This window comes from Sorex fumeus, unplaced genomic scaffold (genome assembly GCF_029834395.1).
Source record: "Sorex fumeus unplaced genomic scaffold, SorFum_2.1 ptg000003l, whole genome shotgun sequence".
NCBI lineage: Eukaryota > Metazoa > Chordata > Mammalia > Eulipotyphla > Soricidae > Sorex > Sorex fumeus.
The window spans coordinates 19,904,144-19,976,232 of record NW_026606060.1 but is presented as its reverse complement, the minus strand read 5'-3'; the positions used below and the strand labels follow the sequence as shown (position 1 = coordinate 19,976,232).

Sequence of the window (72,089 nt, the reverse complement as noted above, 5' to 3'; positions counted from 1 at the left end):
AAATGAAACATTTACACCTTTCTGGGAAAGGAACCAAATACTTTTTAAAAAAAAAAAAATACAAAAAAAACCCCAATTTCAGGTAACATTCCTTCATGGCACTACCATTTGTGATTCCCGGTACTCAACACACACACACACACACACACACACACACACACACACGCACACACACACACACACACACACACACACGTGCAATCCATGGCACGCTGCAGCGTAGGGAGTATGAGCACTCCAACTAAAAATGTTGTACCCTTGGCCAGCAATGCAACCAAAATGTATGTTTACCCACAAATGAAAGCATGTTGCTCCCATAAGCATCACGATCACATGTGAGAACACCATGAGCAAACGGGGAGGGGGGGTGACCTCCGCTCATCACAACAGCAGCAACAACCAAAGGAAGAGAAGGAGATGGAGTAAAATCTGAAAAACAATGTTTTATTAGCACCACGTTTTGCTCCAAGATCGATGGCCAATTCTCTGATCGTATTTTGGGATGGGCATTTCCCCATGGGTATCACCTAGGATGGCCAGTGCTTTCATGTAAGGACTTTCACAGGCATCTTTTCCAGGGAGGCTCTTTCCAGGGGTGTGGTACCTGGATTATCATTCCCATTTTAAGGATCAAAAAACCAGGCTTTGTCGGGGCTGGAGCGATAGCACAGTGGATAGGGCGTTTGCCTTGCACGTGGCCAACCTGGATTCAATCCCCAGCATCCTATATGATCCCCCGAACACCGCCAGGAGTAACTCCTGAGTGCAGAGCCAGGAGTATCCCCTGTGCATCACTGGGTGTGACCCCAAAAAGCAAAAAACAAAACAAACAAACAAACAAAAAACCCCAAAACAAACAAACAAACAAACAAAAAAGAGGCTTGCCTCCATAAACTATACACCATAGCTAAATCAGAGTACAAGTGATTGAGGAACTATATTTTCTAATTCCAAAATATCCCACCTCCCCCCTTCCCACCAATAGCATACCTTTGAGTAACTGTTTAGAAATCCTAAATTAACCTAACTTAATTCTGACATTCAGACTCTGAAACCTGTCCTCATTATCTCCTCTTACAGGGACTGTACCAACCCCGCCCCAATCAACTCCAAGAGGCTAATTAGCACTACTTTTCAAAAATTCAAGGTGGACTAAAAGAGAAAAGAGACTCTGTTGGTTGTTGCTCATTTGCGGATGTTTTCTTTGCAAAACCACATCAAAGCAGGGAAGCCCACCATGGACTTGGCCGGAAACCAAAGCTTGCTGGCCAATCTGAGAAGTGGCAAGTTCCATCAGGCAGAAAACCATTTTATCTTCTGGGCCCAGATTCCTCATTTAGAGTTGGTAGAGGCGGAGCATCCCCCAAGCAGCAAAGCTTTTCCTAAGCTCCCCCAGCTGGCTTAGGGAGCCCCCCACTCCCGCCCCATGGAGAGCCCAACCCTGCACAGATCTGATTGAGAAGAAATATCAGTCTCAGAACCAACCCCCAGACGGCCACTGAGGACCAGGAGAAATCCCATCCTGTTCAGGCACTGAACAATTACAACATGTTTTTATCTTCTTTAAAGACATCCCTGAATATGTGATGAGGCGTCTTCGTTTGCTTTACTACATGTTTTTATCTTCTTTAAAGACATCCCTGAATATGTGATGAGGTGTCTTCGTTTGCTTGCTTGCTTTTTGTTTGGGGGTTATACTCAGCAGTGCATAGAGCTTACTTCTTGCTTTGTGTTCAGGAACCACATCATCTGGTGGGTACTCAGGGCACCATATGGAATGCCAGGATCAAACTAGGGTCAGCACAGCAAGCACCCTGTTGGCTGAACCATCTCTCAGCTGTGTTGAGGTTTTTGAAGAGAAGTTAGAGAGGTCTTCCTGGTAAACGCTGAGTCTGTTCTGCAGGGCATTGCAGGAAACATGCAGTAAAAAATGCCATAGGCTCTGCCTCCTCCCTCCCCATGCAGCTTTTGCGTAGAGTACAGCATTGAGAACATCTAACGTCTCCCAGACAGCTAAATCAAGACTATATTTAAAGGGAGCACTAAGGTTAAGGATACAGGTATGGAATATGGGCAAGGGTGGGTACTGTTCTGGGGAGGGAACATCGGCAAGAAGTACCAGGCCCATTGCTGTGTGCTCCCCGCTCCAGACTTGATTGCGTTCTTACCCATCTTCTTGGCTACACCCTGCAGTTGGGCCTATGGTTCTCATCTTTATGTCCAAAGTGTCCTGCACTGTAACTGGCATATAAGAAACTCCAAGATACTTTTTAGTGGATGAATGAATGAATGAATGAATGGGTTGCTTTTGACCAATGCAGATTTGTCAATGATTTTTGAGCTGTGGAGTAACACAATTTTACCTATGTTTTAGACATATTACCTTGCCAGCCTTGTCAAAATCCATGCAGTGAGGTGAAAGTTTGGGGATTTTAGCTAGAAGTTCTAAATCTGAGAGACTAAGGAAGATCACTTCCTCTGATACAATAAATAAAGGGCCCAGTTAAGACTCGAAAATTTTAAAAAAAGAAAAAAGACTCGGTGAACATAGGAGCAGAAAGGGTAGGACTATTTCCTTTCCCTCTATAAAATACAAAAACACACACTAAAATAAAATAAAATAAAAACACAATGACAATAACACTTTTTATTTGGGGGGTCGGGGAGAGGTGGGCATATCATGCTGTGCTCAGAGCTTACTCCTGGCTCTATGCTCAGGGATCACTCCTGGCTCAGCTAGGATTGGCTGCCTGCAGGAGATAGTGTCTCAAATCCTGTACTCTCTCTCTCTGATCCTCATTGATATATTTTTAAAAGTTAATTATGACTCACTATCACTATCCTCCCGTTGTTCATTGATTTGCTCGAGCGGGCCCAGTAACGTCTCCATTTTGAGATTTGTTGTTACCGTGTTTGGCATATTGAATACATCATGGATAGCTTGCCAGGCTTTGCTGTGCAGGTGAAATACTCTTGGTAGCTTGCCGGGCTCTCCGAGAGGGGTGGAGGAATCGAACCCAGCTCGGCTGGGCTGGCTGTGTGCAAGGCAAACGCCCTACCGATGTGCTATGGCTCCAATAAATAATGTATTTGGCATTTGCATTCCAATTGCATGGTAAATATCAGGATTTTTTTTTCTAAATCAATATCAAAGGAAGGAGCACACTTTGCATTGTGTTACAGTTTAGACCAATCTTTTGATCTACATGCTCCTTAATTTTGTGATTTATTTATTGAAGAAACCCAGTTATTAGTTTCTTCAGACCCCCCCCATAGTCTGGGGCTTGTTTCTTGCATCCCTGTGTTGTGTTTCCTCTTCCTCCCTCTAAGCCAGTGTTTAGATCTAGAAGCTTGTAAAAGTCTAGTTCACACAGCTCTTTACAGAAATGGAAGAGGCTCTTTTGGAAAGGAATCCAAGCTCTTGCATCACCTCCATCTCTGCCACCAGAATCACAGTGTTTGGCGAGTCATTGCACCAACACTGGGTGCTGAAGACCACCATCTAATGGCTGAGAGGCTTTAATCATGCAATATGGTGGGGACACTCTCAGAGGGATTTATGGGTCAATGCAAAGATTCCCATACTTGGTGCCCACTGGCATGTGTCTACTCACAGGCTTCTCCAAATTTCCTTATCCCTGATCCAATAATTCGACTGTTTCTAGGCTACTGACAAATGCTAAAGGTCATTCACCACTTCCCAGGAGTCTACAGAATCTTTCCTCAGCAACTACTCTGTCTACACAGTGAGGGAAGCAAGTGTCAGTTGATATTGGCCTCACTGATGTCTTTCAGGCCAGACCCTGAGACAAGCTATAGGTAGTATGTCAGCATGACATGTCAGACTGCTCCTGTCATTGAACTGGCCCAACTGTGACCCTTCCCTGTGTCTCTTCCTCCTTGTCAGTTAGTCATGGACGGTACCTGCCCTCCTGCACAAGACGACAGGTATGAAATGAGAAAGAGGGCTCAAGCAACAGAGGCTCCAACACAAATGTATATCTGGGCCATTTATTTGGGAAGTTTATTTGCTGGATCTGTTTGAGCCCAATTCCAATGTTTCACTTTTATTTTGTTTGTGATCAATTTCTGTTCCTCTCCACCTAACTTATTGTCTGGAGACTCTAAGAACATCTAACTCATTGCCTCAAAGCCTCTTGATTTCCCATGATAGAGGCAAGAACCAAGTAACACACTTGGAGCAGTTTTTATTGTAAGGGGTTAGCAGAGTTCTCTACTGCTAAAGCTTTACCTTGCTCCAGAACCTGAAGTATTGTTCTGCCACTCTCTACGTGACATTTCTTTATCCTGGGCAAGTGGATGCTTTGCCGGTTCTTAAGTTGTACAAGTCAAAGAACAGACATGTGTGCTATGATTTAGACCTGTTGGAGGGCTGGCTCTTTTGTCCTGAGTTTCACTCAAAGATAGCAGCCCTCTGCATCACCTGATAAGGTAGCTCATATGAAGATTTATAAGTATGAAGTAATGTATGAAGTATGCAACTTCTAAGGTGTTTCCAAAAAACCACCAAAGGTTATATTTCTTTCTTAGTAGTAAACATTGACATGTTTTTGTTCGCTTGTTTAGGAGTCAGACCCAGCAGTGCTCAAGGCTATTCCTGTCTTTAAGTTCAGGAATCACTCCTCAAAGGCTCAAGGGACCATGTGAGATAGCTAGGATTGAACCCCACATTGGCCATGTGCAAGGCAAACACCCCAACTGCTATACTATCGCTCTGGCCCCAAGTAGTAAATGATTTAAAGTACACTAAATTGTTCTTTATGTTGGAGGGGAAACCTAACCATGCCTAAGACATTGGACCCTAAAAACTTCATCACTATAGAAGAGTCCTTTTTTTTCTCTCTATAATGCACGTATGTAAAAAACTATGCACGCTGAAGGTTGTGTGTTCACAGGCTCTCTGGAAGGCTCTATCTCACCGCCTGCATTCGGTGCTCTTGAGCCATGTGTGGCCTGGATCAGGACGGCTGTTGACCAAGGGCAGACGAAGGAAGAAATAAGGGCCAGGCTGGTCGATGACAATTGTAGTTTATTCCAATCTTCACTCCCCTTCTGCTTCTCTCTCTCAAGCCTGAGCCCCTCTCACTCTGACTCTGGATCTCTGGAGCCTGAGCTCCTTCTGATCGTACAGTCGTAGTTTATATAGCAATCACATAGCGTGGTGACACAAAGGTGAGTTGAACATTAACAAATCAACAAAGAGAGGTAAGACCACTCCTCCAGGAGATTAACTCAAGGATAAAATCTCATTTAAAGAGATTACTCCAGATTACTAGAAGATCCGCTCAAGGGTGGGATCCCAACAGGGGTGTGTTCTTTCCTCAGCTAGTAATCTACTTAAATAGTTGTAGTAAATCTACTTATAATATTTCTAGCAATGTAATTCTGTATGAGCACAGTAAGAGATATAAACTTAGTTTGGTTCTTCCTGAGGACATTTCACTATATATTCTGCAGTCCTTCAGGTCAGGTTATTCTTCCTAGTCCCAGCAAGGTCCTAGTCTTGTCGTTACTTACTTTTGGACCATGACAGCATTTGCCCATGATCATGCCTTCAACTTAGAGTTGAGTATCGTGGCACTTTGGCCTGGCCCATTTCGATGCCAGGGTAGCTCACAGCTTGCCCTGGGTCCAGTCACTCCCTTGTCGGGACCCTGTTTTGGGGGTGCTAGGAACTACGGGCAACTGAGTCAAGAAAGCAGATGCCCAGGAGTAAATATTATTCGGAGTCAACCAACTCCCAAGTTACAAAGCATAATATTAACTGTCTTCCTGTGTCCATACAGAAAGGACATTGCTTTAAGGTAAACTATGTAAAAGACATAACTTACAATACAAGTTCAGTGTCCTTAGAATGATCTGATCTTACAAGTTAACAGAATCTGATTAGGGAGAAAAGATGATTAACTGGTTGGGGAGGAGAGCACAGAGAAGAGTTTACAGATAAACAGAGGAATGGGAGTGACTCCAGAGCACTGGGATGGGTGTGGCCCAATAAACCTAAGCTACCTGAGGAAGGACAAAACAGTGTTATCCTACACATGTAATTAGTGCATGTCTTTTACCATGGTGTTCAAGATATTTGCTACTTTTTTTTGCACGTTGAGTCAAGTTAGCATGGCTTTTTTTTTTTTTAAATCTAATCATGGGGCTGGAGTGATAGCATAGCAGGTAGGACGTTTGCCTTGCACGCGGCTGACCCAGATTCTATTCCTCTGCCCCTCTCGGAGAGCCCGGCAAGCTACCAAGAGTATTCCACCTGCACAGCAAAGCCTGGCAAGCTACCTGTGACATAATTGATATGCCAAAAACAGTAACAACAAATCTCACAATGGAGACGTTACCGGTGCCTGCTCGAGCAAATCAATGAACAACAGGAGGACAGTGTTACAGTGCTACAGCTAATCATGAACTAAAAATACAACTTTGGGAAGTTACTTTTCATCAAAACAAAAAAAAGGTTTAAATCTCTATTAGCTAAATTTGTGCACCAAAAATAATTTTAATAGCTATTTAAGAAAATACTGGATTCATGCACCTAGGTGCCATTAATATTTTTAAATAATGATGCACCATCATTGTACATCCAACAAGGGGTTGGTACTCAAGACATATATAAAAAAATTCCTGCAATTTAACAACAAGAAAACAAACAACCCACCCCGGTGTACGAGAGCTTCCACTAACAAGGCCCAGGTATGTGGGTACCAGGACTAAATCTCCAGGTCTCATGACAGCAGAGGTGCCAGGTGATCCCACCCCAGCTCTCTGCCCATTCTGTTAGCCTAGCTGTCAAGCTCACAAGCTTCCACCAGACACCATCTTGGCACATCAACAGCCCTGGTCCAGAGACTCCCAATTGAATCCCAAAGTAGATTAGTGCCCTACAGAGATGTCTCTGGAACCCAGACATCTACAACCTAGGATCGCAGAAATGAACTCTCATGATATTCAAAATGATCACTTGATCACTTGACATCTCGTTACTCATCGATTTGCTCGAGCAGGCACCAGCAACATCTCCATTTCTCCCTGTTGCATGCTAGTGTAGCCCAGTGGTGTCTGCTCATTGAAGGTCCTCTCAAACTGATCGTTCAGGGTCTTGACGAAGAAGTCTGACCATCTCGTAGGTGGGCAGCCATGCGATCTTTTGATGTCCTGTGGAATCCAGTCAGTAATGGCTCTAGTCTAGCGGGCGTCTCCAAATCTCATTACATGTCCAGCCCATCTGATTTTCGACACCTTTGCAAATGAGACAGCGTCCCTGATTCTTGATCGTCGACAGAGGTCGGAACTCTGGATTCTTTCTTTCATTTGAGTGAGTGAAGCGTGATACTCCAAGCATAGGTCTTTCGATTCCTCTTTGGGAAACCCAAATAGTGTTCTCATCCTGTGTTCATTAGGGCCTAGGTCTCTGAGGCACATGTTAATGCAGGAAGAACAGTGGAATCGAAGAGATGTGCCCGGAGCCGAAGGTTCTTTGTCTTCTTAGCTATTTTTTTGATGCTCTTGAAGGTGTTCCAAGCTGCTCTCTTCCTCCTGCACAACTCAGGTGCCAGGTCATTTGTCATGTTGACTTCTTGACCTAGGTACACATAACTGTTTCATTCGGAGATGTTCATTCCGTTGAGAGTGAATGGAACGTGAGGAATGAATCTGTTTCTCATAAACACTGTCTTCGTGAGATTCAGCTGCAGTCTGATATTCAAAATGACCAATGCAAAATAAATTATCTAGCATCTGCCCCTAGCTGGCAAGCTTGAACAGTGGTGGGAAAATTCAGGGAAAACATAATGCCCAAAGTAGAGAGAGAGAGTATTGGGGAAATTGTCTGCCATAGAGGCAGGGTGAGAACAGGATGGGGAAGAGGGATACTGGGCTCATTGGTGGTGGAAAATGTGCATTGGTGGAGGATGAGTGTTTGAACATAGTATGGCTGAATCTCAAACATGAAAGTTTTGTAACTATCTCACGGTGATTCAATAAATTTTTTTAAATGGAGGATAAAATAGAAACTTATTAACAAAAATAAATAAATAAATAATGGCCCAGGGCTGGAGCAATAGCACCCTATTGCCTTGCACACGGCTAACCCAGATTCAACCCCTTGCATCACATATGGTCCCCAAAGCCGCCAGGAGTGATTCTTGAGCTCAGAGCCAAGAGTTACCCCTGAGCACCACCTTGTGTGGCCACAAAACAAACAAACAAAAACATGGACCAAAGGACAGGATAGACTTTTCTTCAAAGAAAATGTACAGATGACCTGCAGGTATATGAAGATTGTTCACTTTACATATTTCTAGAGAAAGATAATTCAATATTACAATAAACTATAACCTCACCTCTGTGATAATGACCTATATAAAAAAAAGACTGGAAGTAACAAATATTTACAAGGAAGTGGAGAAAAAGGAATTCTGGTTTACTTTTAGTGGGAAGGTAAATTGGTGCAATCTCTATGGAAAATGATGTGAAGAGTCCTTTGAAAATCAAAAAATGGAAATATCATAAGACACAGCAATGCCTGGTAGAGGGTTTGGTGCTAGAATGTTTTATGGATGAATTCCTGCCATTAACATTCATGCAAACCACAGCGCCTAAAATAAAATAAAAAAAAAGAAATGTTGACATTAGTATTAAAAAATATCCAACAATACCACTCCTAGGCATTTATTAGAAGGATATGAAAAAACAAATTCAAAAGAAGTTTTGTACTTTGTGTTTACAGCAGTGTAATACATAATAATCAAAACAAGGAATCAACCTAAATTCCTGTTGACAAATGACTGCATAAAGATGAGCCTTCTTTACCCAATTGGATGTTACTTAGCAATTTAAAAAGATGAAACTGTGCCTTTCTCAACAACATAGATGGAACACAGTGATTAACAGGTGAAGAGTGAAAACTGATGGTTTCAATCATATGTGTAACATAAATAAAGTAAGTGAACTAGAAAAACACAACAAAAATAACTTTAGACCATACAAAAACTATTGTGGTTACCAGAAGGAAGAGAAGAGGGCAGGAGGAATAATTAGGAGTTATTTTGATAGTAGAATGTTGAAGGTATGGTAAGCTATATACTTACAAAAGTGTGAAACTGTTTTCTGACATTTTATAGCATTGTAAACCAAAGGTCAATAAATAAAATTTGATAACATAAATAAAACTCTTAAATGATGTGGCTCAGAGACTATAAAACCCAGCTACCGGAAGAGAACAGCGCAGAGTCTCCTACCCCCATGCCTGGCTGTCCTCGCCGGGGCCCCTTGGAGGGGAGCGGGTTGAGTTTCCCTCCCCGACCCAACCAGGGCTCCGGCAGCCGAAGACCTCCAGAACCAGCCACCACCATGCTGAGACCACTCTCCACACGCATGAAGGTACTGGCAGAGGAACAAAGGCATGCAGGTCCCGGGGATGAGATCTCCAAACCTACTCGGATGGATCGGGGCTGAGCATCCTCCACCCAGATCCTCCAAATTCCAGTAGGCAAGGGTCACACCCACCAACTGGCCCCCTGGTGCCACGTTATCCCATCAACGGCCAAGACTCAGAGACTATAAAACCCAGCTCCCAGAACCGGGACATCTTATTTTCTCATTCCTACTTTGGACAAACTGGCAGGCTACCGAATGTTAACCTGCCCACACGGCAGAGTCTGACAAACTCCCCATGGCATACCCAATATGCCAAATACCAGTAACAATGATGGGTCTCATTCTCCTAACCCTGAAAGAGCCTTGAATATGACACTCTTTAAAAAACGTCAGGGGTAGGACGAAGGAAACATTTCTGGGGCCTGCTCGAGGCAATCGACGAACAACAGGATGGTCGTGATGTCGTGAAATGATGTGGCTTATTAAAGAATACCTAGAAATACGAATGTAACGGCAAATATAGTCTCTTATTTTCGCGTAGTATTCAACAATTGACACGTGTGTTATATGATTCTTCAATGACCATCATTACCCTCTACAGTATGTTCAAACTTATAAGATCAAGTATGTTTGTAGTATGATTCAATGTTTCTTGTACTCTTAAGTATAGCCAATAACCACCACACTGGTCATCTTGCCAGGAGAGAAATGGCCCAGTGCCATGGCTCCAAAAGAACATGATAATCACGACCAAACCTTCCCAGGTAGACTGGTCCAGGCAGAGGACTGCAGGGCCTTCTCTGAAAGGGGGATGGAGGGCAGATTTCCCTTTCTTCCTGAAGGACAGAAGCCCACAGTCACACCTTACAGCCTCCCCCCCACCCCCAAGCCACACAGCTGAACTTCATCCAACTGCTAAGCCACCAAACTATTCCCGATCTGTAGCTCCTGTACTGTGGGGAAGTGTAATACTTCAAAATTTCATAGTACTGGGGCTGGAGTACCTTCCCAGTACCTGACCCAGTACAAGCAAGTACCTTACCCTCTGTTTTATCCCTCCTGAGGCTTTTTCATCCCTTGATATGATGTTTATAAATTTTTAAGAATTTTATTACTCTGACTCCAGCTGGAGTGATAGCACAGCGGGTAGGGCATTTGCCTTGCATGCAGCCGACCTGGGTTCGATTCTTCCACCCCTCTTGGAGAGCCCAGCAAGCTACCAAGAGTATCACCCCCACACACCAAAGCCTGGCAAGCTACCTGTGACATATTCAATATGCCAAAAACAGTAACAAGTCTCACAATGAAAACGTTACTGGTGCCCGCTCAAGCAAATCGATGAATAATGGGAGGACAGTGCTACAGTGCTACTCTGACTTCATAGAGGGAAATATATATATATATATATTTATATATATAAACATATATATATATAAATATATAAATATATAAATATATATATATATATACTGCCGTTACATTCGTATTTCTAGTATAAAATATATATATATATGCATATATATATATATATGCCTAACTGGGAACACTTGTAAAGGCGATTAGAGGCCATTCCCAAAAGCCTCCATTCCTCTAAGAGAGAGCACGGCAAGCTACCAAGAGTATCTTGCCCACATGGCAGAGCCTGGCAACCTACCCATGCCATACTCCATAAAACAGTAACAATGATGACCTTCATTTCTCTGACCCTGAAAGAGCCCCCAATATGCTATCAGGCTACACTAGCATGTGACAGGGATGAATGGAGATGTTACTGGCACCTGCTTGAGCAAATCAATGAATAATGGGATGACAGTGATACAGTGATTTGTTTTTTATTTACTTTTATTAGGACACTATGATTTACAAATTTGATTATAATAGAGTTGTTTTAGGCACTAGTGCTCTTCCCTCCACTAGTGCCCTTGGTTCCTTCCCATCTCCTAGTCTTCCCCCTTGCAGGCATATAACAAATGTATTTCATACTACTTGGGAACCTGCTTCCCGCCCCATAGTTAAAAAAAGAAAGAAAAGCAAGATCAGGGAGACAGCTCAAGTGGTAGAGCAAATGTGTAGCACATATAAGACCCTGAGTTCCATCCATGATGGCCCTGGAAGCCCCCCGCATCACTATGAGGGACTAAGATTTTAAAATGTTAAAAAGAAAGTTAAGCAAAATCATGTGCTCCCAAGCTAATGTGAATCATGCAGCACAAAGTCAGGCAACCACCAAATGTAGAACCTTCAGTTTCTTAGAACTTAGAAGGGCTATCGAAAAGAAATGATGAATTATTATATCTGTAGCACTGTCCTCTTGTTCATTGATTTGCTCAAGCGGGCACCAGTAACATCTCCAATGTGAGCCTTGTTGTTACAGTGTTGGCATATCGAATACGTGACGGGTAGCTTGACAGGCTTTGCTGTGCAGATGAAATACTCTCAGTAGCTTGCCGGGCTCTCCGAGAGGGGCAGAGGAATCGAACCCGGCTTGGCCGGGCTGGCTGCGCACAAGGCAAATGCCCTACCGCTGTGCTATCGCTCCAGCCCATATTAATGCATTGATGTATTTATTAATATAGTAATATATTGATTAATGGATAGGATAATTAGGTAGTACATTAATAATATATTTATTAATATCACTGTCACTGTCCTCCCATTGTCCATTAATTTGCTTGAGCGGGCACCAGTAACGTCTCACAACAAATTGTGAGACTTGTTACTGTGTTTGGCATATCGAATATGTCACAGATAGCTTGCCAGGCTTTGCCATGTGGGCGAGATACTCTTGTTAGCTTGCCAGGCTCTCCAAGAGGGGTGGAGGAATCGAACTCGGGTCAACCATATTGGCCACTTGCAAGGCAAACGCCCTACCCACTGTGCTATCGCTCCAGCCCATATTAATACATTGAATTATTTATTAATATATTGATCAATGGATATGATAATTAAGTAGTACATTTGTAATATATTAATATATTTATAATATAATAAAATTATTATGTCAACAATGTTAAAATCATATAAGGTAAACTTGTACTATACTAAGTTCCTAGTCACAGAAAGTTCCTTTTCCTTTCTCTTTCTACTTTCCAATAAACGTTTCTACTTTCTAAAAAAAAAAAATCACATAAAACACTGCACAAATAGGGGCCAGATAGTATAGTGGAGAGGGCATTTATCTTGCACGCAGTTGAGTCTGGTTTGATCGTCGGCATCCCATATGGTCCCCCAAGCAACACGAGGAGTAATTTCTGAATGCAGAGCAAGGAATAACACTCTTGAGTGCAGAGCAGGAATAACCTCTGAGGCTATCTCCGGGTGTGACCCAAAAGGCCAAACATAAATAAATAAATACTGAAAAAGACATTGTACAAATAGTGCAAAATGGGCAGCTGATCTTTTCTTCTTGGTCATTATACAACACTGGTGCCAGAATCTGGAAGTAGAACTGATATCGAATCTGCTAACAAAAACCCAAACCTGCCTACACAGTAGTTTTGAAATAATCCAGAGAAAATTTTTTTCAGTTAAAACATTTTTGAGGGGGAGTCATAAAAACAAGTTCTTCGTTTCTTGAAGAACACCAAGAGAGAGATAGCCACAAAAAGACGCCTGTCTTCGAAAACTCTTGAGCTCATTCACCAATGTGGCTTGGCACAAACCTTAGACAACCGCAAGCGAACATCCGAGCTCTCAAAACAGTGCAGAGAAGCGATAAAGGAAGACCTCAAAGAGAGAAGAGCAATAGTGCTGGCGGATGTGGCAGAAGCCTGGGAAAAAGCATTCACAACACCCGCCTGTCTTTTGCAACTACAAGACCAAGATGACTGCCCTCCAACATTCTAATGGATCTTTCACATCTTCCAGAAGGGCAATGGAGAAGATTATCCATGACTTCTACTCGGATCTCTTCGATAGCCACGTCCACCTGCCCAAATACCAAATTCCGCAGGTTGAATATGTCGTTCCCAACGTTCTCCCTTCTGAAATCTGACATGCCATTTTTCAGTAAAGAAGTGAACAGCACCTGGCCCAGACAAGGTCAGACCTGAACACCTGAAGAACCTGCCGACAGTTCTCATCAATACACTGGCTCGGCTCTTCACATGCTACCTGTCTGAATACAAGGTTCCATCCCACTGAAAAACCAGCAGGACTGTTCTACTGTACAAGAAGAGAGACATTGGCAACAATCGCCTGATCTGCCTGTTGTCTGTCATCTACAAGCTGTTCACTCGAGTCATCCTGAATAGGATTGGCAGATCACTAGATGAAGGACAACCATGCGAGCAAGTCAGGTTCCCAAAAGGATTCAGCATGATAGACCATGTCCACACGATAACCAAGCTCACTGAGGTTTCTTGGGAGTTCAAGATGCCACTCTGTCTAACGTTCATTGATTTAAAGAAGGCCTTTGATTCTGTTGAGACTGAAGCGGTCATCGAAGCCCTAGCCAAACAGAGTATTCAAACTCAATACATCAGGATCCTCTGTGAGCTGTATTACGGATTCACTACCAGGTCTCACCATTCTACAAGGAAGTGATCATCAATGTCAAGAGAGGGGTTTGGCAGGGTGATACCCTTTCACTGAAACTCTTCAGTGCCACCCTTGAGAACATCATACAACAATTAGAATGGGAAGGAATGGGAGTGAAGATAAACAGTCGGCAACTACACCACCTCTGCTTCACAGATGACATCGTTGTAATAACACCAAACATTAGCCAAGCAGCACAAATGCTGGCCAACTTCGACCAAGAGTGGAAAGGTCAGACTGCAGCTGAATCTCACGAAAACAGTGTTTATGAGAAACAGTCTCATTCCTGACATTCCATTCACTTTCAACGGAATGAACATCTCCGAATGCAACAGTTATGTGTACCTAGATCAAGAAGTCAACATGACGAATGACCTGGCACCTGAGTTGTGCAGGAGGAAGAGAGCGGCTTGGAATACCTTCAAAAGCATCAAAGAAATAGCTAAGAGGACGAAGAACCTCCGGCTCTGGGCACATCTCTTCGATTCCACTGTTCTTCCTGCATTAACATGTGCCTCAGAGACCTGGGCCCTACAAAAACAGGATGAGAACGCTATTCAGGTCTCCCAAAGAGGAACTGAAAGAGCTATGCTTGGAGTATCACGCTTCACTCACTCAAATGAGAGAAAGAATCCGGAGTTCCAATCTCCATTGATGATCAAGAATCAGGGATGCTGTCTCATTTGCCAAGGTGTCGAAAATCAGATGGGCTGGACATGTAATGAGATTTGGAGATGACTGCTGGACTAGAGCCATTACCAGCTGGATTCCACGGGATGTCAAAAGATGGCTTGGCTGCCCACCTACGAGATGGTCAGACTTCTTCGTCAAGACCCTGAATGATCGGTTTGAGGCTCTTCATGTTCCAAGAATGAGCAGACGCCATTGGGCTTCACTAGCTTGTGACAGGGAGGAATGGAGTTATTACTGGCACCTGCTCGAGCAAATCGATGAGTAACAGAATGTCAAGTGATCTAGTGATTAAAATACATTTAAATGTTTGACCTACTTAATAAAATATACTGATTTAAATAAAGATGATCACTTGAGCCCTACCAGGAGTGATCCTTGAGCACAGATCCAGAAGAAAAACCTTGAGTACTGCTGGGTGTGGTCTCCGCCCCCCCCAAAAATGTCACTGTCACTGTTCTTTGGTTATTCATTGATTTGCTTGAGCAGGCCCAGTAACATTGTGAGACTTGTTACTGTGTTTGGCATATCAAATGCATCACGGGTAGCTTGCCAGGCTTTGCCATGCGGGCGAGATACTCTCGGTAGCTTGCCAGGCTCTCCCAGAGGGGTGGAGGAATCAAACTCGGGTCAGCTGTGTAGGCTGCACGCAAGGCAAAACACCCTACCTGCTGTGCTAACGCTCCAGCCAAAAAAACAATTAAAAATAAAATAAAGATGGCATAGCCTTTAGAATTTTATGATTCTGTTTTATTTATATTTATTTATATTTTCGTTTGTTAGAGTTTTTGTGTTTGAGTCACACCAGGTGGTGCTCAGGGCTTACTCCTGGCTGTGTGCTCAGGGATCACTCCTGGAGGGCTTCGGGGATCATATGTGGTCCTGGAGATTAAGGGGTCAGCTGTATGCAAGAAATATAACTCAATTTTAAATATGTAAACCTCAAATTTGGTAATTTTTTTGCTTAACAGTCTATGAAACCATACTCTGGTATCTGCCCTGATTGACTTCTTGCTCTAGAACTGTCTTGGGACCCCTCCAATTCACTACTGTTGTAAAAAAGTTTTTCATCCTGGCAAGCGCCAGAGGGGTCCCAGAGCTGGTGGGCACGTGTAAGACCTAGCGGCAGAGGTCCTGGCTTGAATCTCCTTTCTACCCTTCCCTTCCCCTGAGCCTGCAGCTAGTTCCCCAGGCCCTTGGTTTCCTTTTCCAGCTTGAGGGCAGGGAGAACCGGGTTTCTCAGAAGACTGCCATGCTAAACTAACAGCAGCCCTTCACATTGGCCTGGCATGTGCAGCCTCTGTAGGAGGGTTCCACTAGTGGAGCGAGTGCGGGGAGGAGCTGTGAGTCAGCAGCTGGCTTCCTGGGTAAAGTTGGTGTGTTACTGTGCTTCACCTTCATATCTCATGCAAGTGCCCATCCTTTCCCCAAACTTCCAAACTTTGGTATTATCTCCTGCCTTGCTCATCCAGCTGCTGAAGCCCTGGGTCCTATCTCCCTGGTGCTTCACTGACCCATTGCAAAACTTCCTGGCAATGAACAGAGTTTTTCCTGGAGCAGAGACCATGGATTTCTTTCTTTTTTTTTTTCTTATTCCTTTTTTTTCTTTTTTCTTTTTTTTGGGGGGGAGGGGTCACACCCGGCGATGCACAGGGGTTACTCCTGGCTTAGCACTCAGAAATTACTCCTGGCGGTGCTTGGGGGACCATATGGGATGCTGGGAATCAAACCTGGGTCGGTGCCGTATGCAAGGCAAACGCCCTACTCGCTGTACTATCACTCCAGCCCAGAGACCATGGATTTCTGACTGAGTAGCACTGTCGCACTGTCCTCCCATTGTTCATGGATTTACTTGAGGGGGCACCAGTAATGTCTCCATTGTGAGACTTGTTGTTACTGTTTTTGGCATATTGAATATGCCATGGGGAGCTTGCCAGGCTCTGCCGTGCGGGCAAGATACTCTCAGTAGCTTGCTGGACTCTCGGAGAGGGATGGAGGAATCAAACCCGGGTTAGCCACGTGCAAGGCAAACACCCTACCCGCTGATTGAGTAAGCGCTAGAAAACTCAACTCTCCTCTCCCATCCCTGCCCCTCCTTGTCCCTCCCCACCCCTCTTTTCCTCTCCCCTCCCACCTCCCTTCCCTTGCCTTTCCCTCCTCTCCCCTATCACACACACACACACACACACACACACACACACACACACCACCCAAGCTGCTACTGAGCACCCTCCTGCAGGCAACCCTGAGTCTAATCCGTTGTGGAAATTGCCTCAATAATCACCTTATCCAAGGGACCCCATCTCCACCCCACCTCCTTCTTAAGACTCTCCCATGTCCAAGGACTGATTGATATAGGGGATATCACTGCCGATCACTGCTTCTTTCCCTACCCCTCCATGGAAAGGCTCTCCTAGAATTACGCCAGCCCAGCCCTGCCCACTGCTCTCCTGGCACCGGTTTTAGAAAGTCTTGGGCCCAAATTGCTCTTTCTGACCTTCACATGAAGAAGCTCCTGTTTGGTCTGGAGAGATAAGGTAAGGCACTTGCCTTACTCACAGCCGACCCAGGTTCAATCCCTGGCACAGAGCCAGGAGTAAAGCCCTGAGCACTGCCAGGTGGGACCCCCAAACCAAACCAGAAAAAGCTCCGGTTTGGCTTTGCTTAGTCTTGTGTTTCCTGAGGAAGGAAGGCAAGTGAGGAGACTTCCAGAAGCGCTGAGGAAAAGGAAAGCATTAGATGAGACTACGAAATCACCGGGTCTGGGAAGCGCAGTGTGCTCCCTGCAGCCCGAGAAATGTCATCTTCTTTTCCTCTTTGCTTGTCTATGCTTCCCTTCCCTTCCTTTTCTATTCAGCAAAGAGCAAATAATCAGAGGGAAGTAAACCCCACAAGAATAAAGCTCTTAGGGGAGGGAGGCGTAAGAGTGCTGAAGTCTCCACCCAGGGGTGGCTGCAGGGCTGCAGGGCTGAAGGCAGAGGCAGTGAGCCCGCCGCGCAGAGGATGCTCAAAGCTGGGCTTTCTGGCCCAGAAGATTCCCCTATTCTTTGCTTCCAGCCCCAAATCCCACGCTTACTCACTTCACAGCACCTACTTTTAACCTGCCAAATGCCACTAAATCTGCAAATTAAACCTCTGATTACAGAATTCCTTTTGATGTGAAAAAAATGTGGGGATTTTTAAAATGTAATTATTCATACACTAAGATTTTAATTGTGCTGCTTTTCTCCCTCTCTCTTGCCTTTTTTTTTCTTCCAGGGTCTGGTGATTCCCCCGTGTGGGCATGCCCGGGCAGCACCAGGGGCTGGGCACAGGAAGGCGTCTCAGCAGTCGTCTGATGCATCTGATACCATTAGGACGCCCCATTCTGGAGAGGCGGAGAGGGGTCTGGGCAGCAGCTGGAGGCCCCAGGTTCCTGCTGAAAACTAGTCACACCAGTCCCCGGATGGCAGCCCACTGCCAGGTGCAGTAAGAACCCACACAGGAGCCTTGGACAAGGAGGGCCCAGATCCCAACCTTGGCTACGGGTGCAATAGCCAAGATACTGGGGCTTTGATAAGTTTGTGGGTGGACGTCTCCCTCTCCCACCTAAGATGCAGACAGATCAATTTGTGGCATTAAGTCTATCCTCAAAGTTGTGGTACTACTACAACTATTTCTTTCCAACTTCCTGCTCAGGGTCTCTCCTGGCTCAAGGGACCATGCAGTGCCAGGGATGGAACCCAGTTCGTCTAAGTGCAAAGCATGTATATTGAGTGCTCTCTGTCTCTCTGTCTCTCTATGTCTGTCTCTCTGTCTCTCTATGTCTGTCTGTCTGTCTGTCTGTCTGTCTCTCTCTCTCTCTCTCTCTGTCTCTCTCTCGCCCTTCCAGTATGTTTATCTTGCCAAATTAAAAACTTTGAACTAATGGAAACATGAACTCTAATTTTCCCTCTCTGCAGTTCTGGCAAATCAATAATCTGCTTTCTTTTTTGTTATTAGTTTGTTTCTGTTTTTCTTTCTTATCTAGTATTTTTTCTTTTTTTCTTCTTGGGCCAAACCTGGTAGTGCTCAGGGGTCATATATGTGGTGCCAGGAACTGAGTCAGGTTCAATCACATGCAAGGCAGGTGCCACAACCCCTGAACTCCATAAATTGTACTGCTCCTTGTATCTCACCTAATTGGAATTACTTACATTTGTCTTTTCTAGTCTTGGCCCTTTCATTCATTATGTTTAAAGTTCCTCCCTGCTGGTGCCTGTGGAAATGCCCCATCCTTTTTATGGTGGATGGTGTCCCATTGCATGCATGTCCTATAGCGATAGCACAGCGGGTAGGGCGTTCGCCTTACAAGCGGCCAACATGGCCGACCCGAGTTCAATTCCTCTGCCCCTCTCGGAGAGCCCGGCAAGCTACCGAGAGTATTCGATATGCCAGACATAGTAACAACAAAGTCTCCAATGGAGACGTTACTGGGCCCACTCGAGCAAATCGACGATCAATGGGAGGGCCTCGAGCAATTCTTCTATCATTGGACAGTTGGGTTGCCCAAGTAACCAAGTACCTTTAGCAACTCTAGAGTAATACCATTATGTACACAAGTGAGCAAGAATCTGATCAAGTCCCTGCTTTCAATTCCTTGAGCAATATAGCTAGATGTGGGTTTGCTGGATTATATGGTGCAGGCTAATCACTTAGTTGTTCATTTACTTCTTGCATGCAGGATGTAGAGGATCCCAAGCAATGCTCAGAGAGCTTAGGAGCTACTGCCAACTACACTTGGCCAAATGAGTGGGTCAATTTAATACTCGGGCCCAGAGAAGCTTAGGGCCACCAGACCCACATCTAGCAATGATGGGGGCCTCTAGGATTATAGCAGACTACACTTAAGGTGCCAAATGATGTGGGAATCAAACTTCCAGTGCCCTGTGCATGCAAGGTCCTGATTCCTGAGTTATCTCCCTGGTCCCAAATTAATCTTTTGGGATGATCACCCCAGGGTTGGTTCTTGGCCAGCCTGACCACAGTTCAATGTGAGAGCCCAAGAGTGCAGAACTGCTCTGGCCCTGCACAGTCCAGGTCTGACCTGGACCACCCCATCAATATTTGGGGGTTTTCAGAGCCATACCCAGCAATACTTGGGGCACCAGGGCTCCACCGAGTGATACCTGGAAGACCACCTGGTACCAGGTATTGAACCAGGGTAATTCACATGCCAAACACACTTCTAAGCCGAGGTACTGTCTCTCCAGACCCTAACATTGATCTTTCAAACATACAGAGCAACCCACTTGTTCCAAGTCTCCCTTGAAGTCAACCAGGGCCTGACTAATGAGGCCCCTTCCAGCTCACCCCTTGCTGTCTCTGCTTCAGGGATTCTCCAGCCCTAAGTGTGGGCCCCAAGTCCCAGCCCCTGCCCTGGTCTGTGACTTCTTCCAGAATACTCTTGTGCTGGAAAGCTGGTGGTGAGAGGAAGCTCATCCGCACCCAGAGCTAGACCAGCCCCTGCCCACCAGTCCCCATCCTTTCTTCCCTCCCTCCCCTGCCCCATTCATTTCTGCTCAGAGCTTTATCACCACCCAGAGTTACCTCAGTACTTTATTTCTCTATTAAATCTACTGGTCCCTGTCTTTTCCCAAATGTAAGTGTCAGAGAAGCAGGAACTTCCTCTGTTCTATACCTGCACCTAAAAAACATACCTGATTAACTGTCACTGTCATTGTCACTGTCCTCCCGTTGTTCATCGATTTGCTCGAGCGGGCCCAGTAATGTCTCCATTGTGAGACTTGTTACTGTGTTTGGCATATCGAATATGTCACAGGTAGCTTGTCAGGAAGGAAGGAAGGAAGGAAGGAAGGGAGGGAGGAAGGAAGGAAGGAAGGAAAAAAGGAAGGAAGGAAGGAAGGAAGGAAGGAAAAAAGGAAGGAAGGAAGGAAGGGAGGGAGGGAAAAGAAGGAAGGGAGAGAGGGAAAGGAAGGAAGGAAAGAAGGAAGGAAGGAAGGAAGGAAGGAAGGAAGGAAGGAAGGAAGGAAGGAAGGAAAAAAGGAAGGAAGGAAGGGAGGGAGGGAAAGGAAGGAAGGAAGTAGGAAAGGAAGGAAGGAAGGGAGGGAGGGAGGGAGGGAGGGAGGGGGGAGGGAAAGGAATGAAGGAAGTAGGGAAGGAAGGAAGGAAGGAAGGGAGGGAGGGGAGGGAGGGAGGGGGGAGGGAAAGGAAGGAAGGAAGTAGGGAAGGAAGGAAGGAAGGAAGGAAGGAAGGAAGGAAGGAAGGAAGGAAGGAAGGGAAGGAGGGAGGAGGGAGGGAGGGAGGGAAGGAAGGGAATAAAGACTTGAGTGGGAAATGCTCATTTTATAATTCTGTTCACCAAGACCAGAAAGGTGCTTTATCCATTTGAGGAAGCTGCCCTTAGTAAGTATCACAGGCTGGGCCCTCAAACAACAGAAATGTGTTCTCTCATGGTTTGGGAGGTTAGGAGCCTGGAGTGAAGGTGTCGGCAGAGGTGGGGCATCTCCTGACATGATGATCATCTTTTCCCTGCCTCATCCCGGTCCTTTGTTGCCTGTCTGCATGCTAATTTCCTCTTCCTACTGTCACAGTTCATGCTGGATCAGGACTCACTCTGAGGGCCCAGCATAAACCCCTCTTTAAAGACCTTCTCTCTTTACATAAATCCACATGATAGCCTTTTGGTACCTGTACTGCAAACCATAATGCCCAAAAGGAAAAAGGGAGAGAGCAGGTGTGAGAGAGAAGAAAACTGTCTGTCACAGAGGCAGGCTGGATTAGGGGCTGGGTGGGTGGATTAGGGGTTGGGCGGGAGAGGCAGCGGGAGCGAAGCTGGAGACATTGGTGGTGGGAAATGTACACTGGTGGAGGGATGGGTGTTGGAACATTGTATGACTGAAACCCGATCATGAACAACTTTGCAACTGTGTACCTCATGGTGATTCAAGCACTGTAGCACTGTAGTACTGTTCTCTTGTTGTTCATCAGTTTTCTCAAGCGAGCACCAGTAACGTCTCTATTGTGAAACTTGTTGTTACTGATTTTTGGCATATCAAATACGTCACGGGTAACTTGCCAGGTTCTGCCATGCGGGCGAGATACTCAGGTAGCTTGCAGGGCTCTCTGAGAGGGACAAAGAAATCGAACCCGGGTTGGCCGGCCGCGTGCAAGGCAAACGCCCTACCTGCTGTGCTATCGCTCCAACACGTTTTTTTTAAATTTATATTTTTATCACTTCTCGGCTTTTTGGCTAAGATCAAGTGTAGTAAACATATGACTGAAGGAAAACGCAATTCAAAATAATGCCCCCCCCCAAAAGTTTTGTATCTGTTCTACAATAGATTTCCAATTTTATATGCTAATTTGTTCTGCTTTTCTCTTTCATCAAACTGAGAGCAGAGTAAGGGCCCAACTTGGTTTGCTTATTTACCATATAAATATTTGCTTTTGTTTGGGGGCCACACCCAGCTCTGGGGTTACTCTTGGTTCTGTGCTCATTCCTGGTGGTGCTCAAGGACCATAGGTGGTAATAGGGATTGACCAAGGGTCAGCTGCATGTAAGGCTGTACCATCTGTTCAGCTCCTTAGGTGCTGGACGGTCAACATTTCAACACCAATCCTACCACCATTACACCTTCCCACCGCCATTTATTTCATACTTTCCTACTACCATTTCAAGCCTGCCTGCCAGGGGCAGATGCTAGATTATTTATTTTCTATCGCTTATTATGGATATCATGAGAGGTCGCGCAGCTGTAAAAGTGGCCACACACTTCTGGAATTCTAAAGTTGTGAATGGTTGGGGTCCAGAGACATCTCTGTAGGGAGCTAATCCATTTTGAGATTCATTTGGCAGTCTCTGGATCAAGGCCGTTGTTGATGTGTTGAGATGGCCCCCCAGGAGGCTGTTCATGGGCGTGACAGCCAGGACCCCAAGAGGGTGGGAAGACAAGAAGGACTGGCCCCTCTCCACTGCCCCCATGTGGCCTGGAGTCGTAGTCTTAGTCACTGAACACACATACCTGGGTTTTCCTTCTGGAAGCTCTGGCCACTGGGGTTTTCCTTCTGGAAGCTTTCCTTTTGGCGCCTGGAGTTTCGTCTGGAGTGGATGGAGAGGGCACATCCACTCCATCAGAGGTACCCCAGTGCAATTGACTCGGCACAGGGTCTGGAGAGATCGCCAAGCTACCGTCTTCCGGGATTCATTTGCTGCCAACGTTTCTGTAGGAAGGACATGAACCTCCCACGTACAGTCTCAAGCAGGAAAGATCCATTTCCTCCTATTCTGCTCCTCAAATACCTTGAATTCTATCCATCAACCTTAAATTAACACCCTATAGCCCCCCAAAAAACCTTCAGAGATACTCGAGTTGGGGGCAGAGATGGATGTAATGTCTCCAGGCCCAGGAACAGTGTGCAATGAGGCCTCATAATTGAAAGACATAAGTAATAATGTATGCGTATGAGTAAAGGGAGAGAGAACTACACTCTATACAGGCATGTATATTCTTGACATATATATTTATATAATAAGTTTGATAAGTTTTCCTCTACTTTGGGGAGCCTCCAAAGCAGTGTTCAGGAGACACCAAAGTTACTCTCAGCCATGCCTCACCCATCTGTCAGTGTAGACAGATAAGCACTTGGTCCTGGTGATGTGTAGCTGGAGTCTGGTGGTGTCAGGGCCCACCAGTACCATCCCAGTGACTTTTGGAGAGGCACCAGATTACACTTGGTGGCACATCGGGCCTCTTACATGAAGCACATACACTCCAGTCTGCTGAACTATTGGTCAGCCCAAAACTTAATATAGGATCTTTGTATATCCACATTTGCATGTATGTGCATGATCAGAAAACAAGACCACACAGAATGGTGCCTGGGCTTCTCAGCCCTGGGGTCTGGAGAAGCTTTGGACAGTGCATTCCATGGGGCAGTCAGTGGCAGCGTCCATCTGGTTTCTTTCATGTCCAAGCTGCAGAAGATGGTGGCTTGAAACCCACCCACTGTGTGGTGTGGCCCGAGGGAGCTGCAGGAGGCGCTGTTGTGCACAATCCGAGTGCCCGCCATGCCAGGATCAGAATTCTCTAGCTGCTGCAGAGAGTACTCATACTAGGATACTAGAATACTCATAGTAGGACCCCAGCTGGGCCTCCTCTCTGAAACCAAAACTCTTTAAATGAGCAACAAGCACCAGACCAGCATTCTTGGTGTGTAAGAACTCTCAACCATTGGTGTGTGTGTGCATGCATACGTGTGTGTGTGTGTGTGCCTGTGAGTGTATATGTATGTGTGTGTGTGTGTGTGTGTGTGTGTGTGTGTGTGTGTGTGTGTGATCTTGAGAGCTTCTTTGTAGACATTTTCTGCACTGTCTAACTGGCCACCTTTAAAAAAATCATATCTGTGTTTGAGAGACAACACAAAAGGTGAGACACTTGCCTTGCATGCAGTGCCCTTGGCCAACTCTGGTTCCCCAGCACCACATAAGAGCCCCTGAGCACATAGCAAGGAATAGACCTTGAGCACTCTCAGGTATGGCCCAAGTCCACCACCCCACCACCACCACTTCCAACATCAATAATCCTTGGGGAGTCTGGGGATGACTTGGTGGCAAAAAGCACTTGTCGTGCTAGAGTTAGGCAGGAGTTCAATCCCTGTTTCAGCTGCCTCTCTCTCAACCCTTGTTTTTTTTTCTTCCTTAAATTTTTATTAGTGAAACACCATGAGGTACAGTTGTAGACTTACAAGTTTTTGTGCTTGGGTTTTTGTTATACAATGATCGAATGCCCATCCCTCCACCAGTACAACCCTTGTTTTTAAGAGAACAACATCTTAACAGACAGCTGGGTGCATGCAAGCACCCTAGCTAAAGTATGCAAGCACCGCAATTAAAATGCCTCAGTTCCCCACTGAGTGAGAGAACATATCTGTAAAAGGTGCCTCAGGTAGAGCAGTAATATCCAAGATCTATAAAGTATTTACAAAGTTCATCAACAGCAACAAAATCCAGCAACCCCACCCCAAAAATGAGGAAAGAGATGAACAGACACTTAAAGACATACTGACAACCAATATGGACAAGAAAAATGCTCATCATCACTTATGAGCAGGGAAATGCAAATCAAAACAGCAGTGAGATATCATCTCATACCAGTGGGAATGGCACATATGAAAAGGTCTGGAATCAGTCTTTTGTTGATGGGGTTGGGGTGAGAAAAGAACCCTCATCCACTGTTGGGGGTAAATACCATTTGGGTCAGCTTCCATGGAAAGCAATATGTGGATTTTACTAAAAATCGTACTTTTTAGTAGAACTTCCATATGTCATAGAACTCCCGTATGACCCAGCAATCAATACCACTTTTTGGCTTCTTCCCCTAAAACACACACACACACACACACACACAAAATAATTGGAAATGATACATGGACACCTATGACACCTATGTTCATTGCCAGATTTAGTACAGTACCTAATATATGGAAATAACCCAAATGCCCAACTATGGATCAATGGATCAAGAAGTTGTCATCTTGCCAGGAGTGATTCCTGAGTGCAGAGCCAGGTGTGACCCAAAAAACAAAACAAAAAAAAAAGTTGTCATCTATCTACACAATGGAATACTACACAGCTATAAGAAAGTCCAAAATAATACAATTTGCCACGTGAATGGAGATACAGATATCATGCCAGTGAAGGAATACGAAAGGATAAAGATGGAAAAAGAATGTTCTCTCTCATAAGTGGGACATAAAGACACACAGTAAGGGAGCAACAAATGGAGAGTTGGCCCTCAGAACTGAGTTTGAGAGGGGCCGGAGTAGGACAGGAAGGGCAGTGAGGGTGCTGGTGGAGGGGACCAGGCATTCTGGTGGTGGGTGTGGTGTTGAACAATGGGTGCACAAAACTACCATTAACTTCATTGTAAATCAGTGTCTCAGTAAATACGTGTATTATAAAGAATACAAGTATTATGAAACAAGATGACTGAAGTTAAGAAAAGTGTGAGCATACCCAGGAGTGGTCCCTGAACATACCAAAAGAGCCTTCACCAAAGGATGTGTGAGCACCTGGCCAGCCGCGGGAACTTTTCCCTGATTCTAGCCACACCTTCTGAGCAGAACAAGCATACTCAGGACAGCAGAAGCCTGCGAATCCCCGGGAGCACCTTGGCTGACTGCGCAAGCATGGTCACAGATGCGCGAGTCCAGCACGCACCAGCCCCTCCTCCCCTGTGCTCGAAGCCACAAAGAGCAGGGGAGGGAGGGCAGGAAATAAACTCCGTAGAAGTCTCTGGATTAAAGAATTTAAACAAAGTCATGGCATAGTATTAGCATCTGCATTTGTATTGGCATTTTATAAGCACAAACAACAAAACTATCTCAATTGCCAGCAGCCGGTGAGGAGGCAGGCGGATGTGATGTGTTGCAACTGGGTGTTCAGGTGTTCTCTTAATCAAGCAACCAAGACACAATCCATGGCGGGGAAACAAGGAGGTCTTTATTACACCAGCTGATCAGACCGGTGGGTCTAGCCCTAGACAAAGCTCAGGGGTCCAAGAGCCTGCTTCTACAGGACATTACTGCAAACTCATCATTTCGTTGCTTCACACTCAAGCAATGCCGGGGGGAGGGGGAGTGCATGTACTTGATGGCATCTTATCAGTATGGTTACAGAAAGTTTCCAAAAAGCAGCGTTTTCTTAGCTTGGCACAGGGACATTTGTCCCAAGTGCAGACAGGTTGGGGATCTTTTTAAAACTTTCCACCCACAAGCAAAATCATCTCTTCAAAGCACATTCTATAAGTCAATTATAAAACCAAATATATATATATATATAATAAATTTCCATCAGAATAGTGTGACAAGCATAAGGTGAGCTAGTCAGGTCTAGTAATGTCCACTTGATATTGCACATGCCAGGATGAGGGTGTATCTGGGAATGGACGGAGAGCAGAAGGTCATTTTAGTGCAAAATGGCCTCAAGGATTCAAGTGGCCATTAGACAACACTGCAGATTTAAATGTAGCTTGAGAACTCTGCTGCTTCCATTTTTTATATTTTTTCCCTTCAATTTCTAATAGCATACAGTTTTATTCTTCATTATATAGAAAATATTTTATTATGATTTTTAAATCTAAGGGCCTGGAAAGATAGTACAGCAGTAGGACACTGGCCTTGCATGCAACCAACCTGAGTTCCATCATCCCTTAAGCCCTGGAGGGAGTGATTCCTGAGCACAGATCCAGGAGTAACTCCTGAGCAATGCTGGGTGTGTCAAACCAAACAAAAAATATAAAAAACTAAAGTTTTAATATTAAAAAACTAAACTTTAATATATGATTCTTAGCTATTCCCGAAAGTTGAAAATCAAAGAATAGTCACACACAGACAGTTATTAAAGGATTAATATGTCTTTTTATCATACCCAAACTAATAAAAAATATTTATAATGTTTTACTTTCTTGCTTATTCATTTGGATGAGGGGAGAGACACATCCAGCAGTGCTCAGGGCTTACTCCTGACTCTATGTGCAGGGATCACTCCTGGTGGTTCTTGAGGGACCATTTATGGTGGTGGGGATTGAACCAGGGTTGACCACTTGCAGGATAAATACGGTACTCACTGTACAATCTCTCCAGCCTATGCTTTATTCTGACAAATTAGGGAGTGAGGTAAACAGTATAGATTTACTCTTGATTTTATGAAATTAAAATTGTATCAAATGGTGCGTGCATATACATATGTACACATACATTCTTTATACATACATAAAGCATATATAAAGTACAAGAGAAGATGTACGTAGATGTACGAAGAATATCTACATATATACTCTCCTTTAGTATAGCGATAGCACAGTGATAGGGCGTTTGCCTTGAGCACAGCCAGCCTGGGTCAAGCCAGGTTTGATTTCTCCACCCCTCTTGGAGAGCCTGGCAAGCTACCGAGAGTATTCAACATGCCAAACACAGTAACAAGAAGTCTCACAATGGAGACCTTACTGGGCCCGCACGAGCAAATTGATGAACAACGGGAGGACAGACAGGACATACTTTCCTTTAGCTACCAGAGTTTGTAGGTAGTTTCAGGGTCGCATATTTATACAATCTATAATTATATATATACGTATATACTATCTATAATTATACATATTAATAATGCCATACAAAGTGGCATTATTAATTACGAAGAAAGCTAAGGCAGCATTGAAAGCATCTGTGTAACCATAAAAGGAGGGAAATCTCAAATCTCAATATTAAGTTTGAGAACCTGATGAACTGAAAAACTCCTGCTCACCCCTCCCCCCAAAACCCTTCAGGTTATCTGACTGCTGAATAGACAGCCAAAGACCCGCGTGCCAGCCGCGGATGGGGACCTCGACACGGCGGCAGGGAGATTTTTGGGTGTTCTCTGCTGCCCTCTGCCGGCAGTGTGTCTCACTACTGCGTTCCTTCCAAGCATAGAGAATCTTGAGGCGCTTAAACTCTGGACTGGGCTAGGATCAAGGGGACCTTTACAGGAGCTTTGCCTAGAGCCGAGCTCTGATCTGCCTCAATTCTCAAGACCTCGATCCATCTCTCAGGCAAGAGCAGTCCCGGCTTGGAGATGAGAACTGTGTTCGGAACGGTGAAGGGAAGACAGTGATCCAAGCGATGGACGCAGGAGGTTCTCGTGGGTACGTGGTGGCCTGAGACTCCCCAGCTTGCCCCAAGCTCACGATTTCACGATGCTTCCTTCAGAGGAGAGGAAGGACCCTCACAGATGCACGGAGAATGGAAGGCGGATGCTCTCTCTCAAGGACACCCAAACCACTGTGGGGATGGCCGAGGGTCCTCGGCACCTGCAGACTCTGGGAAACCCAGCCCACCTCTTGACTCCACTTCTTCACTCCTGCCACCTCCAGCCTGGTCATCTAGCCCCTGGGTCCTGCAGATTCTCCTCTTTCGTGGTGGAGGTTTGGGGGGCTTGGTCTTGGCTTTCAGGCTTTTGCCCGCAGTTTTAAAGAAAGGAGGAGCAGATCCCTCAGCGGCCCCCACCCCAATTGATCTTGTTGGAGCTGTGTAGCCTTGGGACCAGGAAGTGGAGGGATGGGAGGTCCCAGAAGGCCGCCAGTGTCCCTGCCCTGGGTCACCAGCCAGTGTCCCTGCCCTGGTCACCAAAACCCACAGCCCCGGGTGAGTCCTGAACGTTGCCCCCATTGATTGTCCTCTTTCTTTAATCAACCATCTCCTGCTTCTTCCCTCTGCAGTTCACAGTGCCTGGCTCTGGTGGCCATCGGGGTTTGCTGAGTCCTGAGTACCCAGAGGAGGAACTGTGTTGCACGGGGGGGGGGGGGGGGGGGGGGGGGGGGGGGGGGAGCGGGGGCTCATGGGTGGAACCTGCAGGTTAGGTCTGGGCACCCTGTTTTCTTTTCTTTTTTTTAATTTTTAATTTTTTAATTTTTGTATTGAGCCACCATGAGATACAGTTACAAAGTTTTCATGTTTGAGATTCAGCTATACAATGATCGATCACCCATCCCTCCACCAGTGCAAACTTTCTACCACCAATGTCCCCATTATCCCCCCACTTTCATCCCTGTCCTTTCCCTGCCTCTGTGGCAGACAGTTGTTCAGATACTCTCTCTCTCTCTCTCTCTCTCTCTCTCTCTCTCTCTCTCCTCTCTCTCTCTCTCTCTCTCCAACTCTCTCTAATTGGGCATTATATCCCAACCTCTCATCCCTCCACCCCCACTCACAGGCTGGGCATCCTTGAGCAAGTTACATCACCTCTTTCTACCTCATTTCTTCTCATCTCTAAAATTAAAAAAAAAAAAATCCCCACCGAGAAAACATTGGTTTCCAATGCCGTGTCAGCTGTAGGTGTGGTTTCTTGCCTCAGCAGTTGTTCCTTTCTCACCATATCTCCCTCCAGGTCTAGTCACCCCCACCGAACGCCAATGGCCCCTCTGCTGTGCCAGCCCACACCTCCAGAAACCACCACCCTGTTGTCAGTCAGCATTTAAGCTGCCTTTTTTTTTTTTTTTTTTTTGCTGACAAGAAAACCTAAGTTGCACTTTCTCATCCAGTGCTTGTGTGGGTTAAAGGAGTCACAATTTGGGGATCTGCAAAGACGACCCAAAGACCGAAGCACATGCTAGGCTGCAGGTGACCTGGGTCCAATTCCCAGCACCCTCTGGTACCCTCAGAACTCGCACAGGGAACCCCATTGCCAGGAGTAGCCCCAGTAATATCAGGTGTGGGCTCCAAAACTCAACTCCCCCAACTGTGCACGATCTGGCTAGTACAAAGGAGCTCTGTTAGTCACTTGTGCCCTCGCAGGGGAAGCCTTCCGCCAGCATTGGCAATGCAGGCTGACTGCTGGCATACTGTCACTGTTCACTAGTCCATGATACCTAGCCCAGCCCAGGAGGCTGGGACCAGACACCACCAGTCCAGAGTTGTGTCTGTGCTGTGGGGCCACCGAAAAACTTGATCCTGGCGGCAGGGGCAATCTTACAGGCAAGATAAGACTAATTCACAAGGCAATTAGCAAAAAACACAAGATAGCTTAAAAGCACTAAATTGTTTCTTGCAGACTATAATTGTGTTAATAATAAGAACCATTTGTATGGTTTAGCATTTACCCAGCTCTTGGAAATACATTATCTCACATAATCCTCAAAACAAGCCAGCAAAGTATTGTAATTAGTAAATGAGGAAACTGAGGCGCACGGAGATAAAATAGCACATTTTTGATGACACCGCCAGGGAGTTGGTAACTCAGAAAGAACAACTCCAATCAGAGTCATCTAACTTCCTTGGGAGACTGGGGCAGGGGCAGGGGAGGTTCCCAAGTAGTGTTTGGAAGGCCTGGGGGCCCCACCAGCGATTCTCCTCCAGCTGGGTTGGTGGTTCATTGCAAGGCCCTGAGGGTGCTGCTCAGGCCTTGCAGTGCTGGACACACCCGGGCTGGCCACCCCAGAGGTACTGGGGACCTCCAGGCTGCACCCTGTGATGCTCAGGGAACCATGTGGTGAAGAGAATTGAATCCAGGTAAGGTTCATGAACACTAACTGCTGCATTATCTCCCTGCTCTTCATCTCACTGTTTGACCTTCTTTACCATTTACCCCTAAAACTCTTGGGGTTAAAATATTCTGTGGTTGATGTTTTGTGTATATATCTAATGGCTTTTTTGGAGGGTGCTATCACAGTTATAAGGGCCTCAGTTGGAGGGGTTTGATCTGTCGGCACCCTAGGAGCTGGAGCGTAGGGCTGCAGCGGCCCCTGGTGGCCTTCTGGAGAAGCACAGCCAGGCTCCCCAATCCAACCATGCAAGGGAGAGGGAAGGGAGATGAGGAGGGGGTGGGAGAGGCGGGTTCCATCCCAGCAGAGCATCACCAGCTGCCTATAGCATGATGAAATGGAAAAATACACCTCGATCTGGATTACAGATGACTGGGTTCAAGTTCTAGCCTCTGATCCCTGGCAAGTGACCTCACCTCTGAGGTTCTCATTCTCTTAAAAATGTGATAATAGTGGTACCCACTGGGCAGTCTGTGATCAGGATGATGTTGGTGATGCTTACAACGCTTTCTCTGACACACAGTGGCTCCTCTCTGAGCCCAGTAGGAATTTTTAGACACTGGGCACTTTTTCTTTCCAGGGACTTTCTCCATGAAAATATTTTAATTCTTTGTTGGTCAGCTAAGGGTGTTGGCTTACAGATGAATATAACCAAGTGGACTGTATTCTTTGTTCCTTTCTTTTTCTATTACTCTCTCTCACTCTCTCTCTTTCCCTTCTTTCTCTTTCCTTATTTGGAACCAAAACCGGGGCCTCACACGTACAAGGCTAGGGCTCAACTACTGAGCTGCACCCTCTATCCCTTTTATCTACTTTTACATCTGTATAGATGGGGGTGGGCGACACCCAATGGTGTTCAGAGGCTATTCCTGCCTCTGTGTTCAGGAGTGACCCTGTTGTGCAGGGGTGGCCCCCCCGGTAATGCTCAAAGGACCATATGTTGTGTCAGGAATTTGAAGCGGGTTCTGCTGCATGCAAGGCAAGGATATTAACCCCTACACTATCTCTCAAGTCCCCTTTTGATTTTTGAGGAAATCAAAACCTTTTCATGTGACCTCTAAGTATTGGCCTATTCTGTAAGGGCCTGGGCATACATCACGCATGTCACTGTCACAGAAATGGCTCAGTGCTATGACCTCTAAGGACTGTTATTATTCCTTTAGCGATGCTCCTTCCATCCACCTGTGGGCCAGCACCCCCCCAACCCACCCTCTCTCTACTGCGTGCCATACAATGCAAACTTTTCCAGTACCCTGGTGTCCTCTGGCCTCTCTTTGGCCCCAGGACTCCTTGGAGGTGCCAAGCTGCAGTTCTGATGTGGATGGCAGGTAGAGATCAAGCCTGGGTGGCCTGTGCCTTAGATCTCAGGGAGGGGAGGGTACTCTCAAGGCACGGGCCCACTGGTTCCCTTCACAGCAGCCCTCAGCCAAAGCTGAGTCCAGAACTCCACTGCCCAGAGAAATAAGAATATGAACCGTAGGAACAAGCCACCTACATAACTCCAAATGGCCCAGGGAAAGAAAACAGAAACCCATCCTCACAACTCACAACCCCCTCCCCCCCATGCTACTCCCCACTGTCTGCTTCAACTACTTTCCAGAGAGCTTTCCAGAGAGACCCCAGCAACCAGGGCATGAGGCTTGTGTGGACAAAAACACTTGCTGTGTCCCGGAGTGAGGAATCTGATCTCTACCAAGATTCCATTGGGATAGTTATTGTTTTGGTAGGCCATGCAATCCAGACACACTTGTCACAGGCAGTCAGTGAGACTCATTGAGGACCAAGTCAGACCTAATGATTTCACACCTTATAGGTCTGTGGGCTGGATGTTCTTACCCATGGTCTAGATCCCTACTACAAGATTTGAACTGCACAGTAACACAGCAAAGCCTGCAGCCCTCTGCAGTGTGTTCTTGTCAACACAAAGCCAAGGCTGAGTCCAGAACTCCACTGTCCACAAAAATAAGAAAATGAACCCTAACAACAAAGCCACCTACATAACTTCAAATGGCCCAGGAAAAGGAAACAAGATAAAATGCACTTTAATAATTTACTTAATTTAATTTGGCACAACAAACTATTCCCCTTTCAAAAAAAAAAAAAACTTAGCAGGGCATTATTAAGGAGCGATTTAATTAATGGATTAATTTAATTTTTATTAGTGAATCATTGTGAGGTACAGTTACAGACTTACAAACTTTCATGCTTGCATTTCAGTCATACAATGGTCAAGTACCCATCCTCCACCAGTGCCCATTTTCCACCACCAATGGTCCCAGCATCCCTTCCACCACCCCCACCCTGTCCCCTCCACCCCACCCCGCCTCTGTGGCAGGGCATTTCTTTTTGTTCTCTCTCTCCTTTTCGGTGTTGTGATTTGCAGTAGAGATATTGAGTGGCAATCATGTTCGGTCTATAGTCTACTTTCAGCCTGCATCTCCCAGCCCGAGAGGGGCCTATTAAGGAGCGATTTTAGATTCCTTTTTTCTTTCATTTTGAAGCTGAGAACATATTTAAAGGATTTTTCATCCATTGCAGCAAACACAAAAAGTTTCAACCTTCAATGGGCACTGGTGGAGGGATGGCTACTCGACCATTGTATAACTGAAACGCAAGCACGAAAGTTTGTAAGTCTGTAACTGTACCCCACCATGATTCACTAATAATAATAATAATAATAAAAAGTTACAACCCTCAATGAAAAGCTTTATTGTGTGCAAGTGCAAAAAGTGCCTAGCAATGGTACTTCAAGAAGCCTGGAGATGGAACTGTTTTCAAAGAGAATCAGAAAGGAGGATAGAAGGGAATAACGGGCCTTTAAAGCATTTGGTTCTGTCAAAATTCGGACATGAGGAACTTTACTTCCAGCCCTGTTGATGTGGGCAACTCCCCAGTAAAGAACACTCAGGAATCAAAATGTAACTGTCCAGAGAGACTGGACGCACATGTGGAGAAGCCCAGGTGCCCAGGGTCAGTACAGGGTTGCCGCTCTAGAGGAAGAGCGCCACCTGCCTCCCTGGGTTTCCTCGGGAGAGGCAATTACCCAGGGTCTTACAGAAACATCGGGTGGTCAGCATGAGGAACGGCTCTGCTTGCTGCCCACTGCTGAGACCCGACCTGGTTTAACCAGTGCCATTAACAGGCAGTACTTGTTGCTTGTTTATGGCACTCAGTCTGCACCCTGGGGTGCACACCATCCCTGCCTACCTGCATCTGCTGACCTTGCCCTTCAACACTTCATTGCTGCCACCCCTGCCAAGTGCCCACAGCCTGTTTCACAGTCTCACCCCACTGCACCAACTTGGAACGGTCCATGTATGTGATGTAGGCAGGTAAGACAGGGAAAGGTCCTCGGCAATGAAATTCAGGTCAACAAAACTTCTGGGAAGGAAAATTTTAAGACTGATCCACTCTGTGGATATGGAAAACAAAGACCTGATAAGACCTTCAGCAGACCCCGAGGAGATTGGACCCCTCCCCATGAAGTTCCTCTCCTTTAAAATCCTAGGACCTCTCCTTTAATCCAATTAATTTAAGTGATTCAGCCCCGGAGAAGACTCCAGAACTTCCGGATCAAGACCCTTGAAGGGCCTATAAGAGCCACCTTGAACAAAGGAAGGGCGAGCTGCCCGCTGGAGCCCAAGTGCTGCTGGCGCCCACATGGCCGAGTACATGTGGTGCCCGAGCACATGTGTGTTGCCCGCATCTCCTCTTGCTCCTCTTGAGATGTGTACTTTCATGCTTTCATGTCTAAACGCTGGGATGTGTGTAGGGGCTCTCTCTGCCCTTGGAGAAGTCCGCAGTCTTTCGAGTGTGTCACTCTCTCTCTCTCTCTCTCTCTCTCTCTCTCTCTCTCTCTCTCTCTCTCTCTCTCTTCCACACCCCACCCCCCAAAAACCCCTCCAAATAAAATCTATTTTGCTTCACTGTTTGTCTACTCCTGAAATTCCTTTCTGCGAGTGAGACAGGAACCCAGTAACCCTGGATCCCAGGCGACAGAGGCAGATCAGGAGAAAGTGACCATCTTTCTCCTCCCCACTTCAAGTAAGTCACCCGTGGGGCCCACTGAAATCACATTCACGGCACAGATGCCACACGGCAGGAGACTTCCTTGTGTAGGCGGCTGGGGTCAGTGGCTCTGACACAGCGGAAGATGATGCTGACCCGAGAGCTGCTACACTCGGTCCCCGTGGCCCGGGGCTGCGTTCCTGGTCTGGGCTCTTACACCTCTGCCTGAGACTCTTCATTTGCAAGCGCTGAAACTTGGCACAGCCAAGGACACAGTCAAGCACCACGGAGAGGGAATGGGGTGTTTTCCTGAGACCTTCCCAGCACTTTATTAATCACTACCAGAGCCCAGCAGCCGCCCACCCCCACTCTGGACCAGGGGAGCAGAAAGCAAGGAGCGGCCCGGGGGGGGGGGGGGGGGGGGGGGGGGGCTGAGAAAGCCACCCAGCCACCTGCTCAGGAAGGCGACCCCCGGCGGCAGCTGATGCCCTGGATGGTGCTGCGGAGTATGCGTGTCCAGTCGTCTCCCTTCTGCATCGGGGTGCAGCGCGTCTCGCGGCTCTGCAGGGCCAGGATCTCCGCGGGGGTCTCCGGGGTCAGGCCCGCTGCCAGCACGGCTTCTGGGAACTTGGCGGCCGAGGCAGGGGCCAGGCAGCATCGGGGGCCACTGTGGGGACAGGAAGCTATGTGGGTGGACCGCCAGGCTCCATCACATCCCCCCCCTCCCAGGTCACCCCACTCGAGGGCTGTCTGGGGGCTCTCACACGCAACCCTTTAGGAACTACAGTTTCAGGGCCATCATGCAACAGAAGTTCATTGTTCGCACCCAGGTCTCCCCTTCCGGGGAAGAGGAAAGCCCCAAAAGGCCAAGGGTGGCCCTGTCCTACCTGGGCCTGTCCATCTTCTGGTAGTGGAAGCTCACAGCCACTGCTGTGTGAGGGCACAGGAAGTACCTGTTCTCCTCCCAGCAGCGCTCCATGGTCTGAAGGATGGTCTCATCCAACACCGACACAGACGTGACCGCCCCTGAAAGCTGCAAGGTGGGAATCAGGTTGGGGGAGAGCAGGGGATGGGTGATAAACCCCACTATCCCGGATCAGAGCAATCTGCAGTAGGTTGGCATTGGATCCCAGCATTCCATCCCCAAGCGCTACCAGGAGTCACACCTGAGTGCAGATCTAGGAGTAATCCCTGAGCACTGCTTGGCATAAGCCCCCAAACCAAAAGGAAAACATAAAAAAAAAAAAACCCAGAAACCAATAAACACCACTCTCCAATGACATGCATAGGTCCAATGGCTCAGATTCGGTTCAGAGAAAAAAAGCCTGATTTCCCAGTTTTAGGCCGGTTCAACTTGGGGAAATGAAACATTTGGGCCAGGCCAATACATTTTGGTGTAATCAGGCTGACCCCAACAAGAAATGGGAGACAGAAGATGAATAGACAGTTCCCCCCAAGAGGACATCTGAACAGTTGGTGACTTGTAAATTAAAGTGTTCACCATTCCTTTGCATCAGGAAAATGCAGATTAAAATGACAATGAGATATCAGCTCACACCAGTAGATTGGCAAATATTAAACAGTCCAGAAACAACCAGCATTGGCTGGGATGAGGTGGAAAAGAACTCACTTGCACTGCACTGAGAATGATAACAGGCTCAACCTCTATTGAAAACAGTGTGGAGACTTATAAAAAAAAACTGAGATTAGAGTTTCTATATTGATGTAGGCAGATAGATTAGGGAAGGGATCACCTCCCCCAACCCCTCCTCCTTCCACATAATGGCACTGAAATTTCTGGGAATAAAGCCTAAGTAATAAGTCCTAAATTTGACCCACCTTGTGGAAACAGAAAGCAAGACTTGAGGAGACTGAACCCTTCCCTACAGAAAGGTCACAAAGGAAATTACTCAAGAACCCTCAACTCCTTCCTTTAATCTGATTAACTCTCAGCTAGCTCAGACCAGAGAAGGCTGGACCCATCCTCCAAGAGAAGATCCAGCAGGAACAAAGGTCAAGAAAAGGAGTTTTCAAAGAGGATCATCGACCACTCCCAACTCTACCCACTTAGCAACAACCCTAGCAAATGGAGACTCTTTAGATAAGATGCTAGAAAGTTCCATGTGGGGTGGCTTGGAAAAACCCTATAAAAGCCACCTTGAGCAAAAGAAGGGCATGCATATGCTGCCCAAGCCCCTGCGCTGCTTGTGCCCAAGCACATGTATCACCCTCATTTCCCCTCTTGAGATGTGTACTTTGATGTACTCAAAGCATGAAATGGTGGGATGTATGTAGGCGCTCTCTCCACCTTCAGAGAAGCCCACGCTCTCTTCTCTCTTGAGCGAGTTTCTCTCTCTCTCTCTCTCTCTCTCTCTCTCTCTCTCTCTCTCTCTCTCTCTCTCTCTCTCTCTCTCTCTCCCCTCTCCCTTCCTAAAAACCTCCAAATAAAATGTTTTACTTCACTGCTCTTCTACTCCTGAAATTATTATCTGCAAAGCAAGACAAGAACCCCAAAACCATTGGAAGAAAGCGACTGTCTCCTCCCTGCCTCACATAAGGCACCAGTGGGGGCCCACCGACATCATAATAAAAAATAAGCACAGATTTCCTAGCCCAAGGCATGAGTTAGGCCCAAAGTGTGAAGACCACATCCCTTTGACAAGCAATCCTGACCTTGAGTGGAGAAACTAGCACCATCCTGATTCAGAAATCCAAGGACCCACCTAAAGAAGGAGTGGAACCCTCAGGAAGAAGCTACAGAAGAATTTATGAGACTCAGAGAAGACCATCAGCAGTGTAAGGCTTTCCTGTGAGAATGCCCAGGTTAATTTCTGTCACTGTCACTGTCCTCCCGTTGTTCGATTTGCTCAAGCGGGCCCAGTAGCATTGTGAGACTTGTTACTGTGTTTGGCATATGGAATACGCCACGGGTAGCTTGCCAGGCTTTGCCGTGTGGGCGAGATACTCTCGGTAGCTTGTCGGGTTCTTCAAGAGGGGTGGAGGAATTGAACTCAGGTCGGTGCAAGACAAACGGCCTACCCATTGTGCTATCACTCCAGCCCAAGGTTAACTTCTATGTGTGCAAAACTCCAGAAAAACCCACTTGGAAGACTTGAATAATAGCTCCTTCTGAAAGTCATTTGTAGCTTACTCACACATCCCATCCCATCCCGAAGTGAGGCACACACTACCTCACTTTGATGTAGGGAGGCAGATGGACAGGGAAAAGGACCCCTGGCAATAAAATTTCTAGGTAATAAAGCCACCTGATTTACAATCAAATTTCTGGGAAGTAAAGTCCTAAGGCTGACCCTTGTGGGTACAGAAAACAAGACCTGATAAGACCTTAGAAGCCTCAATCCCTCCCTTAATCTGATTAACCTTTGCAGTTCAGCCCAAAGAAGACTTCAGAACATTCAAGACAAAGACAGTCAGAGAAGGTATCCATATAAAAGCCAGTCCAAGAGCCCATTCAAGGATCTCTCCGCTCTTGGAGAAGCCTACACTCTCTCTTGAGCACATTACTCTCTCTCACTTTCCCTCCCTCCTCATCTTCAAAAACCTCCAAGTAAAATCTGTTTTACTTCACTGCTTGGTTACTCCTGAAATTCTTTCTTGCGAAGCAAGATACGAACCCAGTTATCCTGGGTAAGGTCTGGGACTGCCTTTCCTTTTCTTGCAGAGAGCAATTCCTCATCCTAACCTGAGTCCATGGCTCCCAGAGAAGTCGGGTGGCAGGGATCAACTCCCTTGCTGAGAAGACCAAGTGGACTTCAGGTGTGACGTGTTTGCTTCCTGGTGGGGATGATGGGGCTCTGACCTATGCCACAAAGGGGCTCATCACAGACTTTATTATTTATTTATTTATTTTTGTTTTCAATAGTGGCGACAGTTTATATTTTTAATTTTTTTTATTTTTAAATTTTTATTAGTGAAACACCATGAGGAACAGTTGTAGACTTACAATTTTTTGTGCTTGGGTTTCAGTTATACAGTGATTGAGTACCCATCCCTCCACCAGTGCCCATTCTCCACCACCAATGATTCCAGCAACCCTCCCACCCCTCCTCTTCCCCCCACCCCATCCCACCCTGCCTCTGAACACTGTGAATACTGTCCTCCTGTTGTTCATTGATTTACTCGAGCGGACCCAGTAACGTCTCCATTTTGAGACTTGTTACTGTGTCTTGCATATTGAATACACTCAGTAGCTTGCCAGGCTCTCTGAGAGGGGTGGCGGAATCGATCCTGGCTCGGCCAGGCTGGCTGCGTGCAAGGCAAACACCCTACCGCTGTGTTATCACTCCAGAATTCCCCTTTGTTCTCTCGCTCCTTTTGGGTGCTGTGGTTTGCAAAAGAGGCATTGAGTGGCAATCATGTTTGGTCTATAGTCTACTTTCAGCATCATCTCCCATCCTGGGAGGATCCTCCCAACACCCTTTATTTGGTGCTCCCTTATCTATCTGAGCTGCCTTTTCCCCTAGCATGTGCCGCTGACCTCCATGCCATGGAATAAACCTTCTGGTACTTATCTCGGCTATTCTTGGGTGTTAGTCTCTTATTTTGTTACTTTATGTTCCCCAGATGAATGCAATCTTTCTATGTCTGTCCCTCTCTTTCTGACTCATTTCACTTAGCATGATACTTTCCACGTAGTACCACTTCTATGTAAATTTCATGACTTCATCTTTTCTAACAGCTACATAGCACTTCATTATGTAGATGTACCAAAGTTTCTTTAACCAGTCATCTGTTCTCGGCACTCAGGTTTTTCTAGATCCTGGCTATTGTAAACAGTGCTGCAATGAACAAACAAGTGTAGATGTCACTTCGACTATACTTTTTTGCCTCTCTGGGATATATTCCCAGGAGTGGTACTGCTGGGTCCAACGGGAGCTCAATTTCTAATTTTTTGAGTCGTTCATACACATCACAGACTTTATAAGTTCTAAAATTCCCAGCTGGGTCTCAGGGTGGCAAAGGTGGATCTGGAAAAAGTGACTGTTTTTCTCCTCCCAACCTCACATGAGCTACCTATGGTGGCCCCCACATCAGCTTGCTTGTCTCTGTTTCATTGCTTGCCAATGTCTACTTTGGAGAAGCCTATGTTCTCTCTCAAATATGTAGTTACTTTTCCCTTTCTCTCACCTCACAGCTTTCTAAATAAGTTTTAATTAAAAACTTTCTGGCTAGTAGATAATGGACCAAACATGATGACCTCTCAGTGTCTGTACTGCAAACCATGGTGCCCAAAAGTAGAGAGAGAGTATGGGGAAGCTATGGAGTGGCTGTAGCTGCCGGGGCTTCCTCTGTGCAGAAACACCAAACTGCAAAAAGATTTCAGGTACTAATCTCCGAGGAGGTGTAAGCTAAGTAGCTAAAATTCAAGGACACGTGGGTCCCAGGCTGAGAACTCCACCGTGCCTTCAGAGGTGGTCAGGCTGAGTCCCTGCCCTGCATACCCCTGGCAGCCACACCCACAAACTACCACTGCAGCCCCACCAAAGGCTCAACTTCACTGCTTCACTAATACTGTCAAAGAGCCAGGAATAAAGCCAGAGCACTGCTGGGTGTAGTCCAAAAACCAAAAGAGAAGCTGGTTTAAGGTGCTACCTTGATGAATTTGTTGGCATGGAGTTATGCCCCACCTGACTTTGTGGGTTTGGGGCTAGCTAAGCTATTATTAGGCTTTCTCTTGGCCCTGTGCTCAGGGATCACTCCTGCTAGTGCCCTGGAGACCATATGGGAAGCTAGGGATCAAACTCAGGCCAGCAAGTACCTGACCCACTGTCCTATCACTACGGCAAGTACAAGACCAAACCCCTGTCTCTACATTCAGCCCCCATTTGACTTTAAATTAATGTTCTCTACCACCTTTGTCATTCAGTAAATTGACTCATAAAAAAATGACAGCAAAGGAGCTGGAGTGATAGCACAGCAGGTAGGGCATTTGTCTTTATGCGGCTGACCTGGGTTCGATTCCCAGCATCCCATATGGTTCCCTGAGCACTGCCAGGAGTAATTTCTGAGTGCAAAGCCAGGAGTAACCCCTGTGCATTGTTGGGTGTGACCCAAAAATAAAAAAAAAAAGAAAATGACAGAAAAATGCCAGGCTCATAGCAGATGCTCAAGAAGTAGGTGTCTCCTTCCCCCTGTGGGTCTATAAATCCCTAGTCTAGTTTCATGGCTGCAGTCTTTCCTGCTGTGTAGGGAAGGACTCACTTTGTCGTGAAGCTCCTGGGGTAGACTCAGGCTGTGGGTTCTTTCAAACTGTTCCATGAGGGTTCTGGTCATCTGGCTATCAGAGTTGGACAGTAGCCAGAAGATCCTCTCCATGTTGTAAGGTACCTGGGAAGAAGTTCAGGGTCCCGAGGAGTCCACTAGTCTTGGCCCTTGTCTATCCCCACCCAACCAACACCTGGGCAAGACCTGTAAACCCTTTCACAGTTCCCACCTGAATGTCCATAGCTGATGCCAAGGTTGGTTTGACATCCTTGGACAGAGAGAAGTCTCCCTGCTGGACTGTTCTGTGGATGATGTCATTGCCATTCACTGCCGCAACTAGGTGAACAGGTAGGCCCATCTTCTGAGCAATGCACCCAGCTTAAGGTAAGAGGAGAAGAACTCTCTCTCAGACATGTATACCAAAAGAGGAGGGGACAAAAGAAAAAATAAATAAGTAACTGGACTTCAACAAAGTTAAGGACTTCAACAAAGTTTTAGACCTTTTTATTTGGTGGGCGGGGAGGGTCACACCCAACTATGCTCAGGAGTTACTGGTGTTGCTCAGGGGACCATATGGGATACCAAGGAACAAACCTGAGTTCGATCAAATGCAGCAAAAGCCCTACCCACTGTACTATCACTCCAGCCCCAGAACTTTTGGATTTTTTAAAGCTTTAATTCCACTAAGAAGATGGAAAGTCAACTCACAGAAAGAGAAATATATTTGCAAATCACATATGTAATAAACTATTTGTTTATTATTTGTACCCAGGATATATAAAGAATTTTGACAATTCAATAATAAAAATACAAATAACCATATTTTTAAATAGGAAATGGACTTGAATAGACATTTCTCCAAAGAAGATATGCAAATAGCCAATGAGCACAGAGAAAGAAACTCAACCTTTATAGTCACCAGGAAAATACAAACCAAAACCACAGTGAAATGCCACTTCACAGGAACAAAGATGGCTAGAATCAGGTCATCCTGATCACTGCTGGGTGTTGCTAAACAACCACCCCCCCCAACAAAAATAAAATAACAAGTGTTGATAAGAGTGTAGAAAGATTAGAATATAAAAAGATACAGCCACTTTGGAAAATAGTTTGACAAATTCTCAAAAGTTAACTATAGAGTTAGCTGTTGACCCAGAAATTCCATACCTGGGTATATGGCAATGAAAAATTAAAACAAAATAAATTTTTTAAAATTAAAATTTCTTTTTAGGTTTGGTTACAACTGATGGTGCTCAGCGCTTACTTTTGGCTCTGTGTTCAGTCTTTACAAAAATGACTTTTACCCATTGTACTATTTCTCCAGTACAATAAAAGTCAGTGTTAAATAGATCTACACTAAAGCTTATAGACAAGTGTCATTTTTTTTCTTTTTGGAGCACATCTGTTGATGCTCAGGAGTTAGTCCTGGCTCTGCACTCAAGAATTACCCCTGGCGGTGCTCAGGGGACCATATAGGATCCTGGGACTCAAACTCAGGTTGGTCACATGCAAAGCAGATGCCCTACCCACTGTGCTATCGCACCAGCCCCTATGGTGAAATTTTTAATAATAGTTAAAAATTAACAATTTTTAATAATAGTTAACAATTAACAATCTCTTGGCTAGAGATATGGGAGTTAGAACACTTGGCTGTACCCTGCTGATCCCGGTTTGAACCCCTGGTACCACATACAGTCCCCTGAGCACCAAGGAGTAATCCTTGAACACAGATCTGCGATTAAGTTGTGATCCAAAATTCAAAACTCAAACAAGAAAACTGAACAGTTCAGGAGTGCATCAGCTGATGAGCAGATAAACGAAACATGGCATACATACACCTACAATGAAAGATTACTCCTCTAGGGACAAGGACTGAATACTGATTCACGCTACAAGGCTGAGCCTTGAATGCAGTACATTAAGTGAAAGAAGTCAGACCAGCTTCCTTCACACAAATGGCTCCCTGGTCTAGGACCCCATTTATAGAAAATCCAGAATAGGTAAGCCTATAGAGACAAATCAATCAGTAGCCAGAGAAATGGGGGAACTGAGGGAAAAGAGGAAGTGACTGCTAACACGTACAGACATTTTTTTAGGGTGATGAGAATGTTCTAAAACTGGCTGTGGTGTTGACTGTAAAAATTGTGAATATACTAAAAACAGTTAGTTCTATACTTTAAATGGTTGAATTTATGCCAGGTCGATCACAGAGTAATGAGCTGTTACAGGGGCTGTGGGGGGAGGAAGGAAGAGGAGGAGGAGGAGGAGAACAATGTGTCCCGTGTTTTCCCAGGCCACTTGCACCAGGTATGAAACACCTTCTGCTCTCCTTTGCAGAAGAGAAAATGAAGGTCCTAAGGATCAGAATTACTCACTAAAAGTCTGATAAATGGAAGCAGAAGGATTCATAGAAGGTTTGAGTCCTGAGCACAGACCCCTGACTCAGCCTCTCACCACCAGCTCGCTCAGTTGCATCTCCAGGAGAAGCAGCGAGGGCAGACATGAGACCCCACAAATAGAAGCTCGCTTGCACGAACCAGAGGGGACTTCTGCACCTGCGAGATGAAGAACCCCAGAAGGCAGCATTGCCAGGGAGGTTTCACATCCTCTCCTGAATGGGAAAGAGAATTAGGGGTAATCACAGCTCCCCCAGAGACTTTCTAAGAGTTCAAAGTCCTTTCCTAGGTGGTCTATTTCACCCTCCGGGGCTGAGGAAGGCTGAGCTGCGCTGCCTCTTGGCAAACTCATCACTCCTCCCTTCCATGAGTTGGTGGAAGAAGGCGGAAGACACCTGACCAGTCTCATGCTTTTAGGGTCTCACCTAAGCCATCCTCGGTGCCACTCAGAGATCCCCCAGAAACCATACCTCCTGGTAGGAGGCAGCACAGAGATCAGCCCCAGAGGTGAGCTGTTCCTCTCCATTCCTCAGTTTCCTCATTATAAATCAGAAGCCACAGCACTGTTCTCCAGAGCACAGGAAGTTGAACTCATGGAAAGCACCAGAGCCACGCCTAAGGCTTAAGAAGTAATAAGGGGCATTAACAAATGGTGACCACTATTGCAGGGCACGGTTTTTATGCCACGCAGCCGTAAGGCACTTTACCCTTATAAAGTTCACACACACCCTGAAAGAATCTGATGTTGCCCTGCGGCAGCTCCAAGAGAGATAAGTGAGCTGCCAAGCCTGCTTTGAGAGCAGAGTTGCTGAGGGACTTGGCAGCTAGCACTGAACTGGGGCCTGAACCCCAAGTCCAGGGCTCTTGCCTCACAATGTCTCTGGGTTGTGAGTCTAGAAGTGGGAATGTGTGTTGGCTGAGGTTTTTGGCCTCTGAGCAGGCAACTGGCAGAGGCTGGAGTAAAGTCTGTGATTCTGGAGCAGGCACTGCCAGCCGGGCACAGAGACAGAACCTTGATCCCGTTTCTGCACAGTCTGCTGACCAAGCATCTCAGGTCAGGTAACCAGAGCATGTCTGGGTTAGTCCATCCTCCCTTTACAGCAAGAGGTCGGGGGTGCCCATAAACAGTTTGAGGGACATTTTCAGGAACCTTCTTCTCTCTGGTTTCCCTTCACCTTTAAAGAATTTAGTTCTTTGTCTCACAGATGTAAGTCAGCTGGGAGAGGACAAGGGCATATTTCTGGAAAATCCTCTTCACCCAAGAGTCTCCTTACCTGTAAGGTTGCCAGCCGCCCCTGTTGGCACAACCACCTCCACAAGTGGCAGGGACTGAGTATGTAAGGATGGCGCACATCGGAAGTAAGCAAAGAAAAAGTGGGCCATTTGCACCAGGATGCGGGACCAGTTGATGGAATTCAGACTCATGAGGTTGTGCTTCTTGACAAAAGGCACATCAGCAAACACAGCCTTGATGGGCTCATCCAGCTCATCACTGTTTCCCTCCACTGTCAGGAGAGAGAAAAGGGCAGCTCTCAGGAGCACGAAACGTCCCCATGGTCAGTACGTGTCCTCTCAGGCTGAACCCAGCCCACGGGCACTTTCCTCCAAGTTGGGTTCTTAACTCTCACTTGTCTTGGCCTGGCTTTTTAGACTCAGAGATTTCTAGACTCTGAGCTCTTCAGGGACAGACCCTTTGTCCTATAATCTTGAGGTCATATTTCCAGTGTTTCTGTTATTTGATAGAATTGGATTGCTCCTGGGGTTCTGAGCCCATTCCCTGCCCGCCCTGTGAAGGCTCAGAAACAATGCATCTGATTATTGGGGGCAAAAGGTTGATTACCCACCATCTCATCAGAAGTGATGGAGGGAAGCTGCTATTCTCAAGACTTTGCCCTTTCTTTTCATTTAGAGGATGGTAGGTGTTTTACTGCTCCTATGTGAAAAGCGGATACAGGAAGAATTTCCCCTGATCCGGATGTGTATACAGCTTAATTTATGAGTGAGTTAGTGAGTACGCTTAGAGGTGAACAGCAACTAGTGTCAGCTGCAATCCTCAGTCCAGCTCAACAAGCAACCAACTCGATATTGTTCTCATATCTGGTACTGAATCTATTCTTCCAATGGAAGCAAGCTTGGAGCACAGCTTGGGAAATGTAGAGGAGATACTGAGGTTGTTATACATTCCCTTCCCCTGTGTCAGTATAAAGCTGGGGAACGAACTCCACATGCATATCAGAACCGTGAATGGTGGAGAACTGCTAGACCACCCCTTCCCTATGCCAACCTAGAACTAAACCAATCAACACCTAGCATTTCTGTGTGTGAGAGTTTGACTCCAAGATGGGCACATAACCAAATTTGGGTCAACCAGACCTAGGGGAGATATTTGATGGTGTTCAAAAAAAAATCTTCACTGTTTTATAGTTTTAGTTCTTTTGGGGGGTTGGGGCCACACCCAGTGGCACTTGGGAACTACTCCTAACTATGCTCAGGGATTGCACCCTGTAGTGCACAAAGGCCATGAGAAGTTACGGATTGAACCCAGGCCTCCTGCATGCTCTACACTGAAATATCTCTCCAGCCCCAGGATTCATTAGTTTCAAGAGATGTCTTGGTGGCCTTGACCACTGTCATATACCACATGAGGAATGAGCATCAGGACTGGGGGAATCAGAGCAGAGGAAGAATCTGGGTCCCAGAAGCGCTGCTGTGCCACTGAGTCAATCCATAAGACTCCCACCCATCTCTGCACTTCAGATATGTAAGCTTGAAAAACCTTTGTGGAGAGAGAGATAGAGCCACATCTGGCTGTGCACAGCTTCTGACTTTAATAACTCAGACCTGCTAGTCCAGTACATGGCCTAGTATAAATTATAATGGTGGACATGTACTCTTAATTATTGAACATGTTTGTGTCCTCAAACTTGAGTGTCCTGGGATGAAACCCAGATCACAAGACAATAGTTGTCGGGTGGGATACCTATAACCAGGGTAGCAGTAGGCTGAACCTGTATGTGGCTCTTTTGGGGGGTATGTTTTCAAACCTGTGCTTCCTAGGGTATTCATCTGTCTTCTCTGATAGCTTATGACATTTTGGGGCTGAAAGCCAAAAGCCCACCGCGAGCTAAACTAAGGCCTTAAACCAATCTCAGAACAGGCCTGATGAAGGAGACAGAAGAAAAGGAAAGATGATTGCCCGTTGTAACTGGTTATCTTCAGACCCGCCCATGCTGCCTCCCAAGTCCCTGGATCCCAGCACCCACCTCCGAACACATGGACGTTCTCACTCAGCACCGTTGTCATCTGGAGCTCCTGAATCTTCGTGCAGTGACCCTTGGGCAGCAATACAATGATGTCCACATTCTTTGATCCCTGCACGCTCTCAATGGCTGCACTCCCTGTGTCCCCAGAAGTTCCTGAGTGGGAAGAAAGGAGAACTGTCTCATTTAGAAACAGAGAGAGAGAGAGAGAGAGAGAGAGAGAGAGAGAGAGAGAGAGAGAGAGAAGGAAAGAAATGACCCTAAAGCATTGCTCTTAAGGTAAGCACTAACTACTTCCAAACACTTGGAGGAAAAAAATCTGGTACTTAATTTGGTGTCCACGAAGTCCCAAGAGATTCATGGACAGAATCCAGGATATTGGTGAATCTGCTACCATACAATTTTATGTATTAACAATACTATTATGGGAAACCTCCATAGACCCCACTAGACTTCAGGGCACAAGAAAAGTTCAAAGTCCCACTCTAGAAGAATCAGTAACACTCCCTGGGAAATAGCAACAGAGAGCTTTGGGGTGCTCCTGTGGCTGAGTACCCCCAGGTCAGGCCACTGTGCACACCTACAACCACAGTGATGTGCTTCTTCCTCTTCTCCAGGAAGTACTGCAGGAACTGAGCTGTGCAGCTGAGGGACAGGTCCTTAAACGCATACGTCACGCCATGCCACAACTCCAGCACATTTAGCCCGTCCTTCAGCCTGGCCAGATGGACCACATCTCTGTGCTGGAATCTGCTGAAGGCTCGGTCAATCAGATCTGTGGGGAGCGACGAGAAGGGCATCATCTCTTTCCACAAGTTCTCTGTCTCTTTACACCTCTGAAACAGAAGTTTCTCCTGCTACCAGTTAAACAGTACAAAATTATATTCTTTAGAATTGAAATGTTCTAGAATTTGATTATAAAGGTTAAAAAAAGGTAAAGGCCCTCCCGTTGATCGTCGATTTGCTCGAGCGGGCCCAGTAACGTCTCCATTGGAGACTTTGTTGTTACTGTGTCTGGCATATCGAATACTCTCGGTAGCTTGCCGGGCTCTCCGAGAGGGGCGGAGGAATTGAACTCGGGTCGGCCATGTTGGCCGCTTGTAAGGCGAACGCCCTACATGCTGTGCTAGAATTTGATTATAGATCTGAAAAATATAAACCACCTATAGATTCCTCAAACTAATCCTCCAGAAAGAATTGGTGCTGTAAGACTTTTCATCTTATAAAATTCTTCAGGGTTGAAAGGCAACAGAATGGGGAAGTTGATCTACACAACTGAGCTTATGGAGGGGAGGGAAGCAAGGGGACTGAAAGAGAGAGACCTTGGGGACTCGGTGATAACATATGGTATTGGAATGGCATGAAACCATCATAAACATATTGCAAATCACAGTACCTCAATCAATAAAGATTTTTAATATTACAATAAAATTAAATTCTTCAAAGTTAGATAATATATGGGTAAGGCACTTGCCTTACGTGGGCTGATCCCAGTTTAATTCCCAGCATAATATATGATCCCCCCAAGCACCACCAACAGTGTGATCCCTGAGCATAGAATCAGGAGTAAACCCTGAGCATGGCTGGTGATGGTCAAAACAACAACAAAAACAAAAAACAAATAAATTATTCATTTTCTAAATTTCTGATGAGAATGTATTACAATAGAGATTCAAACTGTTAACATGACAAACAAATACATGTCACATCTCTTTTATTTTCCTCCCTAAAATCAGGGACTTTTCATCTGTGACATTTCTAGCTCTCATGCATGGGATGGTTGACACACTCTCGCCTAAGTGGGTCTGGAGAGCAGTGAGTGTTTATCAAAACTGGCAAATGAATCTCCTAAGAACTTAAGCACAGAGCCTAGTTTATCAGGTCTGAGCTTCCTAATGATCTTCAAAGACTAAGAGACAGGAACTTCAGGGTCTTTCATCTAACCACATTTCAGGAAGTCTTTCTCTTCCCCACCACAACTCTCACCATTACATTTCGGCTGACACCAGACAGTTGGCCCATGGACCAGCAGGATCAACACACTAGCAAGAACAAAGAATTCTCAGGACCAGCCCAAACTAAATGCACCAGAACCAGCATCTGACCAGGTCCCCAGGGAAACCCAGGGGCACATGAATTTTGACAGGCGCTGGTGGCTGGTACAGAAACCAGAGATCCCTTCTAGAATGACCATTCAGGGATAGAAAACAGTAATCAGAAGGTGGAGAAGCTTTATTTGCAGGAAGGTAACTATCTTGCCAAACTGCACAAATGAATACTGAAATCTCTAACCTCCACAAGGGACTTTTGTTTGTAAAAGAAACTCAAAGAAATTCTCTGCAAAACACTTTGGCCCACATTGTGCTGGAGGTGAGTGCTGAAAGAGAGGAATGTTGTGTGTGTGTGTGTGTGTGTGTGTGTGTGTGTGTGTGTGTGTGTGTTGGGGGGGGAGGGGATGCTAGCTATTTCCAATGTGGGAATACCAGAGCCTGGGTGGGGGGGGGGCGGAAATCCACATTGGAGAATGTGACTCAAAATCTTTAGAATCTGGACAGTGACAAATTGCCACACAGATGGCAGGAGAGGACGGGAGAGCGGGCAGTGGGGTTGCTCACCGTTTAAGTCATCTCTCGGAATGAGCGTGGGGCCGATGAAGAGCGCGCTCACCTCCTTCACCAGGCGGGGGTAGGAGAACGTGCTCCACTCCAGCAGGGTTTCCCTGCCCAGCTGGGGCACCTCCTCAGGCATGAAGAGCCCCCCGTCTGGTGCATAGCCAGAGAAGAGGGCCCCCTCAAAGTCGACCCGCGGCGACATCCCCCGAGTGCTGATGTACCACATGATCCTATAGTTCTGCAGACGGGACAGTCCAGAGTCACCAGGTTACCAAGGTCAGCACCTCAGCGGGTGATGCTGAAGTACATATGCCCCCACCCAACCCAGCCCCTGAGCTGTTTCTTGGGCCAAACGTCCCTTTCAGATGGAGCCCCATGTAGAGTCTTGTGTCATCTCTCTCTGGGACTTTGCAAATCACAACCCTCCAGTGGACCTGAGGCAATTCCAGTCTTTATTGGGAGGATGGTTAGGGTCACAACCATTGTGTTATTACTTCAGGCTTACTACTCCTGGCTCTGTGCTCAGGGACTACTCCTAGCATGGCTCAGGGAACATGCTGCAGAGGGGTGAACTGGCAACATATAAGGAAAGTGCCTTAACTCCTGATCCAACCCCACTTCTTACAACCTTAAGAAAGTGTGCAACGACTATTTACAATAGCTGGAATCTGGAAAAAACCTGAATGCGCAAGAACTGATGACTGGTTAAAGAAACTTTGGTACATCTACACCATGGAATACAATGTAGCTGTTAGAAAAGATGAAGTCATGAAATTTACATAGAAGTGGTACTACATGGAAAGTATCATGTTAAGTGAAATGAGTCAGAAAGAGAGGGATAGATATAGAAAGATTGCATTCAACTGGGGAACATAAAGTAACAAAATAGGAGACTAACACCCAAGAACTGCCTAGATTAGTACCAGGAATTTTGGTCCATGGCTTGGAGGCCAACCACATATGCTAGGGGAAAAGGGAGCTCGGATAGAGAAGGGAGCACCAAATAAAGGGTGTTGGGAGGATCCTCCCAGGATGGGAGAGGTGTGCTGAGAGTAGACTCTAGACAGAACATGATTGCCACTCAATGTCTCTTTTGCAAACCATAGCACCCAAAAGGAGAGAGAGAACAAGGGGGAATGTGGGACGGGGTGGGGGGGGGGGGAACGGGGGATGGGAGGGATACTGGGATCAGTGGTGGTGGAGAATGGGTACTGGTGGAGGGATGGGTATTCGATCATTGTATAACTGAAACCCAAGCACAACAATTTGTAAATCTACAACTGTACCTCATAGTGTTTCACTAATAAAAACCTAAATTTAAAAAAAGTGCACAACAAAAGATGTTGGGAAAGGAGAAAGCCTGGTGCTCACTGGGCAAAAGAAAGTTTTGGGGTAGGGATGTTAACAACAATAATAGGCAACAGCCATTTTTATATCCTCTGGATAAAAAACAAAATTACACTTGTTCATAGACCATTTTGATGTATGTCTGGTTCCACTTTCCCTAATAAATAAATAAATTACCACCTTCAGGGCCTGAGAGATAGTCCAAACTTTGATATGATCTCAGCCCTGAGTATTGACAGGAGTGATCCATTAGCACAGTGCCAGGAGTAAGCTCTGAGTACCACCAGGTGTGACCCAAAACAAAACAAAAAAAGTTTATGGGGCTGGAGCACTAGCACAGCGGGTAAGGCATTTGCCTTGCACACAGCCAACATGGCCGACGCAGGTTCGATTCCCAGCATCTCATATGGTCCCCCGAGCACTGCCAGGAGCAATTCCTGAGTGCCTGAGCCGGGAGGAACCCCTGAGCATCGCTGGGTGTGACCCAAAAAGCAAAAAAACAAAAAACCCCCACAAAAACAAACAAACAAACAAACAAAAAGTTTAAAAGGACCTAGATTAAAAAAAAAAGTCACCTTCAAATTTGCTTAGCAAGGAGCTGGAGCAATAGCACAGTGGGTAGGGTTTTTGCCTTGCAAGCAGCCGACCTAGGTTTCATTAACAGCATCCCATATGGTTCCCCCGAGCACCACCAGGAGTAATTCCTGAGTGCATGAACCAGGAGCAACTCCTGTGCATCACAGAGTGTGACCCAAAAAAACAAAAAAAAAACAAAAAAAAAACAAATTTGCTTAGCAAGATAGACTAAAATCTATTGATTCTTCACTCTGATAGTTTGTTGAAGACAACTTGGAGCTTAAAGAAAAAAAATACCTCTATCTGGGAACCTGTCTGGAGCAATCAAATCAGAATCTTTTCTTGAGGGACCCTATGGGTAAATAATGTGCACCAGGTTTGGGAAGAGAGTGACCAACTCGTCTCAGTTTGCCCAGGCTTTCCTGATTCTGAAACTGTCTCATGATTCTGAAACTGTCTCATGTCAAGGCAAACTTAGGGCAGCTGGTTGTCCAGCTCAACCAATGTCCTCGGACCCAGGAAATAGCTCCAAGGGCTAGAGCACATACTTTGCATGTGGGACCCTAGAACTGGAGAGATAATACAGAGGTTAAGGCTTCTGGCCTAGTTTGATCCTTGGCACCATATATGGTTCCCCTAGCACTGCTAGGGGTCCTGAGCACAGAGCCAAGAATGAGCCTGACTAGAGGCAGGAATGAGGAAGGAAAGAAGGAAGGAAGGAAGGAAGGAAGGAAGGAAGGAAGGAAGGAAGGAAGGAAGGAAGGGAGGAAGGAAGGGAGGGAGGAAGAGAGGGAAGGGAGAAGGGGAGGAGGGGAGGAGGGGATGGAGGGAGGGAGGCGGGGAGGGAGGGAGGGAGGGAGTGAGGGAAGGAGGGAGGGAGGGAGGGAAGGAGGAGTGAGCCCAGTGCCCTCTCAGTTGAATCCTAGAATAGTCTGACATGACACTAGAGTCCTTACCACTCTCAGGCCAGGCTCTACGTGAACCCTCTGATTGGGGGTAGGGCTGTGTCCAAGGAACCCCATCCCTAATCACACTTCCATATCCTGACCCCTAGCAGCCAGAAGTCACATCAAGGAGCCTTGAGCTCTGAACCCCTTTCTCTGCCTTCTGTCACTGTCACTATCCTCCCGTTGTTCATCGATTTGCTTGAGCGGGCCCAGTAACGTCTCCATCGTGAGACTCGTTACTGTGTTTGGCATATTGAATACATCACGGGTAGCTTGCCAGGCTTTGCCATGCGGGCGAGATACTCTCGGTAGCTTGCCAGGCTCTCCGAGAGGGACGGAGGAATCAAACTTGGGTCGGCCACGTTGGCTGCGTGCAAGGCAAACGACCTACCCGCTGTACCATCGCTCCAGCCCTTCTCTGCCTTATGGCAGTGAATTCAGGGGTTCTGGTCCCACAGGACCTCAGAGGATGGAATTTGACTAGACACAGCTCTCAGCACCAACTTACTCTTGTTTCTCTGCCAGAACCAAAAAGGGGTTTCTGCTCTCTGAACAAAGCCTGTGGGAGCTTGCCACTCATAAGAAAGTGAGACAGCATTAATGAAAGGAATTGTGTTCTCCAGGTTCTGACATCTCAGAACCCAGACCAAGTCCTAGTGGGTAACTACTCCTGTGCCTACACATATGAGCACAGCCAGAGACAAGTTTAACTCACGAAACTTTCCAAAGTCAAAGTGGATGCTGCTGCCAATAACTATGCTGGGAACATGAGAATAAGCCAGGTAAATGGTTGGGCAAAGTGGCACATGTGGTCACCCTGTATGGACGAGCATGTCACAGAAATAAAACCAGGTTAGCTCCAAATGCCAATAAGAAAAGCTGTTGTGATGTTCACAGGACAGAACTGGGGAAGGGGGGCATGGGACAGCAGTACTGTCATTAAGGGAGAGTGTTCTGTAACCCTGTAGCCAGGGTAATGCCAATGCCAATGGCCCAAGGTCCTTGAGGAAGAGGGAGCTTCTGCTGGAACATTTCACAAGGCCCCACTAAAGGAAGGAGATGTATGAACTGACAAAAGTTAGAGCAGGGCTAGGAGCCTGGAAGGGAAACCTGGCAGGATCTAATTCCCAGGGTGTGGTGAGGTGAGGCAGACCACCTCACCCATGGACACTGGCCTCTGCTCTGGGCTTCCCATTTTCTGGGAAGATGAAACTAATCAGGCCCAGCAACAAGGGTGAGGGCTCCACACCTGTCTGTGCAAGGAATGAGGGCATGCAGGCATCTGTCTCTGTGGGAGAAGGGCAGCTCCTGCTTGCTTCAGTGAGCCCAAGGGCTACCGTGGGGCCCAGAGGGCAGAACGATGCCCATCCAGACTTTAGGGCAAGGCAAATCAAAGAGGGAAACTGCGGAGAGGTAGAATTAGCTGCCCCCAGAGGCAGAGGTAAAATGTCGAGAAAGATCAAACCCTGTTGACCATTTCAGGGTGGCACCAAGCGACAGATGGGATGGGGTGTGGGGTGACCCAGTTAGTTGGGGATCGGGGAAGTCAGTCACCTCTGGCTACAGCATTTTCTAACCTCCCCCCACCCCTCACCCCACCCCCCCCCCATCCCCGCTGCTTCTTATTCCAGAGTGGGAATGGGTCACAGAGACTCAGAAAGCTTGCCACCCACTTGGTGGAGCCTTGGGGACCAACAGAGAGGGTGCAGGCGGCAGATCTGAGACAGCAGACAGAGCCCCAGCGGGCCGCTGCCCCCTCTAGGGCACTGCACAGTTCTCTGCAGGTCTGCAGAATAGGACACTGGGGAAACTCGGCAGACGCCTCCTTTTCGGACTCCCGAGCCCACCTGCAGAAACCTGCACTGGGCACAAAGCAAAGCACTGGGAGGAACATTGATTTCCAGCTTTCTCTAAACGTGTGTCTGGGGGGGTGGTGGGGCGCACCCGGTTCCAGAGAGGACGACAGCGCCAAGCGGACTCCAGGGAGAAGTCTAAGGACTCACAAAGACCGATAGGGCCTTGGCAGAGGGGGCCGCACGCGCGGGGAGGGGCGCCGGGGCTAATGGTGCGGGAGACAGCTCTGATGCCAGTGCCACCCCGCGAGCGAGCGAGCTGCGGTACCCGGCCGGGACTCGCTGGCTGGGAGGCAGGTCGCGGAGGGGCTGCCCGGGCTGCACTGGGCCTGGGCTAGTTACCGGGTCGGCGGCGCGCGGCTGCTGGACGAACCATGCAGGCTTCCGGCTGGGCCCGGGCGGAGCAGCAGAGGCCGCAATCCAGGGCGGGGGCGGGGCCGTGGGTAAGGGGCGGGGCCAGGGACGAGCTGCTGTGTCCACAGCCCTGGGCGGAGGCGGGGCCGTGGGGGAATGGGCGGGGACGGGCACGGGTGGGGGCGGGACCGGACCTGCGTCCAGCTGACTCGCATTCAGTCTTGTAATCTCTGCAGTCCAGGGAGTACCTAACGATCTAATCTTTCCAGATGATAAAGTCGAGGACAAGATAGAAAATAAAGAGGCCCTTTCTTTGGGGGTTTGTGTTTCTTTCCCAAATCAGAAGGAAAGTCTCCAAGTGAAGACGTCCAGAAGGAATAAAAGACACGACTTTAGCTCAAATTTGCTCAATGAGATACTAGAATACGTTTGATGAAACACACGCGGGTCTCTTCTAGAATAGGAAAAGACCTTTCCAAATGTTTTCAAAAAGAAAGTTAGAGATTTGTATTTCTTTTAAAAATGACCTCTAGTTGCTCCTATATTCGTGTTCGTGGTCCCAAAGCACATCAGCAAGGTTTGAGGAGCTGGATGTGTCAGATGATGACTAAGATTGAGGGTCGGGGGCCGGAGCGCTAGTACAGCGGGTAGGGAATGAGACTGTCATAAAAGGAGAGCTGTCACAGCAGAGGGTGACCCTCAATCTCTATTTTTTAATAATTTAATTTTAATTTGAGGCATGTGAGTTACAATAATGATAGGGTTTCATGCGTACAACGTTCCGCACCCTCCACCGCTAACTGAGCACCTCCGCTGTTTGCATCCCCTTCCTCCCCACCCTAAGCTTAGTTCTGTAGACCAACTCTCAGGTTCTGTTGCTTTGGTAGTATTTGTTATTCCGTTTACTATGTTTCTTTATATCCTATATATAAGAGAAATGATTCTGTGTTTTAACAGGAGGGGGGCGGGACGCACCCAGCGGTGCTCATATATTACTCCTGGTTCTGCACTCAGGAATCACTCCTGGTGATGCTCAGGGGACCACATGGGATGCCAGAGATTAAACCCAAGTCGGCAGAACTCGAAGCAATTGTCCTACCCGCTGTACTTCTACACCACCTTTTTCACTACTTTTCCTGTTTTCCCCAGCTCCTCTGCTGTAGAGGAGCTACAATAACTGGAATAGTAATTATCTGAAATGTTTATATGTTAGAAGCAGAATATTGCTATAATTTTTACCCGTGTCTTTTAGATGCAAAAAACAAATGAAAAATGGAATTAAATAGACTCATCTCCACCTTTACTTTCCCAGTGACCTCTTCTTGGTGGAATTAAGATTCTCATTTTATGCTTATGCATTTTAGGTTTTTTTGGGGGGCGGAGAAAAAAAGCAAGTAAAAAAAATTAAACTGTGGCTGGAGCGATAGCACAGCAGGTAGGACATTTGCCTTGCACGCGGCAGACCTGGGTTCAATTCCCAGCATCCCATATTGTCCCCTGAGCACCGCCAGGGGTAATTCCTGAGTGCAGAGCCAGGAGGAACCCCTGAGCATCGCCGGGTGTGACCCAAAAAGCAATAATAATAATAATAATAAAATTAAAAAATCCTTATTAACCAAGACAGTACTATCTCTATTTTTTTTTGCTCTTATTTTTCCTGTGAGAGTTTTCTTTGTCTTGTTTTTTTATTTTTTATTTGTCTTTATTTATCTTGTTTATGTGTCCTGCCCCTGTGCCAGGCTGTCTTCAACGGGGCCCCTCAGAAGGGGGCAGGTTGAGTTTCCCTCCCTGCCCAAAGCAGAAACCCAGCAGTGGAAACTGCCAGAACCCAGCCACAGCTATGCTCAACGCTACTCTCCACACCCTCGGATGAGCCTCACGCATGAAGGAACCAGCAAAGAAACCCAGGCATGCAGAACCCGGGGCTGAGATCTCCAAGCCTGCTCGGTTCTGGACTGGGCCTCCTCTACCCAGATCCCCCATTTTCCAGTAGCTTGGAAGTCACACTCACCAACTGCCCCCCCCCCCCCCATCCAGCACCATGTAATCCCATCAATGGCCAAGATCCAGAGACTATAAAACAAAAGCATTCATGGCAGCATGACCTCTTATAGTTTAGCCCACTGACGTACCTAAAGCAGGACACATGTATTTGGTTTTAACATACTTGCTTGTATTCTCTTATATACATTCTCCATCCCTCTCAGAGAGCCCAGCAAGTTACCAAAAGTATCCTGCCTGCACAGCAAAGCCTGGCAAGCTCCCCGTGGCGTATTCAATATGCCCAAAACCATAACAATTACAGGCCTCATTCCCCTAACCCTGAAAGAGTCTCCAATATGGCACTGTTGGGAAGGACGAGTAAGGAGAGGCTGTTAAAATCTCAGGGCTGGGACAAATGGAGATGTTACTGGCACCTGCTCGAGCAAATCAATGAACAGTGGGATGGCAGTGATATAGTGATACAGTCTTGTTTTATTATTCCTTTTAAGTAGTAATAATTTGTTGTTGTTGTTGTTGACTTTATTAGATTTTTTTTTACAGTTACAGATTTACGAACTTTGGTGTTTGCATTATAGTCATACAATGATCATTGACCCATCCCTCCACCAGTGCCCATTTTCCCCCACCAATGTTCCCAGCATCCCTCCCACCTGCCCCACCCCATCCTCCACCACCCCATCCTGCCTCAGCGGCAGGGCATTCCCTTTTATTCTCTCTCTTTTTGGGTGTTGTGGTTTGCAATATAGAGGTATTGAGCGGCCATTGTGTTCGGTCTATAGTTTACTTTCGGCACACATCTTTCAACCCAAATGGGTCCTGCCAATACCCTTTACTTGGTGTTCACTTCTCTATCTGAGCTGCCTTTTCCCCCAGCATGTGAGGCTGGTTTCCAAGCTGTGGAGCAGACCTCCTGGTCCTTATCTCTACTACTCTGGGGAGTTAGTCTCCCATTTCTGTTACTTTATATTCCACGAATTAGTACAATCTTTCTATGTCTGTCCCTCTCTTTCTGACTCATTTCACTTAACATGATACTTTCCAGGTTGATCCACCTATATGCAAACTTCATTACTTCATCTTTTCTAACAGCTGCATAGTATTCCATTGTGTAGATGTACCAAAGTTTCTTTAACCAGTCATCTGTTCTCGGGCACTTGTTGTTTTTTTTTTTTTCCAAATTTTGGCTATTGTGAACAGTGCAGCAATGAACATAGAAGTGCAGATGTAATTTCGACTGTACTTTTTTGCATCTCCAGGATATATTCCCAGAAGTGGTATTGCTGGGTCAAATGGGAGCTCAATTTCTAATTTTTTGAGAAGCATACATACTGTGTTCCAAAAGGACTGAACCAGTCTGCATTCCCACAAGCAGTGAAGGAGAGTCCCTTTCTCTCCACATCCGCGCCAACACCAGTTACTTTTGTTCTTTTGGATGTGGGCCAGTCTCTGTGGTGTGAGATGGTATCTCATTGTTGTTTTGATCTGCATCTCCCTGATGATTAGTGATGAGGAACATTTTTTCATGTGCCTTTTGGCCATTCGGATTTCTTCTTTGAGAAAGTTTCTGTTCATTTCATCGTCCCATTTTCTGATGGAGTTGGATTTTTCTTTTTGTGGAGTTCAAACAGTGCCTTGTATGTCCTTGATATCAACCCCTTATCAGACGGGTATTTGGTGAATACCCTTTGCCATATGTAGACTTTCTTTGTATTCTGGTCACTGTATCTTTTTTTTTTTTTAATGTAGGAGTACTGCTATTTATTCAGCCACTGATTAGCTGATTGAATTGGGCATGAACTCCACCTTACTTTTTTTTCATGATTTTATTTATTTATTTATTGACTCACTGTGGGAAAAGTTACAAAGCTTTCAGGTTTAATTCTCAGTCATATAATAATCAAACACCTTTCCCTTCACCAGTACTGATTTTTCACCACCAAGAACCCCAATATACCCCCCTCCCACCCCTCCCAATGCCTGTGAGGCAAATGATTTCTACTTAACTCTTCTCTACATTGATTACATTCATTATTTCAACAAAAGATGCACCATTATTGTTTATAATTCCCCCCCCCAACAGTCAGAATTGTTGAAAATGCATTGTGAAATACTTTGTTTTCTATAACTGGTATGAGAATCATATAATGTCATATAATGATTTTGGATTTCTGCAAAGAGCGAAATAATTACGAGATTGGTTTCTGTTCATCTAGTGTTATGGCTGTGCTGGAGAGTCACTCGTGGGGGCAACTCGTGACCTCGGTAGGGCATGAAGGACGAGCCGGTACCGCTCTCCCCTTCCCATGAGACTGCAGTTACCCCGTCACCGCTGGCTCATACCTGGCTTTCCTATAAGCTCTGAGGCGGCGTCCACCTTGCTGCTAGGGGTGAAAAAGATAGAAGGGAGCAACACCCTTTCCCTCCCGGGGAGGCATGATGCCATAGTTTAATGCAGGGACCATTCGCTCTTCTGCCGCAAGCTGTCAGGTAAGTCCTTCTGCTTCTGGAGCCATGGCTGTTCCAGAGAGCCACTCGTGGGGGCAACTCGTGACCTCGGTAGGGCGTGAAGGACGAGTGGTCACTGAATCTTTTGAGGTGCAGAAGCTTCTAGTTTAAGGTAGTCTCATTTGTTTATCTCTGTTTGCTTGGCCAATGGTGTGTCACCTTTAAAGATACCTTTAGCTTCAAAGTTGTGGAGGGTTTTGCCGACCTTGTCTTCGATGTACCTGGTTGATTCTGGTCTGATGTTGAGGTTTTTAATCCATTTTGATATGACTTTTGTGCATGGTGTTAGGTAGAGGTCTGCGCCCATTTTTTTTGCATGTAACTGTCCAGTTTTGCCAGCACCAACCATTTGTTAAAGAGGCTTTCCTTGCTCCACTTCACATTTCTTGCTCCCTTACCAAAAGTTAGATGATAATATAATTAAATAGCAATAATTTTTTAATTTTTTATTTTTGAGGTCTGGAGAGATAGTACAGCAGGAAGGGTGCTGCCTTGCATGTGGCTGAGTGATCCCTGAGCACAGAGCCAGGAATAATTAAAAAATAAACTTTTTATTTTTGACAGTAAAATGTATTAATGTTGTTGACCCCATTCCTCTGCAGCTAATTTCCCTCCCTCATCTTTGTTTGTCACTACTATAGGCAAACTATATTGTCAAGAATATCGGTAGACCTTTGTAAGGCAAAGTTATTCATTTAACAGACTTATGTTAAGCAACTAACTAGTTGGTACAAAGTACTGCATTTTGGTAGAGTCAATGCTAAAAGTTAACACAAAAGAACGAATAACCAGTTAAAAATTATGGACTGTTCTATCAGTTCACAAAGGTCTCACAAACCAAGGAGACACATAGAGTGGAAGAGCGCAGGTCATGGAATGTTGTAAGAACAGGAACCAGCAGAGGAGAAGCAGGTTGGTGCTGAAGTCGGTGACCCACATATTTCCATAAAGAAGGTTTAAGAGGTATCTGTAGGGCCTCTGTGGGCTCAGACTAACTCTGCAAGGCAACTGGAAACATAGACCACAGACTACTTTCAGTGGCACCCAGGTAAGAAGAGGCAGATTTGCTGAGAGAGATGAAGTGGGTATACCAGTTCTGCCCAGAACATTTTCTGATAGCAAAGGTTGCAGAGGTTTACCCATTAGGCACATAAAAAACATCAAATAAGTTTCATTACCCTAACTAACATGATTCAAAAAAAAGCACTACTATATAAAGCTAAATGAGGGAGAGAGAGAAAGAAAGAAAGAGAGAAAGAAAGAAAGAAGGAAGGAAGGAAGGAAGGAAGGAAGGAAAGAAAGAAAGAAAGAAAGAAAGAAAGAAAGAAAGAAAGAAAGAAAGAGAAGGGAGGGAGGGAGGGAGGAAGGAAGGAAGGAAGGAAGGAAGGAAGGAAGGAAGGAAGGAAGGAAAGAAGGAAGGAAGGAAAAATAATTTAGAAATGTGGAAGAAATAGCTGGGGGAAATAGCTGGAAGTTATAATTATCTCACCACACTTCCTCTTTTGTATGCTTTTTAATTCTAGGAATGTTCCCAGATTCTCTCATTCTAATGTACCTCCAAACTTGAGGGGTGTTTGCTAGGCAGTAGGGTCCACTCTCAGAGGCTCTGAATGTGCAGGGCTGTGAAGCCTAGGCGTCTGAAATTTTAATCTAATCTAGGAGCTGGCCAAACCACTTGAATGAATTCAGTTCTAGATCTAAACAATGGACCTTTAGGCCAATCAGTTTACTTCTGTTTCCTCCTGTTAACAAGGCACAGTATAAGGTCAGAGGCTCCTAAATTTGAAGGGCCGGGGTGGTTTGCTCAAGTTGAGACTAATGAAAGTCTTTTTTTTTTTTTTTTTTTTTGCTTTTTGGGTCACACCTGGTGATGCATAGGGATTACTGCTGACTCTGCACTCAGGAGTTACTCCTGGCGGTGCTCAGGGGACCATATGGGATGCTGGGAATCGAACCTGGGTGGGCCGCATGCAAGGCAAACACCCTACCCGCTCTGCTATCTCTCCAGCCTGAGACTAATGAAAATCTTAGCCAAAAAAAATATTTGTTGTACAATACTTCAGTGTATTTCTGAGCTTTCAAGGTTCTATAGATTATAGGACTGAATGTTCTTAAAGAACTTCACCTCTAAAGTTCAAGTTGATCTGGATTCTGGATGTAATGGACAGGTTGACTGGAGAGAGAGTACAGGAATCACTTAGAATCTTAGGTGGATATGGTCTTTTTTCTTCTTCTTTTTTTTTCTTTCTTTCTTTCTTTTTTGGATGGGGGACTGCTTCTAGTAATGTTCAGGAGGCCCGGTGGCCACTCCCACCAATACTCAGCCAACCAAGTCAGTGGTTCAGTACTAGGGCCAGAGGATGTGGTATACTGCTAAGGCTCTTGAGGTGACAGGGACCCTCAAGACCATCGCAACAGTGCTTGGGAGGTGATGCTTTAGAGGTCATATCATGACAGGATCAAACTCCAGTCTGGCATATGCTAGGTATGTTCCCTATGTCCTGCACCATCTTTTCAAGCTCTGCTTTCTTTAGAATGGAAGTCCTTGTTTGCTCAGTTAATAATACACAGATGCAAATAATCCTGACCTTGACCAAGACCCTAGTAACTAAGCCTCCTAGAGTGCTCAGGGAACAAGTGCATCCATGGTTACAAGAAGACAGCAGGTTGAAGAGGGAAATAGATATCTGGAGTTGGAGAGTCCGTTGACATCTCCTTCACCACTCCACATTATTTCTGTCTAAGGAGTAAGGCTGATCTCTCTCTCCATGCTGGGAGAGTGGTGGACTGTGTTCTGAGTCCTATGCCAGCACACACGTCCCAGCGGTGCTTCATAGCTTCAATCAACCTGAGTTTGCTCTGTCTATCTCAAGCAGAACATCTCAAAAGTTTTAAACTGCCATTTAATCAGAAACTAACTATTGTGAAAGATAAGTATATCAGCTTGAGGAAATGGCCTCTCTACCATTCTTTGAAAGAATGGCCTTTCTAGATAAGATTTTGATAAAGTCTGTGGTGTTCATTCCCCATCCAGTAAATCAGCTCAGATTCTTTGGGAAGGGTCGGATCATCCTGCAACTGTTAGGTCGAAGGTTTCATGTCATCTTTGTCAAGCTGAAGACCTTTCATCCAGCTGACTAGGTGCGGCCTCTGGATGGAGTGCTGAGTTCAGACAATATGGGGCCTAATCAAAGGAACCAGTAGCTCCTGCTGTTTCCCTAATCTTACTAAGACTAATTGAATCTATGACTCGTGATCAGATGGTCAACGGTCACAAGGCTAAGTTCCTAAATAGATAGAGCAAACTCGGTTGATTGAAGCTATGAAGCACCGCTGGGATGTGTGTGCTGGCATAGGACGCAGAACACAGTCCACCTTTCTTTCTCCCAGCTTGAAGAGAGAGAGATTATTAGCCATACTCCTTAGGCAGGACTAAGGTGGAGTTGTGGGGGAGATGTCAAAGGACTCTCCAACTCCAGGTATCTGTTTCCCTCTTCAACCCGCCGTCTTCTCTCTTTTTCAGGCTGAAAAATCCCACTATGACATCTTGGTTGGTCATAGAACATACCAAAATAAAACTTGTCAGCAATTCTGTCTGAGTTTTGCCTTTCCTGTTTAGTTTTGGCTGTTCATGATATGACATAATATTCTACAGCACTGAGGAGGAGGGGGAGATAGAGAATGAAAATAAAGATGATTAAAAATCTTTTTTAGCCCAAATTCTTTTGAAAATTCCATTTGTTTATAAAACCCAAAAGTTTGGGATATTGGTTAAATGTCAAGATTTTGATATTTGCTAAGATTGCTAAGAGGCCCTTCATTGCCCCCAATCCAGGTCCTATTCCACCAATTTTCCTTTACTACTAACCTGATAGATGTGTGTGTGTGGGGAAAGTAACATAATGTGAATAGGTAGCATATCTGTAGAGTTCCTATAACCCCAGTTCTAGAAAAATATGATTCATGGATTTATCTCTACTCAACTCAGAACATAGGTGCCCTCAAGGACAGAAGCTAAGGTGTATCCAACAGCAATTATTACCAGCCATATTTATTTTTTCACTCCCACTGCTCAGTACTCCCATCTATCTATCAAAAACCCACATACATTATTTACCTTCACCTCTCTTGCTTTGCATCTGCTTACCATTTTGCCTCTAGCTTTTCCCTTGGTCAGATTCCTTCAGACTTGAAGACTTAAATCTAATTATCACTGCCTCATGTATGTCCCTCTTCACTTCTCTCCATATCTTTTCCTAATTCAGGCAAGTAGATAAATATATTGTTTATTCTTTCCATAGCTATCTGGACATAGCTTGATTTTCTCCCTTCCCTTGTAAACTATGATCTCTCCCTGCCATCTCGAAGACTTTAGCATTCACATCTTACTGTGCCCTGCACCCAAAAAATAAAATACTTGGTTTATATTGGCATTGAGGAGATTCAGTGAACTCAACTGAAGCAGATTAAAGTAATGTTCAGTTTTTGGATTGAAACCCATAAGCCATCATAGTTAAAGATTAAGAAAATTTAACATTACAAATAAAGCAAGGTAATCAACTATTCCATTATTGTTATTTCAGTTGTGGATGTCCTTGAACAAGACAAGAAAAAAAGTTAATAATAGGATTAGAAGGGGGAAATTACCATTAGTTGAAGATTAAAATGATCAAAAAATTGCTTTGTTTTATTTTGGGCTGCACCCAGTTGAATTCAGGACTTATTTATGTCTCTGCACTCAGGGATTACTCCTGGTGGTCTTTCAGAACCATGTGGAATGCCAGGGATTGAACCTGGGTTGACCTTCTCTCTGGCACCTTGATCAAAAATTTCTGAAAGAGCAAGAAAGAACCATTTCCAGAACTGCCTATGCCTGACACAGTTTTCAGAACATTGGACAGCAAGCACAAAGAAAAATAATATCCAGAAGTCTGTAAACCTTAAGATTGTCCCAGATTAAAGAAACAAACAAAACCCAATAAGCCCATCAAATAATAGGGAGAGAAACAGAAACTTACCCAAAGAAAACATAAAAATAGTACACATATAAAAATGTGTTCACTGTAATTTATTAATAGGGAAATGTTAATTCAAACAATAAGGTAAAGGTAAAGGCCCTCCTGTTGATCGTCGATTTGCTCGAGCGGGCCCAGTAACGTCTCCATTGGAGACTTTGTTGTTACTGTGTTTGGCATATCGAATACTCTCGGTAGCTTGCCGGGCTCTCCAAGAGGGGGCGGAGGAATCGAACTCGGGTCGGCCATGTTGGCCGCTTGTAAGGCGAACGCCCTACCCGCTGTGCTATCGCTCCAGCCCTCAAGAATAGCATATATAAAAAAATCTGGAGATACTAATGTTGGAAGGAATGTGGTGAGATAAGAAACTCTCATTCACTTTCATGGAAATATCTTCCTTGACTGCTCTGGAAAACAGTATGAAGACTCCTTATAAAAGTAAAAAATAGATCTCCTATATAACCCAGTGATTCTACTTTGGTTGGTGGGGATTGGGGAGTACACCTGGCGATGCTCAGGTGTCCAGAAATCAAACCTGGTCATATGCACTCTCTAGCCCCAGTGGTTGTACTTCTTAATGTATACAATTTGAAAAGATATCTGTCACTGTCACTGTCCTCCCGTTGTTCATCAATTTGCTTGAGCAGGCCCAGTAACATTTCCATTTTGAGACTTGTTACTGTGTTTGGCATATCGAATACATCACAGGGAGCTTGCCAGGCTCTGCCGTGCAGGCGAGATACTCTTGGTAGCTTGCCGGGCTCTCCGAGAGGGATGGAGGAATCGAACCTGGCTCTGCCGGGTTGGCTGCATGCAAGGCAAACCCCCTACCACTGTGCTATCGCTCCAGCCCTTGAAAAGATATATATGTGTGTGTGTTCATCGCAGTTTTTAGAACAATAGCCAAACTATGGAAACAACTCAAATGTTTAACAACAGATGGATAGATCAAGAAGTTGTGGTATATAAATAATAGAATATTATGTAGCTGTAATAAAAAAAATGAAATCATGCAGTTTTCTGCAATATGGATAGAGCTGAAGAGTATGTTATGGGAAATGAGTCACAAGGAGAAGAACAAATACTGAATAATCTCATATATCTACTGGATACAGAGATAAAGAAATAGACAATATTAAATGACAAAAAGAAAATCCTTACCTATTGATTACCAAATTCATATTATGGAGAAATGGGGAGAAAAAGATGTAAAAAGTGACTTAGCATTGATAGTGGGAGGTCTTGGATACTTTGTACTCTTGACGGTGGGGTGCAGTAACTTTGTATCACAACCTTTAATGTTATTTTTACCATGTTGACTAAATTATAATTTAAAAATTTAAAAATTAATTTAAAAGTTTGATAAGCAATTGTCCCAGCTTATTTCCTTGAGAGAATTTCTCAACTCCAGCTTATGCAAGGGAAATCCAGGGTGATATGATGAGTTTCCCAAATTGAGTTGAGGCAGAGCTGTGAAGTCAAGGAAGAAAAGTCAACTAGAAGCTAGGGAATAGAATACTAGAGCAGAGAGAACAGCGTGGACAGAGTTGCAGAATCATCTGCAGAGGGGTTCTTCAAGTGGTCACCACAGATACATAAGCAAGAGAATTTCCCCAAGACCAAGAAATGGAACAAGAATGCAGATTGGAAGAGACAGTGCCAGACCCTGCCAGCTAAAAAGGAAAGAAACAAACTAACATTTTATGGGACATTGAATATGTTACCCTGGACAATCTGTCTCAGTATTAGGTAATCATTAATTTTAGTTAGAGCAGCGCTGTGGTTCAAGTCTATCAAATTTAAATAGCCAGATCCAACAGAGTTAATGCTATTGAAGGAAATTGAATCCCAGAACAAAGGTCAAATATTTATCAAGACACAAAAATACTCACTACCTAACAGGGTAAAATTTATAATGATCCAATAAAAAAAAACTATCACACATGCAAAAAAGAGAGAAGAAAGTAGCCCTAAGAAGGAGAAATTCCAATCAAATGCCTTTTTCCCAACTTACGTAGCTGTTAGAATTAGGAGGTAAAGACATAAAAGAAGTTACTCTACTCATAATATCTCTCTATTTATCTTTTTAAGTAGACATATTAAAGATAGTTTTTAATCCACTAATTAAACATCTAGAGCTAAAATTTCAAAGTCTGGGGCCAGAGTGATAATACAATGGGGAGGGCATTTGCTTTGCACACATGTTTGATCTATGAAATCCCATATGGTCCCCTGTGCACCAGCAGGAGTAATTCCTGAGTGCTGAGCCAGCAGTAACCCCTGAGCATCACCAGGTGCGATTCAAAAAGCCATACAATTGATTAAATACTGTCACTGTTCTTCCGTTGTTCATCGATTTGCTCAGCTCAAGCGGGCCCAGTCACGTCTCCATTGTGACAATTGTTACTGTGTTTGGCATATTGAATACATCATGGGTAGCTTGCCAGGCTTTGCCGTGCGGGCGAGATACTCTTGATAGCTTGCCAGTCTCTCTCTCCGAGAGGGGCGGAAAAATCGAACTCAGGTCAGCCATGTTGGCCACTTGTAAGGCAAACACCCTACCGCTGTGCTATCGCTCCAGCCCTGATTAAATATGGTCACGGTCCTCCCGTTCATCATTTGCTCAAGCGGGCCCAGTAACGTCTCCATCATGAGACTTGTTGTTACTGTGTGTGGCATATCGAACACGTCATGGGTAGCTTGCCAGACTTTGCTGTGCAGGAGAGATACTCTCTGTAGCTTGCCAGGTTCTCCGAGAGGGGCAGAAGAATCGAACTCGGGTTGGCCATGTTGGCCGCTCATAAGGCAAACACCCTACCGCTGTGCTATCATTCCAGCGCTGATTAAATACATAAAATAAAATTTCAAAGTCTGAAAGGCTTTGAAAGGATGTGGCTCAAGTTTTGTCTATGCACAGCCCTGAGTTCCAACTATGGCACTTCGTGACTCCAATTCTGCGCAGAGTGGTCTCACAGCAACAGCAGGACAACAAAATATTAAAACAATTAATTTTTTTTAAAGACTGCAGTGGCCAATGCCTCTTTTGCAAACCACAGCACCCAAAAGGAGAGAGAGAACAAAGGGAATGCCCTGCCATAGAAGCAGGGTGGGATGGGGGTGGGTGGGACGGATACTGGCATCAGAGGTGGTGAAGAATGGGCACTGGTGGAGGGATGGGTACTCGATCATTGTATAACTGAAACCAAAGCACAAAAAAATTGTAAGTTTACAATTGTACCTCATGGTGTTTCACTAATAAAAATTTAAAAGAAGAACAGACTGCAGTGGCTAAGATGAGAAGTTGAGTGGGTAAGAATAAAAAGTTATTAAATGTTACATAATAAAAAATTACTAAATTCAAGTCCACAGCAATAAAAAAGTGATCAAAAATTAAAAACACTGTGGAAAAAACAGGATTTAAGTAAATGAAGCATTAGAGAATTGGGAGACCACCTAAGCATCTAAGCATATCCACTAGGAGGGCTATAACTTAAAAGGTGAACAATAATCAAATGTAGGTGAAATTGTGGGGAAACTAGAGTTCATACAATACTGGAAGGAACAAACATTATGAAGCTATTTTGGAAAATACTTTGGAAGTTCCACAAAATATTAAATGTTTAATTATCAAGTAACCTAGCATTTTTACTGCTAAGTGTGTACTCGAGTGTATATACTAAAGATAGAGGTCACGGTCACGGTCACGGTCCTCCCATTGTTCATCAATTTGCTCGAGCGGGCCCAGTAAGGTCTCCATCGTGAGACTTGTTACTGTGTTTGGCATATCGAATACGTCACGGGGAGCTTGCCAGGCTCTGCCATGCAGGCGAGATACTCTCGGTAGCTTGTCGGGCTCTCCGAGAGGGGTGGAGGAATCGAACTCGGGTTGGCCATGTTGGCCGCTTGTAAGGCAACCCCCCCCCCCCATCCCATGCCCTACCGCTGTGCTATCACTATAAAACTCTATATACAATATTCACAGTAGCATTATTCATGATAGCCAAGTATTTATCTGTCAATGAATGGATAAATATTGTGCTGTGTTCAGACAAAGTTCAGACTATTTGGCAATAAAATGAAATGATGTAGGGAAGAAGGGAGATTAAGATGGCTCTGCAACTTCCCACAACAAAATGGGTACACAGACCTTTACGTGAGTTTCTGCAGGGAAATTCGCTAGTTCTTGACACCCATCTGGGAGTTGAGAGATGAAGGAGAGAATGAAAATTATGGTGAGATGAAAAAAGGGCAGCTAGGCAGCTACAAGAGAAGTCAGCCTCAAGAACTGAGAGACAGGAGTCAGGCCAGCCCCAAGTTACGTAAGTTTCAGAGGCGTACCCTGAAGTGGGGAGATGGAAAGGGGCAAAGTAACCGTGACTCCAAGGAGTGTCCTGGGATGTGAGGGCATATTCAGCTGAAGGAGATAACAAGTGGACTTTGTTATTACTGGCAATGTGATGGCACTGCACTAGAGAATTCCACTGTCGTCTCTCTGGAAGTGAATTACTACCCTCAACCATGCACTCACATGACCAGATCAACAGCTAAGTGGACCGGTCATGGAAATTTTCTGTGGGATGGATGCTTAGTCAGAACTGTAACTGTCCTCAGATCTACACTGCGCAGTCTGTGGTTCAGTCCCTTGAATTCACCGAGTTCAATGGCACCTAGTCAGACATGATAACATGGTCCTTCCCAGCTTGCCAGTCCTTGGGCCTGCTATTGAACTTACTGGTTCAGCCAAGTTTACTTGGTCCCTGGGAGCACAGACTAATGTGTTGAAAGTTTAGCAGGTTCTCCTTCACTAAAGCAGAATAGACCACGTCCAAGGAGAGCCTGAGTCAGACCCACTGACTTGATGCCTGCTCAGTCCATCCAGATCTCACCAAGACTAGAAAGCAGCAAAGGAACTTATATGCAGATCCTAGAAACACAGAAAGGCAGATACCACTCTAACAAGCTCTGCCGACAGGGAGCCCTGACCTGCCATTCAGAATTACCCAATATATTTGCTCTACTACCTGGGGGAATTTCTTCTAATTTATTTATTTTTAGGGTGGGTATGTAGATAAAAGGCAAACCTTACCATGCCCAGGGCTTACACTTGGCTCTGAGCTCAAGGATCACCACTGGCAGCTCTCTGGGGACCATATATGATATAGGGAATTGAACAAGAAAAGTACCCTTGCTACTTGCTGTGCTATCTTCCAGTCTGGAGACGTTTCTAATCTGAAGTCAAATCACCCAAAGTTAAAAAAAAATTTGAGTCATTCATCTTGGGCCACACATAAGCCAAACTCTAGCAGCTGCTGCCAAGTTCTGTCAAAACTGGTGACAGCAGGGCTGGAGCACAGCGGATAGGGCGTTTGCCTTGGACCGACCGGGGTTCAATTCCCAGCATCCCATATGGTCCCCTGAGCACCTCCAGGAGTAATTCCTGAGTGCACAGCCAGGAGTAACCCCTGTGCATCGCCAGGTGTGACCCAAAAAGAAAAAACAAAACAAAACAAAATACAAAACTGATGACAAGATGCCTCTGACTGTCATAAAGCCCAGCAGACCTTTTCAAACCCCACACTGACACATCACAGGATAGAAGGAAGTATGCACATTCCAACCCCAGTCACTTTTAGATCTATTTAAACATAACACCCAGGCATATGGGGCAACCCATGAATTAATTCATGTGGCAGCAACAAAGACCTAGCGTAAGTTGGTGACATCCAGATAACATTATTGCACTATGGGTTGCTGCTTAGAATGTTTAAATATTGGCTCTATAATTGTAGTCTGGAACTGACAAATGAAAAAGCCTTCCAATAGCTGCAAAGAACAAATTATTTAACCGTGATGATGAGATACTTATGACCACAAAACCCAGTTGCTGCCTGGCTGGTAGTAATTGCTACAGTGATTCCTGTACATTCCCAGGGCTACATGCACCCAGGCCAGCTTGACTGCAAAGCTATAAAAGCTGTAGGGTACCTGTGTCCATAAGTCCAGAGCAGCAGCCCAGCTTATGTGAATAGGAACCCGTCTTGCTTTTCAAACCACTATATCCTCAGCTGCACTCCTGACCCCCAGATTGCCAGAAATTATAAAAAATAAATGAAGGAATTCAGCTAGATTGATTCTGATTACAAATCAGAAAAGTGTGAATTTCCAGAGAAGGAATGAAAGCAACAATCTTTTTAATGTTTAAAAACTGAAGAGGAAGAACCCATCAACAAGTTCAAAGAAAGGTTGGTTGAAAAAATGCCAAAACTCCTGGTATTACATGATCACCAGAGGCAAAAATACAGAGGCAGGAGTAGAACCAAGAACTGCTGACTGTGACCCAACTACCCCTCCTCAAATTGGAAATACTCATCCAAGCAGAAATAAAGAAATAAAAAGGACAGTAACTGAGCTTCAAAAATAATGCAATTAGTTAGCAGAACTCAAAGCAGGATGAAAAAGACAAAGCTCAAATCAGTGATGTCAAGACCAAATTACATCATCAAAAATAAGAGGAAAATGACTTTTAAAAATTGAAATGAAGAGGAGCCAGTGAGTTAGTAAAATGGGTATAATCTTGACTGCAGCTAACCTGGATTCAATCCTCATCACCCATATGGTCCCCTGAGCACTGCCAAGAGTGATCCCTGACTGCAAAACCAAAAGGAAGCCCCGAGCACCACCAAATGTGGCCTAAAAATAAACAACAACAAAAACAACAAGTTCTGTATTCTGAAATGTCAGAGGGAGAGGAAGGAGTAAAGGGGGGAGAACTAATAATGGAAGAAAAAACTAGCCAAGAACTTTGCCAACCTGAAAAAAGAGTCATGTGAACAGATATAAGAAGCCCAGAGTTCCAAATAAAGTAAGCCCAAACACATTGTAATCAAAATGTCATTAATCAAAGTGAGAGATATATTAAAAGCATCAAGACATTGGAGCTGGAGTGATAGTACAGCGGGTAGGGCATTTGCCTTGCAAGCGGCCGACCTAGGTTCTATTCCCAGTATCCCATATGGTCCCCCGAGCACCGCCAGGAGTAATTCCTGAGTGCTTGAACCAGGAGTAACCCCTGTGCATCACCAGGTGTGACCCAAAAAAAATGCATCAAGACATGAAAAAGAGTCACTTACTCACTTATGAAGGAACCTTCATAAGACTCAGAGTGAATTTCTCAAATGAAACTCTATAAGCAAGAAGGAACTGGAAAGATGGTTTCAAAGTACAGAGTGAAAAGGATCTCTAAACAAGAATCTGTTGCTTTTGATTGGTAAACAATGAACTAAGAAGAGAAAGAAATTTTTAAAAATCCCATTTAAATGTGTGTCTGAAAACATCAAATAGGAATCAACAAAAGATGTACAAGACTTACACATTGACAATTTTGATTACTAAAATACAAGAGGACAGAAGAAAACAGATAAAGATCCCATGTTCATAGATTGGAAAAATTAACAATGTCAAAATGCCATTCTACTAGGCAAATCTATAGAGACCAACGTTTCAATATTAAAAGTTTCCTAATGCTTAGAGTTTGAAGAAATAGGGAGTGACTAAGATTAGTGCAGATCATATTTTGGTGGCGAATGAGAAGGGAAGACAAAAAAAAACCCTTTATGACTAATGCACAAAATTTTACTTTACAAAAAGTAGAATTTGATTAAATATTTTAAGTGGATTCATAGTATGGTATGTTGATTATAATTCAATGAAGTTGCTCAAAAACACTATGGTCTAAGTGCTGAAAGTAGAAGGGCAATATTTTTAGTTGCAATCAAAAAGAAAATATAGGGTCAAACTACTTAGTGCCTGTAGTAGTGCTTTTTAAATAGAAAGTCCCAAATCACTAGGAAGTTAAAGGATGAAAATACAGGGACTAGAGATATAGGAGAGAGGGTAAGACCCTTGTCTTGCACGCAGCTGACCTGCATTCAATCCCTGACACCCCATATGGTTGCCAAGTTTGCCAGGAATGATTCCTGAGCACAGAGCCAGGAATAAGACCTGAGCACTTTTGGGTGTGCTCCATTAATATAAAAATAATATTATCACTAATAAAAGGAAAGTAAAACTGGCTCTACCAAAGCAAATTCAGAGTAAATAGAACAAATACTATCTCCAGGAATAAAGATGTTAACTTCATAATGATTATTGAGTGAATTCATCAAGAGGACATTACAAACCTAATGTTTGTATGCCCAGTAACAGAGCCTCAGAATAGATGGAGCAAAAAATTGTAGAACATCAAGAGTTAATCAAATTCTAAATTACAATAAGATTTCCATGTTTCTCTTTCAACAACTCATA

General features: G+C 45.4%; 1 protein-coding gene and 1 non-coding gene across 2 annotated transcripts; one reads left to right on the top strand and one right to left on the bottom strand.

The window, feature by feature from the left end:
• The first annotated feature begins 21,842 nt into the window (after positions 1-21,842).
• LOC130029528 (U2 spliceosomal RNA) lies at positions 21,843-22,027 on the top strand. Its single transcript, XR_008793367.1, has one exon. It is a non-coding gene; the product is annotated as a U2 spliceosomal RNA (small nuclear RNA).
• Positions 22,028-35,147: 13,120 nt separating this feature from the next.
• On the bottom strand, positions 35,148-54,300 carry THNSL2 (threonine synthase like 2). The gene is made up of 9 exons (XM_056119140.1): positions 54,250-54,300; positions 49,188-49,422; positions 47,153-47,347; positions 46,576-46,728; positions 44,587-44,817; positions 41,146-41,294; positions 40,914-41,039; positions 35,579-35,724; positions 35,148-35,358 (listed from the first exon to the last, which is right to left on the bottom strand). Exons 2-9 carry the CDS (start codon positions 49,408-49,410, stop codon positions 35,148-35,150), a joined length of 1,434 nt encoding a protein of 477 aa, XP_055975115.1. The 5' UTR covers positions 49,411-49,422; positions 54,250-54,300.
• Between the last annotated feature and the right edge of the window lie 17,789 nt (positions 54,301-72,089).

Bases quoted from the DNA above. Each gene is read 5' to 3' on its own strand.
- THNSL2 (XM_056119140.1), bottom strand. From the start codon at position 49,410: ATGTGGTACATCAGCACTCGGGGGATGTCGCCGCGGGTCGACTTTGAG. The intron at 47,348-49,187 runs GTGAGCAACCCC...CGCTCCCCACAG, and splicing joins TCCGAGAGATGACTTAAACG to ATCTGATTGACCGAGCCTTC. The intron at 44,818-46,575 runs GTGGGTGCTGGG...CTCTCCTGACAG, and splicing joins GAACGTCCATGTGTTCGGAG to TGGAGGGAAACAGTGATGAG.